General features: G+C 43.9%; 5 protein-coding genes across 8 annotated transcripts; 1 reads left to right on the top strand and 4 right to left on the bottom strand.

Annotated features, from left to right (window-relative positions):
* Positions 1–8,039: 8,039 nt before the first annotated feature.
* On the top strand, positions 8,040–8,951 carry LOC149367956 (uncharacterized). The gene is made up of 2 exons (XM_089568328.1): positions 8,040–8,152; positions 8,637–8,951. The coding sequence occupies exons 1-2, from the start codon at positions 8,095–8,097 to the stop codon at positions 8,861–8,863; spliced, it is 285 nt and encodes a 94-aa protein (XP_089424454.1). The 5' UTR covers positions 8,040–8,094; the 3' UTR covers positions 8,864–8,951.
* Positions 8,952–20,875: 11,924 nt separating this feature from the next.
* On the bottom strand, positions 20,876–22,743 carry LOC149367955 (uncharacterized). Of its 2 annotated transcripts, none has more exons than XM_089568309.1 (2): positions 22,689–22,743; positions 20,876–21,216 (listed from the first exon to the last, which is right to left on the bottom strand). In XM_089568309.1, exon 2 carries the CDS (start codon positions 21,203–21,205, stop codon positions 20,984–20,986), a length of 222 nt encoding a protein of 73 aa, XP_089424435.1. In that variant the 5' UTR covers positions 21,206–21,216; positions 22,689–22,743; the 3' UTR covers positions 20,876–20,983. The 2 variants fall into 2 exon arrangements, with proteins under 2 accessions (XP_089424435.1, XP_089424437.1); XM_089568311.1 differs by having other exon boundaries at positions 22,664–22,718.
* Positions 22,744–28,870: 6,127 nt separating this feature from the next.
* Positions 28,871–30,832, bottom strand: LOC149367954 (uncharacterized). 2 transcript variants are annotated; one of them, XM_089568292.1, is made up of 2 exons: positions 30,802–30,832; positions 28,871–29,495 (listed from the first exon to the last, which is right to left on the bottom strand). In XM_089568292.1, exon 2 carries the CDS (start codon positions 29,482–29,484, stop codon positions 29,263–29,265), a length of 222 nt encoding a protein of 73 aa, XP_089424418.1. In that variant the 5' UTR covers positions 29,485–29,495; positions 30,802–30,832; the 3' UTR covers positions 28,871–29,262. The 2 variants fall into 2 exon arrangements, with proteins under 2 accessions (XP_089424418.1, XP_089424424.1); XM_089568298.1 differs by having other exon boundaries at positions 30,777–30,826.
* A 14,080-nt stretch (positions 30,833–44,912) lies between these two features.
* On the bottom strand, positions 44,913–47,679 carry LOC149367953 (uncharacterized). Of its 2 annotated transcripts, none has more exons than XM_089568266.1 (2): positions 47,571–47,679; positions 44,913–45,257 (listed from the first exon to the last, which is right to left on the bottom strand). In XM_089568266.1, the coding sequence occupies exon 2, from the start codon at positions 45,244–45,246 to the stop codon at positions 45,025–45,027; it is 222 nt and encodes a 73-aa protein (XP_089424392.1). In that variant the 5' UTR covers positions 45,247–45,257; positions 47,571–47,679; the 3' UTR covers positions 44,913–45,024. The 2 variants fall into 2 exon arrangements, with proteins under 2 accessions (XP_089424392.1, XP_089424398.1); XM_089568272.1 differs by having other exon boundaries at positions 47,546–47,601.
* A 9,998-nt stretch (positions 47,680–57,677) lies between these two features.
* On the bottom strand, positions 57,678–59,798 carry LOC149367952 (uncharacterized). Its single transcript, XM_089568260.1, has 2 exons — positions 59,735–59,798; positions 57,678–58,022 (listed from the first exon to the last, which is right to left on the bottom strand). Exon 2 carries the CDS (start codon positions 58,009–58,011, stop codon positions 57,790–57,792), a length of 222 nt encoding a protein of 73 aa, XP_089424386.1. The 5' UTR covers positions 58,012–58,022; positions 59,735–59,798; the 3' UTR covers positions 57,678–57,789.
* Positions 59,799–71,205: the final 11,407 nt, after the last annotated feature.

Below are 71,205 nucleotides of genomic sequence, written 5' to 3'. Positions count from 1 at the left end.
AATAAACTAACAACATAACATGAGACGATGATGTTTTGTGGTTACGATAAAGGAAACCAGTTATTTGTTGCGATAAAGGATACACAATGCTCAGGGTTTTCCTAGTGAAACTTTTATAACAATTTTTCTTAATTAAAGTCAATAAATGTACACTTCCTCCAAGGGACTTTCTTGTTCATGGTTCTGAAAATAACTGCTTTTGTTTTAACTATATTTGCAAAGATTTTTGTGTTTTCAATCATCTAGTTGCAGCACGCAATTTGCTGTATCTAATAAATTATCGGCATTTTATTCAGCTAAGAAAATGCTCGCATCACTGTATAAGGTTCTAGCATTAAACGTTTCGAGGTTCAGTTTATAATGGCGGCCTATCCTGAGCCCCAGATTCTTATCACCCTCTGCTGCGTCACAGGTCTGACCGCCACCTTGGTCAGTTGCTCTGCGGCGGCTGGGTGAGGACCAATAGTTAATTGGCTTGTTCATAGTAGACTCTGGCCAAGTACTATACCAGGGTGGTCAAATTCTTCTCTGGTGAGGGAGTGCGTTCTCGCTTCTCGTCACAGAAATCAGGCCGCACCCCAGGCCTGGTTATGCAATTCTCGACACGAGTTTCTTTTTTTCAAACCTGGTGGAAAACTGCGTGGCACCGGGATTCAAACCCCGATCCTCCTGCACGCGAGGTGTATGCGCCACCTCTACGCCATCACTGCCCTCTCTCGCATCATGCCATATTTAGTGCAGTAACAGCAGATAACGCGTTAGACCAGCGCTCGAAGCTGAGCCCCGCCTGAAGTCCCCCGCGTGAAGGATTGGGTAATGCTTGTATTTAATTATAAACTAATTGCTTTAGATGTGTTCTTCGTTAATAGAACTGCGCAGTGCTATCTGAGATTGACATGGAAAATAAGTAAACTTTTTTTTTTTGCTTCCATGATATGGACATGTTCATTCTCACCCCTCGCACTTTTTTACCTTAGAATTTAGGCTGCAGCTCTTACAAGGCAACCGGCCGTATACGCTTTGTTTAACAGCACGGAGCGCGATGCTCTAGATGAAAGAAATGAAATTTGGTGACATCGCAGAAGCAGTACAGGTGTAAAATACGCATTTATTTACAGAACGTTAGGCGTCGACAAATTGCCAAGCCGTGCTCAAGACGCAGTGACGGTACATTGTTTATTAACGAGTGGGTGGACACACATTGTTTACACATTGGTTTTAATTATGAAATGCCCATTCCTTTTCTGGAAGACATCATTTTTAGGCATTCATGATATGGCAAAAATATGGTATGGAAAAAGCAAGAACATCATGTTTGTGAAAACAAAATGTGTGATTATATGAGCTGTTGGGTAATTTATCAGATGGTGACCGCGGTGTGCTCACAGGACCGTTATTGGAAAATTCTTTTGGGATTCTTATTCCATTTATTTGTGAGGATGATGTCAAACAGCGCCAGGTCTTAGGAAGTCACTGCCTAACTGCCGCTGGAGTGATCGTCACGCGAGCACTGAGCGCACTGGGGTTTTCCTGCGACTTCTTAGAAAACTTGTTACTGGGGCTGTAGGAAGAATGAAATGTAAATTGCACGGGCCTGCCCACTGGCTCGGGCTGACACACTCGCTGCCACACGCAGACAGAAGAGAGTTAAAAGACGATTGAAATAAAGGATGCGCGTCGCAACAAGTGCGTCCGCCGAAGCGGCGACGCCGGCTGCAAAAGATACCACGAGCTCCGCCGCCCCTTCTTCATAGAAAGCTGCGCGCAGGCACTGTCAACAGTCGGCACGGCTAGAATTTGGCACCTTAACGTGTAGCTTGTAAACAGGATGAACGTCGCCCGATGGTTTTAGCGACGAAATAGCAACGATGTGGAGCGCAGTGCGGCCGGCGATGCGAAATTCCACTCTCAACCTGGTAGCGAAATTGCAACGCTGCACCCATCGCATCGACACAGCTCAAAGCTTGGCGAAAAAATTTGCCGACGATTACGTCACTTCCTAACGCAAAATTTGAGCGCAACTCATCAGCTGTTTCTGCTTCTCGGTAGATTGAGGCAAAGAATTCTACCAAGACATGTATGTCGATTTACAGACTTGTTATTTTCCACACACATGCCTTCTTCAAGAAACACTCCACTAAGAGTTCTTGATTGTCATGAAGAAAGCCTTGGACAGAGAAATAGATGGATATATGCTCGGCTTGATGCACCAATCCCTGGTTCTCAAGGACGAGGTCTGCGCAAGTATTTCGCGAGGTTGTCACAGCTGTGGGAGCTGTTACGGGCGAGAGGAACGGGTTGTTCACCCGCATAAGTGGTAAGAAATTTCCGCTCGTCTTTATATCTACATTAAAGTCCCGACCCACCCTGCCAGGTGGCAGCGTTTCTGGCACAACGTTGTCAATGCCAAAGCATGCAGCGCACATCTGCCACTACCGCCACTTAACTTAAAGCACGATTGAGGTGTCCACTGTCCCAAGAGGGCAGTTATGCGCCTTCCTCTGGTTCAGGTGTCCAGCGAGATGTGTGAGAGAGATACTGCACATTTCTTTTCCTCAAAAAACAATTAACAAATTTTACCCTCTGCTTCCCAAGCCCCCGCTCTATGTATTGGTTTCGCAGCTGTGGGAGACAGATACTGCGCATTTCCTTTCCTCAAAAAAAAAAAAATACGGAAGACACTGGAAATTCTAAAGTGCGCTTGGCGAAAGCATTGTGGTTGACCCACTGCCGCTTCCCCGAACCGCTTGGCGCGGAATCACTGGGCCGCCGTGGAGCCATGCGTCTCACTCACTCGACTGCAACGAGACGTCTGGCGAAGGAGCGTCGGGACGCGCGCGCGCTCGTTCTCCCGCTACTGTGTGACGTCACGGTTGCTATGCACAGCTGCCCCCCCCCCCCCCTCTGGCGCGCCGGTTGCTAAGGAGAGGAGGAGGTTGCGCTTTTACTTTTTGTTTTCCAAGCTCCCGCTCCATTGCTTTTGCAGCTTAAAGGGTGTCCACTGTTGGTTACAACGGACAACGGCGACGGCGACGGTGACGTCGACGCCGCGAAACGCAGAAACAGGCGCCTAAGAGCTGCGCTCTAAAAAGCGAGCCTTAGAGCAGTGCCGTCACAAAGGTGATGCAAGGCAGGTAATGCACTGGGCAGCTCACCGTTAGTCCTCAGCGCAGTGTCAAGCGGTGGTGCACGTGCGAGGCAGCACGAAAGCCAGGTATCATAAATGTAGTACGAGTCGTCATTAGGGATCTGTGCGAGGTCAAAAAAAAATCACGCGAAACATCGTGAAGCGCCTATAATGAAAAAGTATTTCATTTAGTGAATGGCTTCGAATCTTTCTCGCCTTTCACAGTAGCGGTCGGAGAAGTTACTTTTAAGAGCCTTGACACGCTGTATACACAAATGTGTACATAGCGAGCTAGTGTTTTTCGTCAGAATGGGCTGCGCGTATCAGTGAATTTTTTATTTCAGGTGTATTTCTCATCTTTCATGTCGCGTATTAGGCAGTTTTGTATGTCTTACAGCGAACTCAGTAAACGACATTCCAGGAGACAGCGAAAGCAAATACGTCTGATTAAGATACTTTTCTCGAGTTCAATTTAAAGCACGGCGTTGATCGCATCGCTATGAGCGAGAAATGGTTGTTATCACATGATACCTGCTCCCTGGATATGAGTCTCTGTGTGCTTTTCGAAGGGGAAAAATTGGGTGGTGGTATTTTTATGTATGTACGCTTAGCTCACGTGTACGAGTATGCAACAATTCACAAATTAAGTGCTATGAGTGAAAACATTAAGTGTTTAACTTAGCACTCAGTGATATGAAACGTCGTTTACTGTTGCCTGTCTGACCTCTTCTGGATCGGTGCCCGAGTTTGGTCAGTTTATAGAACACCTCCTAGAGTTTAGTGCTTATGTTGAAAGGCAAGCTGTGCTGGTCAGATATTTCAGTGTCAGTGGTGGTGGTGGTAAAACTTTATTTCCCATAGTAGGGGTCCTGAAGGACACTCGGCTAGGCACCGGGTGTAGAGGGCAGCTCCCACGTAGGCACAGAGAGCCCGAAGCTCTCCGCCGCCGCGCGGGCCTCCTGGACAGCCCGAAGCTGGTCGTGAAGTGAAGCACTTTTTAGTACTTTGTCCCAATGTTCCTTGTTCTGGGCGTAGGCGTCACTTGATGCACAACCACACAACATATGGGTCAAGTCTACACGTTCACTGAACTGGTCACACACATGTTGTCCGTCGTAGTCTGGGTCGATGTGCTTCATGCGCCAGGGGTTGGGGTATGAGTTCGTTTGGAGCAAGCGTAATGTGACCGACTGGCTGCGGGTTAATTTTTTATCCGGGAGGGAAAACGCTCGTCTGCCTAGATAAAAGTGCTTAGTGAGCTCGTTGTAGGTGAATAATTGATCCCTGTACTCGATAGCGGGGGGAACCGGAAGGGCGCGGCCGATGAGCCCTCGCGCCGCCTCGTGTGCGAATGCCCCTCCAATAAACGCAGTTTGCTTGCAGCTTCAATCCTATGGATGCAGGCACGAACGCTGTACGTTCAACCACAAGCACTACAGCTTAAACCTACACAACGGTTGACCTCTACGTTACAAGTTGTCCTCCAGAAAAAATTCCGTCGGACACCATAATATCCGCTATAAGCAATCGCCTACAAATCACGCCACATGTTTATCACTGTTGTGCTCGACGAAATACCATTATGTTCATCTATAAGCCCTTTCATTGTGACTGAGAAAAAGTAACAAAGAACTATGCTCAAAACTAAGCATACAATACCTTATTTCTCATTGTATATCCCCGCATAGCGGGAGATCTTTACTAACGAACCCGAAACAAATAAAAAGTAAGAAACCCATTAATACGTTACGATGTGTCCGAAACAGTTAAAAAGGAAAACAATTTCTTTCCAGAATATTTAAGTACTAAGGAACAAAATTACCATAACACGTTTTAGAAAAGGCGAAAGAAAATAAATGTCGACATTAAGAAAGCTGAATACAGCTGTTTTGGAAATGAACTCTCGGGTATTGTTGGGGATACGCGTTTGATATTGGGAAAACTAAGGGTAATAACCTAGACAACGCAACTTGAAAACAATGTCTTATTCCCTACACTGTGATTTACTGGCAAAAGTGACGATAATCTATTCAGTGCGCAGTATGTAAACGTCGCAGCCTCAAATGTTTTTCCTCCAGAAACACTGTGAACGATATCCAATACGAAAATGCTCTCATATCATATTGTTAGCACCAGTGCGCCCAGAAAAAGTATTGGGCGTAGTCGTGTCATTGAAGAAGGATTACGCACCAGGCCCTAAGATGTTAAAGCTGCTCTTCTTATAGCTACTGCTGTTGATATAATTTCAGTTTTTACCTCTATATGCAACTGCATACTTAAAATAGGTATATTTCATAACAAATCACGGTCGCACGCTTTCAGCTTTTCATGAACAGGGCACTATTTAGGATTTAAACAACTATAGTAAAATTTCTGTTCTTTTCATGTTTTCGAATATCGCTGGGCACCTAATGAACAAAAGAATAACCACCTTTCTGCCTTTGTGCTAGTTACCGTGAAGGAGCAGTCCGATTTAATGAATACGGCATCGAAAACTCCATTACTTCACATCAAAGAAAAAGCTCTTGACATCGAGAAAGGAGAGCTTACATTGGACGCATTTCTTGACATTAGTCCTTGAATTTAGAGGTTTTTTTCAATAATTGTTTTACTTTATCGAAATAAAAATTCAGGGGGCACTTTGACTGTCTAAAGTGCGTAGAGGCGAAAGCGTTTTCAGCACCACTTTCGCTGCTTCTGTGGCACTGGTGGCGTCACATATAATCGAGTACTAATTACTAAGTGATGACAAATCACTAATTAATGCTTAATTACGAATTAATGCCTGAATACTAATTCACTGCTAATTAATGACGCTTATGTTTCGCCTTTACGAGTGGAACGCGACAGCGTGTTGTAGCGCTTCCAGGGAGTCCACAGAACGCCACCACCCGTTCGGCGCGATGCCTTGCCCTTTGAACGCAACGCTTTTTGAGGAAAGGAAATGGCGCAGTAATTCTCTGTCATCTCGGTGGACACCTGAATCGCACCGTAGAGAAAGGGAGGAAGTGGGAGTGAAAGAAGCCAAAGAGGGCCCGTAATGAAGAAAATGAAAATTGTATTTGAGGAAAGGAAATTACGCAGTAACTGTCTCGCATATCTCGATGGACAGCCGTCAAAATTCAGGGGGGCACTTTTTTTACCTAAAATGTGGTCACTGATGTGTGGTTAAGATGTTAAGCTTCGCCTCTAAGAGTGGAACGCGACAGCGTCTTGCAACGCTGCCAGGGAGTCCATAGAACGCCATTGCCAATTCGGTTCCACGCCTCGCTCGTCGGTAAATTGGTTTTTGAGGAAAGGAAATGTATCTGTCTCTCATACCTCGGTGGACACCTAAACCTAGCCAGGAGGAAAGGGAGGAGGATGGGAGTGAGCGAAGACACCGTATTCACTAGACGCGCCTTTGTTCATTCCAAACGATTGGGCTGGCATGGCGGAGTGGATAGCATGCTCGTCTTGCACGCCGAAGACCGGGGTTCGATTCCCGAGCTCGACCAATTTCCTACTCGGTTTTGTTTATTTATACGACCTGACTAGAAAAGTTAATTAGGCTAATTGGGTAATTAAGCAATTAACTAAGCTCAGTCCCACTTGCAGCATCACTTTACGATCCCTTCAATTGGTTGCATGGTCACTAGCCAAAGTACAATTGGCCCCGTTTTAGATTCGCGCACTATGACGTCACGACCGTTTCGACCAACTGCAAAGCGTGACATTTCTGTCGACAACTGCTGCTTACAACGATGAGACATTAAAGGCTTTCGCCTTAAAATTTTTTTTATAGTGCGCATAAGCATGCATAGAATAATGGTAATTTTAATCATTGTGTTTTTGATAGAGCTCTAACTGTACTTACTTTACACACGTTCAATAAGTATCGGCTCTGTATTTTTGATATCATGAAATTCTGTTCATTGTATTTCATTGCAAGTGTTCTCGATTGAATTTAGAGGCCGTTGCCATTTATGTCAAGAGCACGATGGCTCACCCGGACGGGAAACTACTTTTAGCTTTCTTAAAGAGGACAGAATTCGTACTTTCCTGAAAATAATGACCATTAATACTACTCAATTTACGGGAGATAATCAATAAATCCTCATATTCAGTAAGATTGGTTGAAGGTTTATTTCCGCAACTAGGTGTTGCGAGGACGAGCCTAAAGCAAGGAGAGCGTAAATCATGCCTGCCTGAATTTTAATGCTTTGTGCTATTTGCTATGTTGATTTCCGTATTAAAGTCTTCTGCAGGTGTTTCCTGAATTGCGTTCACATTTAAAACAGTATTTGTCACCGTATTCAGGATATAATATAAGTTTACTCGACGCAGTCTAAAGCCTCGCTATCATTTAAACCTTGTGGGCTCGTAGTACCTTTGGCGGGCGCAATTTTCCAGCCACGTATGCAATTCTTCCCACCGTACAAATGCGTGATAAGCACAGCAGTCCTACATGACTAATTACTATCGACGCTGCGTTTCAGGCTGCTGTGTCTTCCTTTTGCATAACATTGCCGAAATGACACTTTTCACCGACTCTAAACAGCAGTGATCCCAATCTTGTCATAGGCATCTGGGACAAAATGAACACTATATTGTCGACTTTGCAACTACCGTTTACGTTAATATGCACAGAAATGTTCGGGTTTTCTGAAAGCGGATATTCCCAAACATCTAAGGTAGGTTACGCGAAAAAATTGATGGCACACTGTCGGGCAGCGTTAACAAGGGAGGCCAGAATAGATGGACTCCGTGCGAGGTCAGCGAATGGCTATTATTTGGTAGAGCACTTCTAATGAGGGAACTCCCCTTCTGAGCCACTAAGACGGCAACCTCGTTTTGAACGATAGTTGTGCAAGCGGAGCTACACGGAAGGGGCTTTCCCGGAGCCTTGCCGTCGGCTGTCTAGTGCGGCAGCGGCGAAGGACGTTTCGGAACGTGAGCGCGCAGGCGCTCACGACATATAAGAGCGCATGCTCCGCACAGCAGAGCATACAGCTCCTTTGCCTCCTGCGCTTTACAGAGCCACAGGTGAGCACGAGGTGCTGAGATCGCCTTGGTATTCTTTCCCACCGCTGAAGCACTGCTCACACGGGGCTAGCGCTGCGCTCTCCTCACCTTCGTCGTATCGAAATATTCCCCTATTATGTGTCGTCAAATCAAGGACTGGGAAAGCGCTTCATACATCCGCGGATTCCACACAGACAATATGTTCCCTATCAATGGTCTTTGTATTTTTTCTGCAATGTTTGCTCTATTCGCGCACGCTGCGTTGCACAAAAAGAACAAGGACAATGATACGTACCGTAATGCTTAGCAAAAATTCGAAGCAATAAAACAACTCATCTTAGAGCTTCGCAGTATTGAACGACATTAATATTGAGCCCAAATTATTCAGCACATAATTAGGGCCGCACACGCCCTTCTAATATGAAGCCAGGATCCCGGCTTCAAATGAAATTATTAGAAGACTGTCGATGCTGTCCCCTCATTTTGCTTTCTCCTTTCGATCCAGTCCAAGCAGCCATGATGAGCAGCAAGTCCCTCCTGGTCGCCCTCGTGGTGCTGGCCACACTGTGCAGTCTGACTGCCGCCCAGTATGGCTACGGTGGATTTGGACGCGGCTTCGGTGGAGGCTTCGGTCGCGGATACGGAGGCTACGGCCGTGGGTACGGTGGCTACGGAGGCTTCGGGCGTGGCTACGGAGGCTACGGCGGATTCGGACGGGGCTTCTACGGCTGAGCCTGTGTCATGAATCGCATTATCTAAGGAATTTCATCGTGACATTCTTGTCAACTTTGAGTGAAATAAATTATATTATTTTCCAGTACACGAAGTTTTATTGTATTGATTAATCACAAGCACAGTGAGCCTTTTGCCTTCACTTAGGGTTCTGTTCTGCAAACTATGCTTGAATTGCTCTGAATTTCTTCGTAACTTTTGTCGGAGATCAGGTGGTCTTCAAGCCCCTTTTAGGTCAATATAAATGATTGAGATGTAAAGAAAAGGGCGCGAAGAACGACGACAAAAATAGAACGCACAGGGGTAAACCAGCGCCTGTCCTGTCCTGTCAGGCTCTGGTCCCCTCCTGTGCGTTCTATTTTTGTCTTCGTTTGTCGCGCTGTTTTCATTACATCTTCAATAGTGAAGTAACTAGGTCAAGGAAGAGTTTTACTGAATATAAATGCGTTAGGCTCTGAAGAGACAAACGGAAATATAAAATCGATCATATCTTGCGAGATTAAGCAAAGCATGGTAAGCATGCCATCCAAACTTTACGAATGTAGTGGTTACCAAATTCACTGCGCAAAAAATAAGACGGATGTTTGATCATCATTGCGACAAAAGAATTTGCCTTTCATTCAGATTTCAGAGGCCTCAAGGACTAGCCTCCAACAACTGCCATTATACCTGCACGCACGCTGCATTGCTTACATAAGGGTAAGTTTTAACTGCTTGAGACCTGAGTTAAAGACTAAGTTGAAAAATGGAAATGAAGAATGAAAAGTTTATTCGGCCATATTTCCAATATGCCCCCGCGGAGAGGTAAAAGGAGGCAGACAAAGCATGCCTCCTGACGATTCCTTCACCCCAGCTAACACATCAGGACACAGGTGACTAAACGACAAATCACATATGCAATAAACAAAAACACCTTACAAGAAAAGAACAGCCTACTTTAGGGTTGCCAGCCTAATCACAAAGACAAAATAAAAGGACATTCTTAAAATCTTAGCGAAAAACAGAAATATGACACCGTTACGCCCGATCTGTCTAACCAGAAAAATACAAACCTATACATGGAGCCCTATACATAAAAAACACTCTACATGGCGCCCTAAACTGAAAGCTAATAATCTTTGACGATAGGTTTGAAGGCCAGCTTATAAAGTCACCTAGAGTTCTACGCATCAAAGACTCCGCATGAGATGGTGAGGCTTAGAACTTACTGCCAAGAATGTTCTGACCTAAATTGCACGCTGTCAAGCACACGGACTCCTTCGATATCTTCAGAAGGTTACCAGTCCAAGGGTTTGCTCGCACTCAGTTCTCGGCAACGGTGATTTCCTTTCGTCTCTAGTTATAAATAGCCTGCTTCATGTGGATAATCGGATGTGAAGGAGAAATGGAAGGAATATTGTGATGAAAATAGCGGTAGTGCGTGGAAGCCTCATTTGGGAGGATGATTAGCGACAAGGCGCGCAATCGTTCATGATGCGCCTCAAGAATGATATACGCACCTCAGGTGCATGAGCCGAAACTGCTTGGGAGATACGTTCTTCAAACCTGCGGGCATAATAGCGAACTAGAACAGCTCCTTTGTGCGCTAGATTTAATTCATTTCACCTATCCTCACTCCTTCCAGTGAAAGGTAGATTGTAGATGGGAAGAAATCCCTATAATTCTGAACTTACTAGACCGTGCAGCATGCATAATTCCCTTACCCGCATTGAATAAACATCCGTTAGAAGTCAAGGTTTTGCACTAATCTCTTGTATTAAATCTGGTCACTTCTGTTCTATTCATGATATGAATAACCATCTCACATATCGACTCATGCAACACATGTAGTCGTTTGTGTTAGGCAGTGCATAATTGTGGACAGTTTGATGACTATTCTATTTGGCGGAGGTACATATTCATTTCCTGTTTTTATCGTTCTTTCTTTACGGGCGAGAAAAGGTAATTATGCTGCTCAAAAACTATTCGATCAGTAGCATATCATGTAGGTGTGCTATGATCTATAAACTACTAAAAACATCTAACTCTCAAATAATTTTTGATAATAAAATTTAGCGCTTGAAATTTGAATTTTTATTGTTTGGACCATCACGAAAATGACTTCTGCATTTTTGAGTCACGTGTCTTATATTTATCTCCCGCCCGGTCATGTGCTCGTTTGCTGCTCGCATTTCCGTAGATATGCTCGATCGTGCTTCTTTGCATGACTAGTTTTAAGTGGATTTCTTTTTCTTTTTTCGAATTAGTGCGTTAGCATTAAAAAGTTCCATGCAAGAAGAAGCCGCAAGCGCCGTGTGTCAGAAGCTTGTGGTAGGTGGCAAACTGCCCACCAGGCTACGACCGAACTTTGTATACTACTTGGTGTGTGCAAAGACTTCACAGTTGCATGGACCTGTAAGGGGATTGAATACCACCTGGTATTTGATAAAAATTTGGACAGAGAAGAACAAAGCATATTCCACGCAAAGCTTGCCGAACAGCACAAAGAGTGAGCGCTAATAACATCGTGCTTACGATTCATCAATGCAAGCAAACTCCGCTTGCTACACAATAGTAAGACTTTAATTCACTTGATGTTGAAAAAGATGTCACGACGAGGTTTCTTGGATAAAGTCCTTTATGTTAAGGGAGTAATTAGACATTGACATCCACCCGAGCGCAGCCATACGGCTACAAAGGAAAGTAATATAGCTTACTTAAATCTACTCCAGCTTGGGGGATTTCCCTAAAAACCTTTGGTTAATTTGCTTTATGCCCAATTCTCAGCCATAGAAGCCACGTCCGAATCCGCTGTAGCCTCCATAGCCACGCCTGAAGCTTCTGTAGGCGTCGTACCCATGGCCGTAGCCTTCGTATCAGCGACCGAAGCCTCCACCGAAGCCCCGTCCAAATCCACCGTAGCCGTACTGAGCAGCGGCTAGACTACACAGGGCAGCCAGGGCCGCGAAGTCGACCAGGAGGGACTTGCTGCTCATCATGGCTGATTGGATTGGTCCTGTAGATGGGAAGGAGAAAGGAAATTAAGGGATAGTATCGACAGGTCCGACGTTACTTTCCATTGCCGTACAAAAGAATGAGTTTCAGTTTCGATGGAAGCATATCTTTACATTAAAAGGGTTCGAGAGGCCCTAGTTGTCTGCCTAATTAGTTGGCTCAAATTTCGTGTCGTTCAATGCTCCAATGTTCTGTGATCAGTTAGTTTATCAATTCGAATTGTTGTCACGCAGTATTGCAGTGCAGCATACGCAGTTACAGCAAAAATTGCTGAAAAATGCAAACGACATTTCATTGGGGGGAAAGAAATTTCCCCACGTAGAAACTCGGTTATGTAAATTCTCTTTCCTAGTCATTGATTTGACGAAACATATCGCTGTAATATTTCGGCACGACGAACGTGAGGAGGACGCAGGGCCAGGCTGATGAGCGTAGTAGCTATGCGGAGCGAAGGACTACCAAGGCGCTGTTAACGGCTGGTGTTCACCTGCGCTCTGCAAAGCGCTGGAGACAAAGGAGCTCTGTGTTCGGTTGTACGGAGCAGGCGGTCTAATATAGCGGCCTCTACAGCACTGAACAGCGGACGGCAGTGCTCCGGGAAGGCCCCTTCCACGTAGTTCCTCGTCTCCACCTCGGTGACGCCGAAGGGGAGTTCCCATATTAGAAGTACTGTTGCAGGCAATGGCCGTTCGATGGCCTTAGATGCACTCTCCTTCCATTCGACTTCCTTTGTTACCGGCGCTCGACGGATACCACTTATTTCTCTACATCACCTATAGCTTGGCTGCCTCTGCATCTCGGCTTAGAAACCCAGATGATTTATTCGCGTATTGGCGTCACCGGAAGTTGAAATGATCATTTAATCGTTTGATCCTAAAGCCCTGCGACAAGCTTGGGATCACTGTTATTGAGAGTAAGTGAAAAGCGCCATTTCGGTTATGTTATGCAAATGGAGGAGACGACAGTCCGAAACAACACGTCGACTTTAATTCGACAAGTTGGACTGCTATGTTCATCATGTATTTGTTCTTTCAGAAGAATTGCTTCCGTGATTGGAAAGTTGCTCACGCCAAAGTCGTTAAGAGCACAAGGTGTTTAAGTAATAGTGATGTTTTCGATCATCTTGAGTAAAAATATCAGGTACTTTCGGCACAGTCACAACTTCTGTGTTAAAAATGTGAACCCACTTTTATGCAACACATGTAGAAAACTCCAATTCAGAAATGAAGGTTGCAAAACTCTCTACTCACTGAATTCAGACTAGCATTGACGTAGGCTGCGCTTGTGGAGTACTTTATTTTGCGATGTATTGGTTTTGTTGTATCATTTTAGTAGTAGTAGTAATAGTAGCCATTATTTCGGGAGGGAATTACATGGTCTGTTTTGGGTAAGAAGGCTAGAATTTGTTTCCCCTGCCTAGGCCATCCCACCGGGGACGTCATTGGCAACTATCTATAACATTCAGAAGAATAAGAGAAAATTTCATAACATGCAAATTGCAGATCTAATGCATACCAAACAAGTGTGTAAATTACAGCTACTACACTAAACAAAAACAATTATTGAAAATATCAATAGTATTCTATGCATCCTTACGCGCATTGTAAAGATAACATTAAGGCGATAAAGTAAAAACAATTATTGGAAACACTTCAAAATGCATTTTACTTATAAAGATTAATATTTTTTATATTCAGGAAGAGAAAGATGCACATGCCACAAGAAAAGTTTTGACCCTTTCTTCCATAAGGTAGTAATGTTCCGATATTGTTTTCTTCCTAAGTTGTGGCGGGTGGGCCGAGGTAGTAATTGAAAAATGACCGCATTTTGATAGAGTAGGTTTGGTATTTGCTGCCATAACCTCAAATCTGCATGTTTCGTGAGTAATTTAGGCTTTAGCATGGCATCTTGACGAAGTTTATCTGATTACGTTTTTTACGATATTCAACCTCAAATAGCGACCCATGTAGTTTATACTGACGAGTGGTTTTGGGTTATAACTCACATTTAAGTAGCTTTTTAATATCCAGTATGGCTTAAATCTTAAAATATGGCAAACAGTTTTCTGTAGTAGTTGGAGAAGAATGTATGCAACGTTTTTGGAGAGACTGACGATAATTTAAAGATGCGACGCTGTGTATTTTGCCATAAAAGGAAGCAGTGTGTTCACAGTGATTGGACAAGGCCTCAGTCTACTCATTGTTCTTTCGGTATTTGGATACTGGCATGTAGTACCTCCATTTATTTAATTGAAAACAAAGCGAAAAAGTAAAAAAAAACTTGCAATGGGTTTGTTAACAGTATTCAAAAATTCTGAACTGCAGACATTTTCTCTTTTGCTCCGTTTAGGCTTCAAAACCTAGTATTTGTGTCATTTATTTTTTGCCAAACATACAGTGAATTGTGACCAAGAACGGCTGCGCCATTAGAGAGTTTTAGTATTGCGGGCTTTGCGTAATTGCGTGCATAGCGGAATAGCGGGTCCAAAGTGCGCATGCGCAGAACGCTAACGGAGAAATAGCGTTAGCGTACGAACGCAATTTTCAGAAGTTAGCGGTGCGGCTTTTGCGTGTTTAGCGGGAAAACATGGCGGCGTCCTCCCAAGCGAGAGTCGCCCGCTTCAGCCGATTCAGCAGTCCTTGCGATTCCGGTCGGCACGTTTACCGGCAACTACTGGTGTAGTTGCTTTTCGCTATGACTTACCTTGCTTCGACGATAAAGTATCAGCTGCCATTCCGTCCAGTTTTTGAGCTACGCTCTCGATTCTGGAGCGCGCAAGCCTAATGGGACCTCCAGCTGCACTGCTACCGTCTGCAACTGCCCGAAAGGCAGCCGAAACCTAGCACGAACGTCCGGAACGAAACAAAAATTGATATGAAGCTTTTTCGCAGTGTTTTATGGACTTAAATGATGTAAAGCGAGTTTATATTAAATTTCAAATAGTTTTTTTTACATTACACGTTATGTGATGGCAAATATTCTTGCTCGAACGGCTTGTAGTTAACATTGCCAGACTAGATGGCGCCACTGCTTTACGTTTGTTTTTTCATTTTATTTAAATTTCGGGGTCATTTTGCAGACAAAAATAAGCACTACAGTCATAATTCGTTTAAAAAACTCGGAAATATTATATTTTGGCAAGGTAGCGGCAGTGTCGACCATTTTAGAAGGACCGTTCGCATCCATGTCAAGCAGGTGGCGTTTAACGTTTTCAGAACGCTATACTAAAACTGTCTGTGGGGATAAGTTGCTTGCGGCACGCTAACGTAATTTCCCTTAGGTCCGCTATCACGCTAACGCTATACTAATACTAAAACTCTCTATTGATTGCTTGCGTAAAAACGGAGCTTTTATCGTGACGCGAAAAATACGTTGGTCTCGTCCGGAACTTAATGTGATATCAGAGAGGCCTGGGATGCTTGCAATGTCATTTGCATGGTCTGTTCTGAAAGTAGTAGGACTGGTTTTTTCCTGGGTGAACGGGCTGACGAGAGCTGGTCTGCGCGTGCAGGATCGTTGAAGGGGGATATTGGGAATGCTGGGGAAAATCAGCAGTCGGCTCTCGGCCGTTAAAGAGAGGAGGTCGCTTGTACTGTGAACCCCTGTCGAAACGTCTCGTCACGCAGAATCGTCGAACGTTTACTGGATCAGCGATACGCGATCAAATTTTGAGTAAATCTTGGTAAGACGGGCAAAGAGACTCACAACATGATTAAGGAGGCCTACGGTGACGCTTCCATGGGTAGATCAGGTGTTTTTGATAGGCACAAGCTTTTCCTAGAAGGTAAGGAAAGAGTGGAGGAAGACGACCGCTTCAGACGCCCTTCGACCAGCAAGACCAACGAAAATGTGTAGCGAGGGAAACATTTACTTAACATTGATCGTAGAATGAGTATCAGAATGATTGCTGATGACTTGAGCATTCCTCAAACCCAAGTTTTTGGGATCGTGACAAAAAACTTATTCATGAGGAAAGCGTGCGCGAAGTTTGTGCCGGGAGTGTTGTCCGAGGAGGAAAAGGCCAACCGGTAGAATCTTCTTCGTCATCTGAATGAGGACCCCGATTTTTTGTCCAGCACAAGGCGGCAACGCTGTCTCAGCCCCCCTACAGCCTCGACTTGGCCCTGCCAGACTTTTTTCTATTCCCGAGAATAAAATCGACGCTCGAGGGGATAACATCACGGATCGGTAGAGGTGGTTCAACAGGCCGTGACGAGGGAGCTAAACAGCATTCCGGTCAAGGCGTTCCTGGAGGCGTACGAAAACTGTAAAACTCATTAGCAGCAGCGTGTAGGTGCGGAAGGGTGCTACCTTGAAAAATTGTAATCGTTTGTACTATTCTCTTCAATAAATTTTGTTTAAAAAAATGAGTCCTACTACTTTCAGAACAGACCATGTATATATCGCATAAAGAACAATTAGCCTAGGATGGATTCCAATGGAATTCTGTAGTAAATAGTAGGGATAAATTTGGTACCATTTATTAGTCTAATCTTCCCTACAGGTTGAAAACCCTCCCATAGGCGTATGCGCTATGTCTGATTTTATAAATTCTCAGCGTTCTTAATAAGAATTTATGCTTGCCAGAATAGAAGGCTTGCCTTGACACATGTAATACGCACAGCGTAAACGTTCGTTTCTCGATGTCTTATTCTTGCTTAATCCGAACCGCTCCTTTACATTAACTTGCGTAAAGCCAGGAAAGCCGCTTTTTATTACGCGCTTAGTGCTATTAGAAAAAAAAAACGGAAAAGCTAAAATTGTCCAGTACTTATTGAAGTCCTAAATACAGCCACGTTTCTGAATAGCTTAACGCGTGCGAGTATCATTTTTTATGAAAATATACCCCTCTTAATACTGCAGTTGCATTTAAGCGTAAAAACCGGAGTTATCTCAGTATCAGTGGCTTTAAGAAGAGCGGCTTTAACAACCTCGTAATCTTTATTCATTGACACGATTAGGCCCAATGCTCCTTCTGGACGCATCGGTGTCAGGAATGTGGTTTCAGAGAATTTTACGATCATGAATCGCTTACAGTTCTGTAGCATGAATAATATTTGAAACTGCAGCGATTAGGAACTGCGCAATGAAAAAATTTGCGTCGTTTTCGTCAGTAAATCTCTGTGTTTCGAACAACACATTGTTTTCCGGTTGTGCTGCGTAGATCAATACCTTTGGTGTTCATTTTATAAAACGCGAACTTTCTGCAATACATGAGAATATGCTTGCATAATACTATCGTTTAGCTTCCTTAATATTAGAATTTAATTTTTGCCTAAGGTAATGATCATCCTTCGTACTTGAAAATGCTTGAAAGCATTTGTTTGCTTTTTCAGTTGTTTCACATGGATAGGAAGTTATTCATGACATTCATATTGTTTTATTTTGGCTTCGGAACGTTACTAAAAACTGCTTCTTTACGCGGTTATAAAACGAAAAATAACGATACTGTATGCTATTTTTTAAGAATAGTCGTTGTCACATTCCCGCGTATGTAACCAGACAGCTCATCGATGAAGAGAGTGGTATTTTTTGTAGCATCACCGTGTTAAACAAACCTGAGGTGTGGTATGTGGCACTTTTTATGGGGGCACGCAAAATATTGGCACAAGATACCTTAGAGGAAATATTATGGTACCGGCCGGAAATTCTTGTAAAGCATTTCTTGCAGCATAACGCTCCGTGTAGTTAAGCGAAGCTTACACTACATGTGAATGACATAATTTCCCAATACATGTTGTTGGTGTAGTTCGTTTGATTCCATGCCTGCAGGACTCAGCGCAAAAAAACGAAGCACAAGAAGAACAAAGACAACAGGACGGAGCGCTCAACTAGCAACTTTTGTTTTCTAAACGAGGCAGTCCAGTATTTAAGAGGCGCCCTATCAGGCCACGTGACAACAAAAAACATAAACTGGAATCATCAAGAAACAAACAAAATCTTACAAAAATACTCAGATACGTTGAAGCGAGGGCAAGAACTTGGATGTCCAAAGAAAGGAAACACAGCTTCTGAACAAAGCAAAAAAAATGATATCTTCATACGGCCGAAACCAACTCGGGTAATTTTTTTTTGCAATACCTAAACGTGTACAGCAAGATCACCCGAAACACAGAAAACGAACCTAAAACCACTAGCAATTAAGAAAAAATGGCTAAAAAAACCTGATAGCAAACATGGTGAAAAAAATTGATGGACAATGGAAAGCCAGCCACTAACCCCGCAAAGCATGAAAAGCGTGGAAGATGAAGTAACATCGCTAAAAACAATGAAAAAGCCAACAACTAGCACAGTACAAATACATGAAAGTGACCTTGATGGAAAACGGAATGAACAATGGAGAAGCCGAGAATTAACACGGGAAAAAAATTAAAAACATTCTTGTGAAAAAATAACAAGCAACTTGAACACTTCTGTTAAAATCTAAATTTTCCCATTAAGCACCCTAACTTTTTTTTTCAAAAAAATTGAAGGCTGGCTGACACATTGATCATTCGAACCGAGAATGTTGGCAGCTTCTATTATTGCGCGTGTCAGCTTAATGCCGTGTTTCAGTAAAACTGTGCTTCTTTCCAGGTCTTGCAAGCAACCTGATTCCAAAATTTTACAGCCGCGACAGTGAATGTGAAGATGGCGGTTCTTTTGCTTCAGATTGTTATTGTGCTCTTTCAGCCTCACATTCAAGCACCGATCCACATGTCCAACGTACTTTCTCAGGCGAATCTTAAGAGGCGCCACGTCGTACGCGGCGGTGCAGCAGACGCTCCATATATGGAAACCGGATACGCCAAACTCTTGTTTATGTAACACAATTAGGACTTCCCTCTTGCAAAACGTACGGCGCAGTTGTTTGCGATTATCCAAATCGCGTGTAGTGGAGAGAGAGAGAGAGAAAAGGACGGAAAGGCAGAGAGGTTAACCAGGCGATGCCCAGTTGGCTACCCTACACTTGGGGAGGGGAACAAAGGGGAAAAAAGGAAAAAGAGCGGCAAAGAAATGAGTCTGTCAAGTGTCCATCGACCACTATGTCACAGGGACAGAGGGCGCGCACAGAAAGCTTAGATTATAGGCGGGAATGCAACCCCGAGTCCTTTAGGAAATTCAGGAGCGCTTTCTCCGCTTTCCGTTGTCTGGAAGGTTGCGTCCAAGGCCCCAGAACGTTAGACTCTGTTAAAGGACGCGAGTCCAAGCGGAGCAGAGAAGCAACTAGGCAACCGCGCTCTCGCTCAAAACGAGGGCAGTCACAGAGGAGGTGGCTGATCGTCTCGTCACAACCACACTGGCCACACGCAGGAGAGTCAGCCATTGAGATGAGATGGGAATAGGCGTTTGTGAACGCCACTCTCAGCCACAGGCGGCACAACAGCGTAGTATCACTGCGGGGGAGGCCGAATGGTATATGATGTTGGAGCAAGAGGTTGAAGTGATGCGAGCGGGGTGTCCAACCTCCAGGGGCAGACCACGATGTTACAGTCAGGTTTTGGGCGAGCAGTTGAAGGTGCCTTGCTGCGTCAGCTCTTGTCAGTGGTATGCGGACAGTGTTGGTTGTCTCGTGAGCCGATCGAGCAGCATCGTCAGCTAAGGCGTTACCAACAATGCCGCTATGGCCTGGTACCCACTGGAAGATGATTTCATGGTCTTGTTCGATTGCCTGGTGATGCAGATATCGTATCTCAGCTATAAGTTGCTCATGGTCGCTATGTCTCAAGGCAGATTGAAGACATTGTAGGGCAGCTTTTGAATCACAGAAAACAGCCCATTTTTGAGGTGATTGTTGTGAGATATACTGTACCGCCGCAAGAAGTGCGGCCAACTCTGCTCCAGTAGAGGTAGTCCGATGCGAAATTTGTTGGTGAATTTGAGTCTGTCGCGCAGGAACGACCACAGCGCAAGCAGAACTAGTAGAGGTTACTGATCCATCCGTATAGACGTGAGTACGGTCCCAGTATTCGAAGTGGAGCATGGACAGTGTCAGTTGCTTAATGGCTGGCGTCGATAAATTTGACTTCTTCGCTATCCCCGGAATAGCAAGGCGCACACATGGGAGCCGCGTACACCACAGAGGAGAGGGAGGTAGTGCTGCCGGGGTAAACTGTTGTGGGATCGACGACTGTTGCGTCGTTATCACCTTCGCAAATGCAGAATGTGGTCTCTGGAGTGGCAAGGGCGCAAGGTGATGCTGTGTAATCCTTGAGATATGACGTATGTGCGTTCGCAAGCAGTCTAGGACAATATAAGTAGAGATCGGGTGGTCTTTGGCGAGTGCAATGCTGCCCAGTGTTACATTCGCCATATCGAAGGAGATGATGCCGTGCTCCTGCAAGTGACCCTAGAGGCGCTATTCACTCACTTCGATCGCCGGAGATGGGTCAGCTGTAAAACAGCTTCACAAGGTTAACGTCGGCTGTGCCTGAGGGTGCTCTTTGGCCCCTTGTTCTCCTTTGCAGCCACCTCGCTGTCTTGTGCTGAAGCCAACCAAGCTAATGCCTAGCGCTGGGCCTCGGCTGGTGTGCAACGTTTGCTCCTCTGCCGAAGACGTTGCGAAAGCGAGCTGAACCTTCACTTCAATCAATTGATGGCCTACTGGTAACAAGATTAAGCATTTTAATCCAGTGGCAAGCTCCAAAGTCCAATAAGGCTACGATGCAAACCACTTTACGCCTAAGAACGCATAGCAACCGATGCGCTGCCAGGACGCTTTTGGGCGACTGGCCACTGCAAAAAGCGCGACACTGTCGTGGGTGCAATAATTTACTGCTTCTACGTCACAGACAACTCTACTTATGATCTTCTTATAGATCGAAGGATCGATATGTTCCATTATTTCACGGTCCCCCTCGAATTTGATATATCCGGTTCGTGTGTGTATTTCTCCCACCGTAAGCTTGAACTAAGATGTGTAAAATCATTTCGACAAGCGGAGTGCTTATGCCTCGTTTCATTTTCCAACGACAGAGTACTGCGAATTTATTAACGTAAAACACATTCCAGGGAACCTGAAGCACAAGACAAGTTCAGTAAGCGAGAATAAATATTTATTTTCAAGAATCACAAGATGAATGATGTCGCATTAAAAGATTAGTCGGGGCAATATCAGGCTTTGAGTGATGTTCCAAAAGCTCAAGTTCAACCGTAGAATCCTCGGCCGTATCCACCGTAGCCTCCGAATCCACGCCCGTAACCACCGAAGCCACGTCCGTAGCCTCCGAATCCGCGGCCGTATCCACCGAAACCGCGACCGTAGCCTCCGAATCCGCGGCCGAAGCCATACTGGGCGGTTGCCAGGCTGCACAGGGCAGCCAGCACCAAGAGGGCGACCAGGAAGGACTTGCTGCTGATGGCAATCATGGCTGGATTTCCTGGGCAAAGAAGAACAAGCATGTTGTACATCAGCTGAGAGTCTCAATGAGTCGAAAAATCGCGTGAACTGAAAGGCAGGAGAGTGCCACTATAAAGCCTATATCTTCACGAAAGCGGCCAATTTTTTCGCTGCTGCAGCCATGTGTTGCATGGCGCTGAACATCAAAAATAATGGCCCCGGCTGTCGAACTTCTGTTGAGGCGAAATTCTAGAGGCCCATGTACTGTGCGATAACACTGCACGTTAAAGAACCCCAGGTGTTCGAAATTTCATGAACCCTTTACTACGACGTCCCTCACACGCTTAGTCGGTTAGGGACGTTAAACCTTCGTAAAAAAATTTACCTAGGAAATTTTGAACTCTTGGTACAGACATTGTTTTCTGAGGCGGTCAAAAGAAGCTGCTCTGAGCGCAAGGTGCATTTTACAAGCAAGATTTTGCAGAGCCTACGCAAGGAATAAGACACCAGTTTCAACACCTACAGGCATCTTTTCGCCACATCCCTTTAGTTTACCCTTCATGACAAGAGCAGATATTCTATATGACCTTCATGGTGTTCGCTGCAGGGGCTGACAGAAGCCACTAAGTGGGGATCGCAAGGGCAGTTGGGCATGGGTTGTCTTTCGCAAGTCGTGAAAATGTCTTGTCCTTCAAGAGCTATAAATTTCATGAGCCATGCTTTATCGGGCTAACGAAGCGATAACGCAGACTCCCGCCCGTAGTTCCTCACTTTAAGCCTCCTTCAAGAAACCCTAAAACGATTTTGAGAGAAATTTAAAAAGAAACTCTGTCATAAAATAGAGTGATATGATGAATGCCGTAATTAGAAATTGGCGGAAGTTATGAAGCCAGTGATAATTAGGTTGCATTGTCTCTAGCACAGCACTGTAGTATGGAAACCGGCGCTACTACAACACGTTCATGTTTTTCCGATTTCAGCTCCAGCCTGCGTGAGATATTTGCCTTAGCCTTATATAGAGCCATCTGCACGTTGGTTTGTCATGTCTATGCAGTATTTCGGGGCAGGTATTCCATTCTACCAAATGAAATCAAAAGCAAAAGCCTCCAGGATCACGGTCTGATGAAGGCGACCGCACTTCGATGAGGCAATGATCTCCACCCTTACTTGTGTTTGTCAAAGTTGAAGTAACGCAGTGTCACTTGTAGTAGCCAAATTAGGAGATCATACTCGCTGAAATCGCTTTGAATGCTTACGGGAGATTTTGTCTACAGAAGCACGTTAGTTTTGCAGCCCCTTCTTCTGTGAATAAATACGGATCAAGAACTATCAAAGGATTGTTTCTAGTACTGCTTGGTAAATTCTTTAACACAGACGACCATTGTCTACCTGATGCAGCGCAAGCAAAAGCAAGAACTATTTTCACAAACTGAACTCGCCAGCGCAGAAACCAGCGTTATGCAAAGCAGCAACACAATAATGCTTACAGGGTCTACAAGACCGCGTGCTCACCGGTTAGTGCTGGAAGTACGCTGGATGCACACAGAGGCTTGTGTTCTCTGGAGACACGCGGTTCTGTTTATATGGCGCCTATCCGCACACGTGCCGGTGCGTCCTTCTCCTTCATTCTTCGAGTGGAGAGAGTGAGGCAATTTACTGGGAAAGCCCCTTTCGCTTGACGCATCAAGCCTGGCGAGGGGCTTTTCGGAATCGTATTCAAGACTGTGTAAGCGTGGACGGAGAGAATACACCCCCAGTTTTCCGATTAGCTACAGATAACACCCGCCCAGTGACCTTGAAAGCAAGTATTGCTACTTCGGCTTCCTGCATAACCTTCCTGCTGTGCGTACAGCTATGTTGAAAGAGTGCGAAGGGACGGGTGAGGGCACAGGGACGTTTCTTACGTATCTTTCTAGGCGTTGGTAGCAGCCGTTTTACTATGCTCTGGCAATCCTCCTAATGAGAAGCGTCTGGGAAGCGTTCATTGTTTTCGCATTCTCATGCAGATAGAGGACCCATATGATTCCTGCAGCTTCGAAGCGGTCGGCAAGCTTTCAAAGAGGTGCAAATAAACGTTAAGCGCACAAATTTAAATACTGACACTTTTTCTTACCTTGCAAAAAACGTCACAGGCGATTCGGAAGTAAGATGGCAGCCCTGCTTTTACTTACCTGGTTAAAAGGGCTGTGAATATTTCATTATGATTCTTTGTCAATAAATCTCTTCATTATTATAATAATAATGGTATTATTATATGGTCATTATCATTAATATACGGAGCCGCCACGGTGGCTCAGTGGTTATGGTGCTCAGCTGCTGACCCGAAAGACGCGGGCTCGATCCCTGCAGCGGCGGTCGAATTTCGATGGAGGCAAAATTATATAGGCCCGTGTACTGTGCGATGTCAGTGCACGTTAAAGCACCCCAGGTGGTCGAAATTTCCGTAGCCTTTCACTACGGCGTCTCTCATAGCCTGAGTTGCTTTGGGACGTTAAACCCCCCAAAACAAACAAACATTATTTTACCTTTATAATAACAATAATAAATCAATGGTTACTTTGTGGCGATCAGTAGAAACCATAATATCTTGGTGCCCGGTAAACCTTACGCACCACAAAAAATCTAATATCTTTTTCACACAGAGAACAGTAATTAGAAGTAATGCAGCAGTGAAGGCGATAGCAAAGAAAACCTGTTATCAAATCTTCTGCTTCAGGCAAAGACGTGGCAGCAAATCGAATGGTAACGATAAAGTGAAAACATGAAAACGGTGAAAACAGCACAATATGAAAATACCTAAAACACACAGACGTACACTTAAGCAGCGCAAAGAAACGAAAAGAAACAAAAAAGGAAAGAGAAAAACAAGGACAGACAGGAAAGTGAGAAAGAAAGTGAGAAAGTAAGAACTAAATAAAGACAGAAAGAAGCATGCCCAATATTCTGGGCCAAAAATTTTGAAAATCCAAAATTGTCCTGTTATGGAATTTTTCGAGCTAATGGTCCATTCTACTTATACGTAGTAAAATCATTGGTTTGAATTGTTTTGCATCGATCGCATCGAATCTTTAAGAATGTCATAGAAAACCAATTGTGCGCTTTTGACGATATTAAAACTTTAATAGAAAAAGTTCAGAGCAGCCAATGGTTGGCATGCGGATATATTGTTTGTTACAGTGAAATGTTACATTGCATGAATAAATTGCGGGGATCCACGGTTTCCCGCTTAAAAAGGCTTTTTTCCAGAATTGGCAGACACGAGCGCTGACAGAGATGTCAGCGCTCATGTCTTTCTTTAGATAAGAGAAACTGCGCAAAAAAACTAAGACACAGAACGAGAAGGCACGACACGGGCGCAGACTATCAACTGAATTTTTATTCACATGAAGAGGCCTATATATAAGTATCTTCTGCCCATAGTGCAGTATGCAGGGATATGGTGGAGGCTTACCTAATCAAGAAAGACTCAGATTCCTGTGTGGCATCACCATCTGTGGCCTTGCTTGATAGGGAGATAACCTTTTTGGCCAGTTTTCTTAAGGCGAGCAGGCGATATGGGTGTTTGGCGTGATATTAGCGTGACCGTTAACCCTTTGTTGCATGCGGAATAATTGCGTGCGCGAACTGTGATTTTTTTCTTGTTTCGTGTCTTTCTGCATCAAGAAAAAGCGGGAAAATTTTTTTTATCTCTTTCAAATGTTTATTTTGGAAGATACAGAATGTCCACTACAGTGGACAACATGAATACCAGCTCCGGTAGGGGAAAGTAAAAATGCTCATGTTTGCTTTTTCTACCAGGCAAAGTTCTTCCAATAACAGAAGGGCACTGTACTCTTCATTATGAAATAAAAAAAAACAGTCACTTTTGCCGTCAATGCACAAGAACACTTTGCACTTCCCGCATAGGTATGTTGTCTTCCGCTTGCAGCCATTCATTTTGCACCTTTGTGCTGCACAAGTTTGCTGTCGGGGGAAGTGGCTTACGCTGTCGTACCGCACGTCTGCGGACACCGAGCTTGCTTTCACAGGCGGCCTTCGTTTCGCTGCGGCTGAGCATGCTAGTGCATTAGAAAAATCAGTTTCATCAACCGTGGTCCTTGATCCTGCCTTGATCAGCGCTATCGCCACCGATAACTTGAAGTGGCTTAGCTGCATCTTGCACTCTGCTGCAACACAGTGGTATAGCAGCCATGCGTTTACGACAGCCAAATCGGTCAGGTGAAAAATTACTCTTTTGTACCATTTTTTTGTCTTGAGGTGGGTCCGGTACATAGAAAGCAGCATGTCGCACTTGTCGACGCCGCCCATATTTTCATTGTACCTTGCGATTAGTGCAGGGCTTTCGACCTCAACGTGTTTTTTTTTTTTGTTTTCGGTCAAACCGCCTCACTTTTACAAGAGGGTTGACACCATGCACATTTGAGGCCACCATTACAAGCCTGTTATCGTACCACTCACAAACGATGATGCCATGCTCTCTAGCGACTTTGTAGTCGAACGAGCCCCTGCCTTCTTTTCTCAGCTCTTTTCAGGCAACGGGCATTTAGCTGTCCTGTTTCAGCGCAGGGTGCATGTCGCATGCAGTCCCTTTTCCTTTAGGTGGGCCAGGAGCTCTGTAGCTTCGTAGCTCTGTAGCTCTGTAGCTCTGTAGCTGTAGCTCTAGAGCTTCGTAGCTGTCGGGTTGATGCCGTGTTGATGGGGGGCGAGGACATTGTTAGGGAAACCTTAGCTATATGTTTTTTTAGGCGAACAAAGGAGATAGATTTGCTTGTAGTTACCAGAGTCAGCCTTTGCGCCTCCCTTGAATACAGCAAAAACAAGAGAGGCACGTGCTTAACGAAACGTACACGAACGCAGACAGTTATTCAGGCGAAAGCCTTTAATGCCTCATACTGTCGTGACCAAGGAATGTTAGCAAATGTGTCTGCGGTTTGACGTCACTACTTTGAAGAAACTGCGTCGAGGCTGGGAATCGAAGCAGGGATTTTGGCATTTGAAGCGAAGACGCTACCACTCCTCCACGAATGTTCAAGATTTGAGAATGAATAAAGGCGCATCTAGTGAATGCACGGGTTTCATAAATAAAATAATAGAAATAGAAAAAATAGAAATAAAAAGGAAAAACGAAAAGAAAGAAAAGAAACATAAAATAAAACATTAAATAAAACACTGAAATATGAAAAAAATAATAATGAAACAGTGCGCCAGGAAAAGCTTTCGCCTTGCGGCACTTTAGAGATCCAAAGTGCTCCCTGAATTTTTAAATATGGACGTAAGAGCAGGAGTGAACGTATTATATCATAAATGTTTTGTATTCTATATAACATACTGCGCCGCCGGGACGCGTGCGTGGGTGCATGTGTGTGTCTGTGGGAGTGTGTGGCGTGCGTGTGTGTGTTTGTGTGTGTGCGCGCGCTCGCGCTCGCGCGTGTGTCTATGTGTGTGTGTTCGCGTGCACGTGTGTGTCTGTGTGTATGTATGTGTGTGCGTGCATCTGTGTATGTTGTGTGTGTATGTGTGTCTCTCTGTATGTGTGTGTGCGTGCGTGCGTGCGCGTGTGTTTGTGCGTGTGCGTGCGTGTGCGTACGTGTGCGTGCGTGTGCGTGCGTGTGCGCGCGTGTGTTTGCATGTGTGGACGTGTGTGTTTGATTGTTGGAGACTGTTACCGTCACTAGACTACAGTTTTTGTATAACAGCAATAGTCTCAGGTCGTATAGGGAAGGTAGTTGCCACAAGACCTCATGAAAAGGAGGGTAGAACTAGTTCTCTAAAAATTATTGAAAGTCATCCTTATGGCTCTTTTGTGCAAAATATATATTTCGTTTTGTTTATTCGCCTTGTTCTACCTCAGATTATTACGCCGTAATGAAGTTGTGCTGTGGTTAATGAGTTATGAACTAACAATTTCAGAAGGAGGGGTGCTACAGCTTTAGCTTGGATAATGCGCTAAAAGAGAGGCAATATTTGTTGCGATGTGATTAACGTGGTCATTATTGGAGAATATGCTTGTATTAATACGCCCAACGATTTAAACCAGTTTACTACCTCTATCGAGGTCATACTGTACATGAGGGATGTGAGTGAATTGACAAGGTGTATTTTTCGCAAATAACAACAACAACTGAGGCGTGGTATGTGGCGCTTTTCATAGGAGCACAGAAAATATAGATAGATGATTGCTTATAGGTCATAGTACGGTGCAGACGGATTTCCTTGTAAAGCAGCGGTCAGTCATGGTTCAGTTTCAGCCGGAATGCTTTTGATTGAATGCGAGCCGTTTGTGCCCACTTTCATAGGATTCAAACATTTTTTGGAAGTGCAAGGAAGCTGAGTTTTTAGGAGAGGAATTTGTATCCATATCTGCCATAAGCACGATTTGCAATCTGCATGAACGCTAAATTCTATTTAGTGTTCTGCAAACTGAAAAAAACACGAGTACCGATCAAAATAGGGTTCCGATGTACACGTACGTCATAATACTGCTAAGAGAAATGCTAAATGTACTCATTATCTACAGATTATTCAGGTAATATTTTATACATATTAGTGGACGTACATGCGTAAGAATGCAACCACCCTCTTTGTTTCTCTAGAAATGTAGACTGAGACTCAAATGCAGGAAGCAATGATGAGATTAAAAGCATGTCTCGCTAGTAGCGATCACATCAAAGCCATGCTCTAAAGCCAACAGAAACAAGGGTATTTCATGAATATTATTTCTTCTCGCAATCTTGTGTAATGGTATAGACTGCGTTCGCTATATGACAAAAACAAATGCATTTTATTAGAAAACAAACATATGAAATTCCCTCGCGAAAAAAAGAAGCAAACAGATCACTGCAACTTGAGGTCATCTATGCCAAAATGCTGCCAGTTCACTACATCTACAAGTTTTGTTTTGCGCAAAAGTAATTTCCCTCTAATAAAAGCAGCACTGTGCAGACATGGTACGTTCACATACTCGTTTGTTGTATTCATGTACGCTCACTGCGGTTTTGGCATGGTTTCTCTATTTCTCGAAGCGTAACATTCTCAAAACAAATCATTTTTTTCAGGAACTCAGGAAATGTCATGCTTTGATACTACGCGTGAGTTGGCATCATTTCTCAGGCGAATCTTAGAAATTCACGTCGTAGGCGCCGGAGCAGTAGGCAGTCGATGTATGGAAACTGGAAACATCAAATTCTTGTTTATATCGAACAGTTAGGACATCCGTTAGCGAAATGGATGGCGCAATATTTTGCGATTATAGAAGTTTCGTTCAGCGGCGCTGTTCGCTCGCTTCGATCGCGAAGATGCGTCAGCCTACAAGAAGTGCTATACCTGTGAAAGACCTTCACAAGGCGAACGTCGGGTGGGCTTGAGGTTGCCCTTCGGTCCCTTGTTCTCCTTTGCAGCCACATCACTGTCTCGTGTCGAAGCCAACCTAGCTAACGCCGACGGTGGGCCTCGGCTGGCATGCAACGATCGCTTCATTGCCGAAGGCATTGGGACAGTGAACTGACCCTTCATTTAGACGAGAACATCTAATTGATGACTTACTGGTAACAAGACTGAGCATTTTAAAACAGTGGTCAGCACCAAAGTCCAATAAGGCTTCGATGGCAACCAGTTTACGTCTAGGAATGTCCAGTAAGCGTGCGCTGCCAGGAAGCGTCTGGGCGACAGTCCACTGCAAAAAGCACGGCACTGGGTTGGATGAAATCATTTAATGTTCCTACGTCACAGAAAACTCTGCCTATGATCGTTTTATCGATCGAAAGATCGATATATTTTACTATTGCACGATCGCAGTAAAATTTGATATATCCGTTTTGAAGTGTATATTTCTCCCTTCGTAAGCTTGCAGTAAGAAGTGCGAAATCATTTCGGGAAGATAGCACTGATGTCTCCTTTCATTTTGCAACGACAGAGCACTGCCAATTTACAAGCGTAAAGCACATTGCAGGGACACTGGAGCACAAGACAAGTTTAGTAAGCGAGAATAAATATTTATTTTGAAGAATCACGTGATGAAAGATGTCGCCGCAGTAGAAGATTCGCCAGGGTAGTGGCAGGCTTTGAGGGATGTTCCAAAAGCTCAAGTTCAACCGTAGAATCCTCGGCCATATCCGCCGTAGCCTCCGAATCCCCGTCCGTATCCACCGAAGCCACGGCCGTAGCCTCCGAATCCGCGGCCGTATCCACCGAAACCGCGACCGTAGCCTCCGAATCCGCGGCCGAAGCCATACTGGGCGGTTGCCAGGCTGCACAGGGCGGCCAGCACCAAGAGGGCGACCAGGAAGGACTTGCTGCTGACGGCAATCATGATTGGATTTCCTGGGCAAAGAGGAACACGCATGTTGTACATCAGCTGACAGTCTCAATGAGTGGAAAATTCGCATGAACTGAAAAGCAGGAGAGAGCCCCTATAAACCCATATCGTTACGAAAACGCTCCTAGTCTGCGCGGTTGCCGCCCTGTGTTCCAAGGCGCTTAGTATAAAAAATTACAGCAGGAACTTCTAACTCTTGTTGTAGACTAAATTTTTGCTTGTGGAGATCAAAACTAGTTGAAGTGAGCGCAGGGCACAATTTGCAAGTGAGATTTTCCAGCGCCTGCACTAGCAGTAGGCATAACAGTATGAACATCTTCACCCGCTATCTCATCGCATCCTTTTAGTTTACCTTTCATGACATATGAAAATATTTTTTATGAGTTCCTTAATTTTCGCTACTGGGGGCACACATAAGCCACTAAGTGGGTTGTCCAGGGTAGTTGGGCATGCGGTGCGTCTGATAACTCATGCAAGATCTACATTCTTGTCAATGACCCCTTTGACGTTTGGCCGCAAAAATCACTCCTGCAGGCTAATTCACACTCTAATTATTCGGTTGAGTGTACGGTCTTGCATATAGAGCTATAATGTTTTCGTTGCAGTTTCGAATGAAACTCTTTTATAATATAGAGTGATATGATGAAAGCCGCAACTAGGAATTTGCGGTTGTCAAGCCGGCGATCATTAGGTTGCATTGTATCTAGTATGGTACTGTCGTATGACGAAACGCGCTACTACAACACGTTCATGTTTTTCCCATTTCAGCTCCAGCCGACGTAAAATATTTTGCTTAGCCTTGTACAGAGTCATCTGCACATTGGATTGTCATGTCTATGCAGCCTTTCGGAACATTTCACTCCACCAGATACAATCGGGAGCATAATCCTCCAGGATTCGTTTGCTATCAAGACGACAGAAATTCGATCAGGCAGTGATCTCTCCCCCCCCCCCCCCCCCCACAACCCCTTACTTGTGGATGTCAAAGTTGAAGTAGCGTGCTGCCACTTGTAGTAGCCAAATTAGGAGATCATACTCGATCGCTTTGAATGCGTTCTGAAGATTTTGTCTCCAGAAGTACGTTAGAGTTACAGCCCCTCACTCTATGAATAAATCCGTGTCACGAACCTTCAAAGGATAGTTTCTCGTACTGCTTGATATATTCTTTAACACAAACCATTGCCTACCTGATGCAGAGCAAGCAAGAGACAACACTATTTTAACACACTATGCTCGCCAGCGCAAAAACCAGAGTCATGCAAAGCAGCCTACACAGTAATGCTTACAGGGTCTACAAGACCGCGTGCTCACCGGTTACTGCTGGACGGACGCTGGATGCACACAGAGGCTTGTGTTCTGTGGAGACACGCGGTTCTGTTTATATAGCGCCTGTCCGCACACGTGCCGACGCGTCCTCCGCCTCCATCCTTGGAGTGGAGAGAGTGGGACGATTTACTGGGAAAGCCCATTTCACTTGACGCATCAACCCTAGCGAGGGACTCTTCGGAAGCGTGTTTAACACTGTGTAAGCCTGGGCAGAGCGAATACACTCCCACTTTTCCGATGAGCTATAGATAACGCACGCCTAGTGCCCTTGAAAGCAGGTATTGCGACCTCGGCTTCCTGCATAACCTTCCTGCTGTGCGTACAGCTATGATGAAAGAGTGCGAATGGACAGGCTAGGGCACACTGACGTTTCTTACGGAGTCGAGTAGGTGTTGGTAGCACCCGTATTACTATAATCTGCCGATCCTCCTAATGAGAAGCGTCTGGGAAGCGTGCACTGATTTCGCATTCTCACGCAGATAGAGGACCTTCCTTATTCCTACACCTTCTAAGCAGTCGGCAAGCTTTAAAAGAGGTGCAGATAAATTTTAAGCGCACAAATTTAAACACTGACACTTTTTCTTACCTGGCAAAAAACGCCACAGGCGGTTGGAACCTACATAACAGCCTAGCCTTTACTTGCCTTGTTAAAAACGCTGGGATTACTTCATTATGATCCTTTGCCAATGCAGCTCTGTATTGTTATATTATTAATTGTATTATTATATTGCCATTATCATTGCCATTATCATTGTTATATCATTGCCATTATCATTATCATTCTGCTCTAATAATAATAATAATGCATCCATTTTTTATTTACAGTGCCAAAAAGGCCCCTTAAGTTCTTGGTGCTGGCGGATTACGGCGCACTGCGGGGCAGCTCGTCACGACCAACCCAGCCTGACCAACAATCATCCCCATATCTGGAAACCCGATTGCCTCACCGTTATCGATCGACAAGCATCACAGCCGATCAGGATATAAAGCCAGTTCACCCGGAAGCGCCTTTCAGTGGGCTCGGCGTCACAGTGATGGCTCCAGCTTACCGACATTTCGTCCTCATGTTGCAGGTAACCAACCGGCATTGCCTTTTTGCTACGAAATCTAGCTGTAGGGGTATTGTTGTGTTGCCAAGCCCACGCTGTTGGCGCAAAATTGCATATGACTGTAGACGGATGTTGCTGAACTTGTTGTTGTTAGCAAGAGATATAGAGACGAACCCCGGGCCTCTTGATAGTGTTGACGCTATCTCATCTCCTGAACTGGTCAAGATGTTACAGGATCTACAATGCGGGCAGTCAACCATACTCGGCGAGCTTAAATCAATTAACGAAAAGCTATCTGACCACGACAAAACGTTCGAGGACCTGAGTAACAGGCTAGGAAAAATTGAGTCCGAGTTTATGTCACTTACAGCCTTGCAGTCCAACCTGAGCGAAGTTCAATCGGCAACAAATCAGTGCTTGGCTCAGGTATCTGCTCTGACTGCCCGCGTTGTGGATGCTGAAAATAGGTCTCGTCGCGACAACTTCGTGTTTTTTGGTTTGACGGACGGCCCAACCGAATCCTGGTCTGAATCCGAAAAGTTGATCATTGGCCACTGTCATCAGTTTCTTGATGTCAACATTCAGCCACGAGATATTGCACGTGCCCATAGACTGGGTACTTACACACAAGGAAAAATGCGGCCGATCATCGTTAAGTTTGAGCACTACAAAGACAAAGACCTTGTGCTTTTTTTGTGCAAAATTTTTAAGGGAACAGATTATAGCGTCAGTGAAGACTTCTCGCCTGAAGCTCGTCTTGCGCGGAAAAAGCTTTTTCAGTTTGCGAAGGAACGTAACCTTAAAATCAAATTAAGAAATGACAAGCTTATCGCAAACAACAAAACATACATTTATGATCACGCCGCACAAAACTTTGTCGAAAAATTCTAGCGTGAAGTGCAAATTCGACGTGAAATCACCAAAGTCAATTATTCCCCGGTGAAATTCTTGTACACTAATATCCGCAGTGTTATACCGAAACGTGATGAAATTTGCAGCCTCATTTCTTCTTCTTCGAGTGACTTAGTACTACTTACAGAAACTTGGCTAAATCCATCAATAACTGATCTCGAAATATTGCCTTCACTCCCTCACTTTGATATCTTTCGCGAAGATAGACCCGGCAATGCGCGCGGTGGCGGTGTTCTAATCGCCGCTAACCGATCGCTGCGCTGCACGCTCGTTAATATCTCGACCCCTTTAAAAATAATCTGGATATTTTGCAATGCTACCTTTCCGCGCTTCCTAATTGGTGTTTGCTATTGACCCCCAACTAACGACGACTCTTTCTAACCTTCATTTTACGAATCATTGCAAGCTATAACAACCATGTATCATAACACCCCCGTCGTTCTTTTTGGTGACTTCAATTATCCCTCGATAAACTGGACTAACCCGCTTCCACCTTGTCAAAGTGCAACAACGAATGTGAATTCATGAACACGTGCCTGACTTTCGGTCTATCACAGCTGGTCACAAAACCTACACGCATTACAGACCACTCCTCTAATATCCTGGACCTCATTTTAACAACACACGCCGATATTTTTTCTTCGCTTTTCTTTCTCCCGTCCCCGAGCGATCACGCTGTAATCTGTGGCTCTTTCCAGTGCAGTTCACTCAGAAGCAAAAAAAGAAACAAGAAAAAACTGACTCTTTATGGTAAAGGTGATTATACAGATATAAATACAGAGTTGGCATCTTTTTGTGACACCTTCGCGGCCAGTTATCAAGAGCGTCCTGTTGATACTAACTGGCAACTTTTTAAAACCGAAATGCTCCGTCTAATCGCAAAGTACATCCCCACTATCACAATAACAGAGCGTGCGCAGTTGTCATGGTTCAATTCTGTACTAAACCGGTTGAATAACAAGAAAAAAAGGCTCTTTCGCATTGCAAAGCATTCTAACAACGACGCTACATGGGATAAGTATTTTCGGGCCGCCAGCGAGTACAAGAAATCTTTATATACCGCCAAACACAACTTTTTCAACAACATTCTGCCCTCTATGCTGCGTAACGACCCAAAACAGTTCTGGAAAACAATCAATCCTTCAGTTTCAACCAGTATTTCTTTGTTCCATAACGGCGACTGCAATGTTCCTGAACACGAAGTTGCTGGTGTACTAAACGATGCATTTTGCGCTGTCTTCACCAATGAGACACTTGTGCACCTCCCTTCACCCCCGAATTATGCTCATCCTCAAATGTATCCCATAACCTTCGACCCGTTCGGTATCTCTAATGTAATTGACAAACTAAAAAATTCATCCGCCGTGGGAACAGATGGCATTAATGCCAAAGTGCTTAAAAATACTAAACAAGTCAGTAGTTTTGTTTTCACTCATATTTCAGCAATCGCTAACTAGTGGTACCATTCCTGCTGACTGGAGGATTGGGAAGGTCGTTCCTGTCTTTAAAAAAGGTAACCGTTCATGCCCCACCAACTACAGACCAATATCTATCACAAGTGTTTGTTCAAAAATCATGGAGCATATTATTTATTCCCAGGTTGCATCTTTCCTTTCATCGGTCAACTTTTTCCACCCCAATCAGCATGGCTTCCGTCAAGGTCACTCTTGTGAATCACAGCTTGCTCTTTTCCTTCATGATATTCACACCATCCTTGACCTTAATACACCCACTGACGCATTTTTCTTTAGATTTCGAGAAAGCTTTCGGCAAAGTATCGCATCGTCACCTGCTACTCAAACTGTAGTGCCTTAATTTAGACCCTTCTGTGCTCACCTGGATCAGCAGTTTTCTAACCAATCGTCTCCAGTTTGTTGTCGCCAATTCCCATTCATCTGCTCTCTCCCATGTCCGGTCGGGTGTTCCCCAAGGTACTGTTTTAGGCCCCCTTCTTTTCCTAATTTATATTAATGACCTGCCAAATAACATGCCATCTAACATACGCCTGTTTGCCTACGATTGTGTGATTTACCGCTCCATAAATAACCAATCAGATGTTGCCGACCTACAGAACGACCTCCTTAAAGTGCAAGAGTGGTGCGATACCTGGCTCATGAAACTAAATGTCAATAAAACCTTTTTAGTCTCTTTTCACCGCCGACGTAACTACTCACCTCCCAACTACCTCCTTTACGGTTGGCCCATAATTCAAACCGACAATATTAAGTACCTAAGTGTCCATATCTCCAGTGACCTATCCTGGCACAGTTATGTTACTAATATAGCGAACTCAGCCAATCGCGTCATTGGCTACTTACGGCGTAACTTTTCCTTAGCACCCTCTTCCGTCAAACTAATTGCCTATATATCACTTGTCCGACCTAAACTAGAGTACGCTAGTTCTATATTCGATCCTCACCAAACCAACCTGTCGAATTTACTGGAATCTATTCAAAATCGCGCTTCGCGATTCATTCTTTCAGAGTACTCATATCGCGCTAGTGTAACTGGACTAAAATCTCGACTTGAACTTCGTACCCTAGCATCCCGTCGTGAACTAGCTCGCCTTTCTCTTTATCATACATTTTTTTACAGCTTGCCACCGAACAATGCACTCATCCGCCCAGCCCATCCTTTATCCCGTCACAGCCATCCCAAAGCAGTCTACCCCCAGCGCGCCCATACCACAACGTTCCAAAACTCATTTTTCCTCCGTACTGCCCTGGACTGGAACGACCTTCCCGGCCATATCGCTTCCCTTGAAGATCATCAACAATTCAAGACTGCCATCGAAAATCATTTTTTTTTGTCATAACTGCCGTACTCCCCGCCCACCCCTCATGTAATACCCCTTAAATGGGGCCTTTGAGGACTTAATGAATGAATGAATGAATGAATGAATGAATGAATGAATGAATGAATGAATGAATGAATGAATGAATGAATGAATGAATGAATGAATGAATGAATGAATGAACGAACCTTACGCAACACAAAAAATCTACAATCGATTTCACCATGAGAACAATAATCGGGACATGTAGCGCAACAGTCAAGGTTATAGAAAACGAATACCTGTCATCATGGCCTCCGCTTCAGACAAAGGCATCAATCAATCTATCAATCAATCAATTTTATTTCCTTAATAAGCCCCTTCCAGGGGCATTACATAAGGGGTGGGTACAACGTTCGGTGAGACAGAAAGTAATCATGCGTTGTGATGATGACAAATAGCTGTATGCTGTACGCGCGAAGTTTGCGGGACAGGTTATTGTTGCAATGTCAGCGGGAAGGCCATTCCAGTCCGCGGCGGTGCGTGAAAAAAATGAAGCTGCGAAGGTGACTGTGCGTGCACGTGGACGGCTGATCTGGAGTTGATGGAGAGTGCGGTGAGATATGCGTGCCGGAGGGACCATGTAGGGTGCAGGTCGTAGATTCGTGTAAAATAACTTGTGAAATAATAAAAGACTGCCTGTGCGGATGCGCAGCTCGAGTGGCTGCATGCCTGAAAGCGATTTCAGATACGTAACACTGGTACTGTAATGGTATGAAGAATGAATAAATCTAACGGCGTGGTTTTGCAGAACATCTAATGCGTTGGTCAGATGAGCTTGGTGTGGGTGCCAAATAGGTGATGCGTATTTTAATTTCGATTTCACAAGTGCTTCGTAAGCTAATAACTTAACATGCATGGGTGCATCGCGAAGATGACGTTTTCGAAAACCAGGGGATTTGTTAGCTGAAGAAATGATGTTAGTTATATGCGTTTTCCAGGAGAGGTCAGCGCAAAAGGTTACGCCTAATTATTTTCATGATTGTACTGGCAGCACGGGAACGGTGTCGATATGATAGAAGGGCTCGAGCGGGTTACGGCGGCGTTGAAAAGAGAGTACGTTGCATTTGTGACGGTTCAGCTCCATTAGCCAAATTTTACACCAACCTTGAATCTTGTTAAGGTTGTTTAGGAAAGATAATTGATCAAAAGTGTGATTAACTGTTCCATAAAGAACACAGTTGTCAGCAAATATGCGAATTTTGCAGGACACATGCGAGGGCAAATCTTTTATGTATATTAAAAACAAAAGGGGACCTAGCACGGAACCTTGAGGGACGCCAGATGTTACAGGAAGGAAGCTGGAAGTGTGTTCATTTACAAAGACGGACTGAGTGTAGTTAGATGGAATTTTTTAATGCATGCAATAACATTAGGATTGATATTAAGGATTAAGGAGAGATAACTTTTTACTTCTACGGTTTGCTGCTGCATGGTAGCAAACCGAAAGTTAACGAAAAAGCGAAAACATGAAAACGGCGAAAGCAGCGCGATATGAAAAGACCTAACACATAAAAATATAGAAATAAACGGAGGACACAAGAAACGAAAAGAAAGAAAGGAGGAAGGCAGGAAGGAAGGAAGGAAGGAAGGAAGGAAGGAAAGAAGCAAGAAAGACAGAAAGAAGGAAAGAAAGGAAGACAGAAAGAACGAAAGAAAGGTGGGAAGAAAAAAGGAACAAGGAAGGAAGAAAGAGAGAAAGGAAGAAGGAAGGAAGAAAGAAAATGAAAGGAAGAAGGAAAGAAAGAGAGGGAGAGAGAAAGAAGGAACGAAGGAGATAACTAAAGAAAGAATGATAGAAAGAAAGAATCAAAGAAATGAGGAAAGAAAGAAGAAGAGAAAGAAAGGAAAAAAGAAAGATAGAAAGAAGGCAAGAAAGATACGAAGAAAGAAAGAAGGAAGGAATGAAGGAAAAAAGAAGAGTAGAGAAAAAAGAAAGAGCGGATAAAAGAAGAAAGAAAAAGAAAGAAAGAAGGAAAGAAAGAAAGGAATAAAGAAAGAAAGAAGGAAAGAAGGAAAGAAAGGAACGAAGAAAGGAAGAATGAAAGAAAGGAAGAAATAAAGGAAGAAGGAAAGAAAGAAAGAAAGGAAGGAAGGAAGGAAGGAAGGCAGGAAGGAAGGAAGGAAGGAAGAAAGAAAGGAAGAAAGAAAGACAGAAAAAAAGAAAGGAAGAAAGAAGGAAAGAATGAAAGAAAGAAGGAAAGAAAGGAAGAAAGAAAGGAAGAAAAGAAGAAGGAAAGAAAGGAAGAAGGAAAGAAAAAGAAAGAAGTACAGAAAGAAAGAGAACAAAGAAAGTAAAAAAGAAGAAAGGAAGACTGAAAGAAAGAAAGCAAGAAGGAAAGAAAGACGGAAAGAAAGGAATAAGGAAAGAAAGAAAGAAGGAAGGAAAGAAGGAAATGAAGAGAGAAGGAAAGAAAGAGAGAAAGAAAAAAGGAAGGAAAAGGGAAAGAGGGAACCAAAAGAAGGAAGAAAGGAAGAAAGCAGGAAAGAATGAAATAAAGAAAGAAGGAGTCCAGCGATTTCTTCCGGTTCGCGGATATCACCTTTTGCAAGTTTGAAAAAGATCAGCCAGCAAACACCGACACCACTGAGTGAGAAGACTTGCCAGGAAAGACGTGTCAGCACTCGTGTCGGCCTTCATTTTGAGGAAACGCTGCTTGCAGAGCAACAAGATATTATTTTGAGCCCTTTCAGTCCGCTCATTCTTAGAGTTGCACATTCTGTGGCAAACAGTTGGACCGTATTCGTGGCGAGGTCGGCAGGGAGATTTATACCGCTTTAGGAACGAAACGAACGCCGGAATTCTGTGGAAAAGCGGCAAAGTGCACCTAGGTGCCGAAGTGCACGCCGAGTAAATGCGAGAAAGGGGAAGAAAACATCAGGGAAGAATAAAAAGGGCAGCAAAATCACGCGTTCCAGCAACCGTCGGCAGAGTTGCGGTTCCGATCTGATGCAAGAGTTGCTTAGTTTTGCGCCTGTAGGAGACCACTCCGTTAACTCCGGTTTGAAAATCCGATCGTTATTGAGGTACCACCAATGGGATAATGAAATATCTGCCCGGTGAGCGATGCAGTCCTCAATTGTGGGCACCTCCTTTTATGTCTTAGGCATACTGCAAGGGCCATGAATTCTGTGCCATAGTAGCAACAATGCTTACAAAAAAGAAAGGGCCCAATACAGAACCCGGAGGCACACCGCTGGCTGTTTTGTACCTGAAAGATGTCTCAGCTTTAAAGCTTACATTGCAGTATCAGTTTTGGACGTAGCTACGTATGTTCGCCACAGCCGAAGCGATTGATGTCAGAGAGAAGTTTCGAAATCAACAACAGTTTGTGCACTACATCAAAAGCGTTACTCATACAGCATCAGCCTGGCTCCTACTCAGGACGGCAAGGGCAGCTTGCGTCATAGAACATGAGAGGTTTTATTAGTCGAGTGGGCAAGAATAAAGCCGTGTTGACAAGGAATGAGGACAATCGAACCTAAGACAGACGCAGCCTTAAGCGGTGTTTTTTGGATAGATTTTTGAGGCGATCAAAGGAGAGAGACTGGCTTGCAGTTGCCAACGTCAGCCTTTGCGCCGGCATTGAATACTGCAAAAACACGTGTGAAACACGTTCTTGGCGGAACGTGCACGACCACAGACTGTTAATAAATGTAACAGGAGTGTATATATTATACAATAAATGTTATGTAATACATATATTGCAAGGATAAAGAAGAAGATGCTGTCCAAGTACATCGCTTCTGACCGCACGAATTGGGATCCCGTCCTTCCGTACGTCACTTATGCGTACAATACCGCTACGCAGTTCACTACCGCCTTCTCTCCTTTCGTCCTACTTTACGGCCGCCAACCCGCTGCTACTATAGACACAATTGCCCCTTACTACCCTGATGAATCCGAATATCGGCCGGTTTCCGAAGCCCCGCAACACGCCGAAACCTGCCGCCAAATCGCCCGCTCACTCACGACCGACACCCAGTATCACCAGCGCTCCCGTCTCGACCAAGACCAAACCTCACCGAACTACTCTCCTGGCGCACTTGTGTGGCCCTGGATCCCTTCAGGAACTCCCGGTCTCTCCTCAAAATTTCTAGCCAAGTACCATGGTCTATACCATGTACTGGAGTGCACATCTCCGGTTAATCATGTGGTGGAACCCTTCCCGCCGTCTCCTGATCTCCGCCGGCACGGACGGGATACCGTTCATGTCCAGCTCCTCAAGCCATACTACGACCCTGCCGTTTTGCCATCACCCTAAGTCGCCAGGATGGCTCGTCTTCTCCCTAGAGCGATTGTAAGGATAACGAAGAAGATTCATCCGATGATCTGAAAAGAAGAAAACTAGGTGGCAGTGTTCTCGCGAGTTTTGCCAGCGCTACGCTTGTGTGTGCTTCGCCGACCTGATACCAGACTGTTGCTGACGCCGTTCCCGTTGCCCCAGTACATCGTAACAGACACCACGTTACAATATATATATCCGCGTTGGCGCAGTGGTTATGGCGCTCGGATGCGGACCCAATAGGATGCGGCCGCGGCGTTCCAATTTTCATGGATGCGATATTCTGATAAGTGATTGTTTAGCAGACGAGGAGGAGTGCACACAGGATTCACAATTTCGTAATTCACAATTTCGCTCAAGTTCTGGACAATTCCGGCCAAATATATGTCATATTTATAGATTTTAAGAAAGCTTTTGATTTAGTTCCGCACAATAAACTTATCCATAAACTTCAAACTATAGGTCTTCCTTCTTTTATTGTTAATTGGGTTGCGCCTTATTTATCTAACCAATTTCAATATGCTAGTATCGATGGTCATTGTTCTAACAAACTTCCAGTCACTTCTGGTGTCCCGCAAGGCGGTGTCCTCGGGCCATTACTGTTTCTTATCTATATTAATGACATTACCGACATCATCTCTCATCCTGTTCTTAGGTTGTTTGCTTGCGATTGTGTTTTGTTTAATGAAGTTAAAGTTCAAGGCGACCAGATTTTACTTAATCATAACCTACAGATGGTGCGTTAAATGGGGGATGGAACTAAACGCTGACAAGACAGTATTTATGCGGATCACTAATAAAAGAAACAGTCATTCCTTTTCATATAATCTTCCCACTCGGCACCTTTCAGAAGTCAAAGAATACAAGTACCTAGGAGTAACACTAACGAATAATCTTAGTTGGAATAAACATATTGAAACCGTATGCTCTTCTTCGTTTCGCAATCTATGTTTTCTTAGGCACAAGTTAAAAAAGCTCCCCCTAACGTTAAGCAATTGGCATATTACACCATGATTAGACCAAAACTTGAGTATGCATGCACTGTTTGGGATCCTCACACAAAGACTAACATTAATGATTTTGAAAGAATTCAGCGCAAAGCAGTTCGGTTTATATATTCTAAATATCGCACCACTGACTCACCATCTGCTCTGTTGCTTCAACATAATATACAGTCCCTTGAAACTCGGCGTAGAATACTACGTTTAAGATTTCTCTTTCTACTGGAAAATAACAAACTGTCAATGGCTCCCGATTTGTATCTCCAACGGATAACGTCCAGGTCAACCAGAAACAGGCACACTGAATCGTTAAAACCTTACTTTGCCAGAACTAACATATTCAAATATTCTTTTTTCCCCGCACCATTACCGAGTGGAATCAGTTACCACTATAATCAACAGTTGACATTGATGCCATTGAACAGGCCATTTATTGATTTTTTTACTTGCCTTGTACTTTTGTTTTGTGTTTTTGTATTGTGTTTATTGTGTCCCTCCTGCCAGGGCCCTTCACTGGGCCTGCAGTATGCCCTAAATAAATAAATAAATAAATAAATAAAATAAAGATCGCACTTGGTAATTTGTTGATCAACGTTTCCATTGTATGAACAAATTGTTGCTTACAATGATTAAACCTTGGTCTCAAATCAACCCTTCTTCATTGTCGATGTGTTGAATGTATGGAATTTGTATGGAATATGTGTGTGTGTTGGAGACTTTTACCTTCACTACACTACAGTTATTGTATAAGAGGAATAGTCAGAGGTCGTAAAGCTAAGGTAGTTCAAACAATTCCAAGTGAAAAAGAGGGTAAAAGAACTTCCCTAACAAATTATTGAATGTCATCCTCATAGCCCTTTTTTAAAACGTATATATTTGCACTTTGTTTATTCGCCTTGTCGTACCACATATGATTTCGCCTCAGCAAAGTTGTGCAGTGATTAATGAGTTACAAATTAACATTTTCAGAAGAACGGATACTATAGCTTTAGGTGGGATAATGTGCCAGTATACGAGGCAAAATTTGATGCGATGTGATTAACGCAGTCATTTTAGGATTATGAGCTTCTAAACAATACGCCCAAAGTTTTAATCCAGTTCACTACCTCTATCGAGGTCATACTGTACATGAGCGATGGGAGTGAACTGACAAGGTGTATTTTTTTGCAAATAACAACAGTAACAACTGAGACGTGGTTTGTGGCAGCTTTCATGCGAGCACTGAAAATATTGGGAGACGATGCTCATACCTTATAGTACGGGGCCGGACGGAGTTTCTTGTAACACAGAGGCCATTAGTGGTTTCAGTTTCAGCCCTGAATGCTTTTGATTGCATGCGAGCCGTTTTTACCCACATGCATAGGATTCAAACAATTTTGGAAGCGCAAGGAAGCTGAGTTTCTAGGAGAGACATTTATATCAATATCTCCCATAAGCATGATTAGTAATCCTCATGAATGCTAAATTTTGTCAGGTGTTCTGTAAACTGAAAAAACACGAGAACCGATCCAGAAGGGTTCCGATGTACAAGTACGTCATAATACTGCTAAATGTACTCATTAACTACAGGTTATTCAAGTATTGTTTTATACAGATTAGCGGACCAACATGCGTAAGAATGCAACCACCCTCTTTGTTTTTCTCGAAAAGTAGACTGAGACTCAAATCGCGGAAGCAATGATGAGATTAAAACCATGTCTCGCTAGTAGCGATCTCATCAAAGCCATGCTTTAAAATCAATATAAACAAGGGTATTTCATGAAACATTTGTCGTGATGACATGAAACGTGATGAAACGTGATGTCGTGATGTCATGAAACGTGATGTCGTACCCACTCCTATCTTAGTCCAGCAGGGCTGATAGTATGTACAAATAAATAAACAAATAAATAAATTTCTTCCCGCAATCTTGTTAAATGTTATTTACTCCATTCGCTATATGACAAAAAATGCGTTTGATGGGACAGGATGCATATTAAATTCATCTGATAAAAAAAAAAAACAGGTTACTGCAACGTGCAGTCATCTCTGCGAAAACTCTGTCAGTTCGTACACAACTGCGCACATAGCGTGTCAAAGGTTTTAAACAGAACTGCTCCGGCCGTTACCGTTAAAGCCACGTGGAGGCCGGCCCGTTCAGTCGGTCTACGATTTTTTCATCAAATGTGCTTCGGGACGATTCGCGACGTCTTTTTTTCTTTTCCTAATGACGACTCATACCACTATCATGATTCGTGGCTTTGGTGTTGCGTCGCTCGTGCAGCCCCATTAAAGACTGTGCTGAAGAATCTCGGCAGGCTACTCGAAGATCTACCTTGTTTGCATCACCTCTGTGGCTGACTGCTAAAAGGCTTCCTTGCCTCGCTACGCTTTGCGCTGAGACGCGCATAGCGTTCAGCTTTCCGTACCGTGTTTACATCAGCAATGTGCGTCGCCATCGGCAGTTTCGGTACGCTCCATACCATTGCCATTTCGTCGCTAAGACTCTCGCCAAACGTTCATCCCGTTTGCAAGCTGCAAGTTACGGCGCCAAATTCTTGGAATATCCACTGCTGACGGAGCTCACGGGAACATTTCAAAGAGGTCGCCGCTAAGTCCCAGTGCGATCAGTGATCGATTGAAGATCATTCCAAAGGCGGTTGGGCGGCGGCTGCCTGAGATCTGACGTTCTTCGGTTGCATCTTCGCAAATAAACGAAAGAACAATCCCGAAAGTAATTTGTATTAAATCAGCCGTTCGCCCACCGCCGACAGACGCCATTGAGTTTTGCCAACCCTGATGTTCTTGTCATAAAATTACTTTTTCATACCATGCAAATCTACAAATGTTTTTTTGCGGAGAAGGAATTTCCCGCTATTAAAAGCAGCACTTTGCAAACATGGTACGGTCTCACACTCGTTTGTTGTATTCATGTACGCTCACTGCGGTTTGGGCATGGTTTCGCATTTTCTCGAAGCTTAGCATTCTGAAAAAAAATACATATTTCCAGGCAAACAGGAAATATCATGTTTTGATACTACGCGTGAGTTGGCATCATTTCTCCGGCGAATCTTAGGAATTTTCTCAGGACGAACTGGCGGGCTAGTTGGTTACACATCTCAAAAATTTTTGAGAATCTTAGGAAATCACGTCGTAGGTATCGGAGCAGTAGGCACTCGATAAATGGAATCCCGACACATCTAATTCTTGTTTATATCGAACAGCCAGGACATCCCTTTGCGAAACGGATGGCGCTATTGTTCGCGAATAAAGAAGTCCCATTTAGCAGAGCGTTAGATATAAAGATAACCAGCTGCGTACCCCTGCAAGTCGCCCTTGGCCTAGCGGCCCTGTCCGCTCACTTCGATCGCGGAGATGGCTTACCTGCGCGGCCATGGGGACCCACTAGATGTGCTCCACCTGTAAAACAGCTTTAAAAGGTGAACGTCGGGTGTGCTTGAGGGTGTTTTCGTTCCCTTGTATTCCTTTGCATCCACATCACTGTCTTGTGCCTGGCCTGCAATGGTCGCTCCATTGCCGGAGACATTGCGAAAGTGAAGTGAACCTTCACTTAAATAAGAACAATTAACTGATGGATTACTGGTAACAAGATTAAGAGTTTTAATAGAGTGGTCAGCTCCAAAGTCCAATAAAGCTGCGATGCCAACCAGTTTACGCCTAGGAACGCCCAATAACCGATGCGCTGCTAGGACGCCTCTGGGCGACAGGCCACCGCAATAAGCACGACACTGGATTGGATGAAATCATTTACTGCTCTTACGTCACAGATAGCTCTGCCTATGATCGTTTTTTATCGATCGAGACATCGATATATCCGACTATTTTACGATCCCCATAGAACTCGATATATACGTGTTCAAGTATATATTTCTCCCTCCTAAGCTTGAGGTAAGATGGGTGAAATCCTTTCGCCAAGCGGAGTGCTTATGCCCTGTTTCGTTTTGCAACTAAAGAGCACTGAAAATTTACAAGCGTGAAACATATTCCAGGAAACCTGAACCACAAGACAAACAGATTCAGCGATAATAAATATTTATTTTGAAAAATCACAAAATGAGAGATGTCGCCGCGTTAGAAGATTCGTCGGGGTAGTGACAGGCTTTGAGTGACGTTCCAAAAGCTCAAGTTCAACCGTAGAATCCTCGGCCATATCCACCATAGCCCCCGAATCCACGTCCGTATCCGCCGAATCCACGGCCGTAGCCTCCGAATCCGCGGCCGTATCCACCGAATCCGCGACCGTAGCCTCCGAATCCGCGGCCGAAGCCATACTGGGCGGTTGCCAGGCTGCACACGGCGGCCAACAACACGAGGGCGACCAGGAAGGACTTGCTGCTGACGGCAATCATGACTGGATTTCCTGGGCAGATAAGAACACGTGCGTTGCACATGAAGTGAGAGTCCCAATGAGTCGAAAATTCGCATGAACTGAGAAGCAGGAGAGTGCCCCTACAAAGCCCATATCTTCACGAAAGCGCTCCATGATTTCGCGGCTGGGGCCATGTGTTGCATTGCGCTTAATGACAAAAATTAAAGCAGGGGTTTCTAACTTTTAGTATAAACGAAATTTTTTCTTGTTGCGGTCAAAACTAGTTGGTGTAAGCGCAGGGCATGACTTACAAGTGAGATTTTCTAGCGCCTGCACTAGGAGTGGGCACAACAGTATGGACATCTTCACCCGCTATCTCCTCGCATCCCTTTAGTTTACCCTTGATGACATATGAAAATATCCGATATGTGCACCGTGGTGTTCGCTACTGGGGCGCACATAAGCCGCTATGTGGGGATGTACAGGGCAGTTGGGCATGGGGTGCATTTAATAACTCACACAACATCGATATTCGTACAAATGACCCCTTTTGACGTTTGGTCGTGAAAATCACTCCTGCAGGCTATTTTCGGTTATTTCGGTTATTTTCGGTTCAGTGTAAGGCCTTGTATATAGAGCTCTAATTTTTATGAGCCATTATTATCGGCTAACGAAGCTATTCCACAGACTCCCGTACATAATTCCTCTCTTTAAGCCTACTTCAAGAAACCTTAGAATGTTTTTCGGAGAAATTTATAACGAAACGCATTCATAAAATAGAGACCTATGAGGATCTTTTTTTTTATTCAAGGTACCTACAGCGCCTTGAGAGGCATTATTGTAGGGGGGGGGGGGGGGGGGGGGGTAAGTACTTTAACAGTAAAATTCAATGCAGAACAAGAGAACAAAACAGAAAGAAAAGTTACAAAAAAATGTTAAGAACTTCCGAAAAGATAAAAGCATTCTGATTGCACCCGAGGTGCCCAACCAACACTGATAACAGCATAATCAGATTATTGCATGGTCAACTGCGGCCTGGAAATTCTCGCTCTCAAACACTTCTTTAGGCAGCAGGTTTCAGTCACTTATTCTGTTGGGAAAAAATGTATATTTGAATGTATTAATCCGGCAGTTATACCCTCTAATTTTCATGGTATGGTCCCTTCTACTCGAAACGTAGTGAGGTTGCCTTAAATAGAGGCATTTATTAATTCCTGTTTTATTATTGTAAATGTCGTACAAAAACTTTATTCTAAAAACTTTTCTTTGGTGGGATAATAGCTTCCAACCAAGAACTTCCCGAAGTTCTACGCTTCTAACCTTAAAATTATAATTCCCAGTTACGAACTTTGCTGGCTCTTCTGAACTCGTTCTAGCTTGTCTTTTAAAATATTTGTGAACGGGTCCCAACATACGCATCCATATTCGAGAATTGCCCTGACATTCGTAACGTACAATGTTTCTTTTAGGCGTGGAGTTGTATGTTTAAAGTTTCTTTTAAAAAGGTTGAGAACGTGGGAAGCTCTGGCAGTTATCGCGTCGACTTGTGCGGTCTAATCCAACTTCGCTGTAAATGTGATACCGAGATACTTTACTCTGTCCTTTGTCTGTACAACAGATTGATTTAGATTATAGTTGCCCCATATCTTCTTTTTTTTGTTTGTGAACTGCATGAGGTAACATTTACTGGTGTTGAGAGTCATTTTCCGTAATTAGAAATTGGCGGAAGTTATGGAGCCAGGGATCATTATTTTGCATCGTCTCTAGAATGGCACTTTAGTACGGAAACAGGCGCCACTACAACACGTTCATATTTTTCCCATTTTCGAGCCCCATCCGACGTCAAATATTTGGCTTCGCCTTAAAAAGAGTGATCTGCACAACGGTTTGTCATGTCTATGAAGCCTTTCTGGACAGGTATTCGATTCTAGCAAATGAAATCAAAGGCAAAAGCCTCCAGGATCACGGCCCGATCAAGGCGATAGCGCTTCAATTAGGGAATGATCTCCATCCTTACTTGTGTTTGTCAAAGTTGGAGTAACGTAGTGTCACTTGTAGCCGCCAAATTAGGAGATCATACTCGCTCTGATCGCTTTTTATGCGTACGGGAGATTTCGTCTCCAGAAGCACGTTAGTGTTACAGACCCTCTCTGTGAATAAATACGGATCAAGAACTATCAAAGGATTGTTTCTAGTACTGCTTGGTAAATTCTTTAACACAGACGACCATTGCCTACCTGATGCCGCGCAAGCGGAAGAAAAAACTATTTTCACACACACTGAACTCCCCTGCGCGAGAAGACAGCGACATGCAAAGCAGCCTACACAATAAAGCTTACAGGGTCTACAAGACCGCGTGCTCACCGGTTGCGGCTGGACGCACGCTGGATGCACACAGAGGCTTGTGTTCTGTGGAGACACGCGGTTCTGTTTATATAGCGCCTGTCCGCGCACGTGCCGGCGCGTCCTTCGCTTCCATTCGTCGAGTGGAGAGAGTGAGGCGATTTACTGGGAAAGCCCCTTTCGCTTGACGCATCCATCCTGGCGAGGGGCTTTTCGGAATCGTATTTAAGACTGTGTAAGCGTGGACGGAGAGAATACACTCCCAGTTTTCCGATGAGCTACAGATAACGTCCTCCCAGTGACCTTCAAAGCAAGCATTGCGACCTCGGCTTCCTGCATAACGCGCAACTACGATGAAAGAGTGCGAAGGGACGGGCGAGGGCACACGGACGTTTATTACGGAGCCGAGTAGACTTTGGCAGCACCCGTTTTGTTATTATTTGGCAGTCCTCCTAATTACAAACGTCTAGGAGGCGTGCATTGTTTTCGCATTCTCACGCAGAAAGAGGACCTTTCTGATTCCTACACCTTCTAAGCAGTCGGCAAGCTTAAAACAAGGTGCAAATAAAAGTTAAACGCAAAAATTTATATACTGACACTTTTTCTTACACGGCAAAAGGCGCTCCAGGCGACTGGTGGCAACATAACAGCTTAGCTTTTACTTCTCTGGTTAAAAACGCTGTGATTACTTCATCATGATGCTTTGTAAACATATTCCTGTATTATTATATTAATAATGGTATTATTATATTGCCATTAACATTATTATACCTGAATATTAACAATAACAAATTAATCTTTATTTCTCGATAACCAGAAAGAACCCCAAAATTCTTGCTGGCAAACCTTACGCAACACAAAAAATCTACCATCTTTTTCATACAGAGAACAATAATCAGGACATGTAATGCTACAGTCTAGGCGACAGAAAAAAAACCTGTCAAGAAATCCTCTGCTTCAGGAAAAGGCGTGGCCGCAAACCGAAAGATAACGAAAAAGCGAAAACATTAATATGGCGAAGACAGCGCAATATGAAAATACCTTAAATATACAAACATACAAGTGAACAGAGCAAAAAATAAACTAAAACAAAGAAAGAAAGAACGAACGAAACAAAGAAAGAAAGTGGGAAGGAAGGAGTAAAAAAAGAAAGAAGTGAAGAGACAAAGAAGCAAAAGAAAGAACGAACGAACGAACGGGGCTTATTCTCTGATTTTCACGACTGGTCTGCTTGCTGTTTTTCCCTTTTATACTCCTAAGAAGGCACTCTGCTACACTTGTCAGGACTGACTGAGCTAAGCCGGCATTTTGAAGCCTCACTATCTGTAGCTGGAAATTCGTTTTCATGCAAAGGCTACAGGACTTCGCATTAAGCCCAGCAGTTGTACCCTACTCGCACCGGGTAGCCCATAACTTGAAGAAGGTAGCATCAAAGTACAAGGTTCCTGTAGTTTTTTCGGCTCCCTGTAAACTGTCCACTTTGAGTCCTGGTATTAATACGCCGAGAACGGGTGAAACTTGTGGGACTAAACATGCCTGTAGGTATGTAGGTTGCTTAAGGGGTGTAGTTTATCAGATACCCCTCACATGTGGTAAGGTCTACATTGGTCAGACGGGGCGCCGTTTAAATGAAATGTTAAGAAAGCATGAACGGTCGATGGGGACCGGAACAGGTTCTAATTTGCCGCTTCATTGTAAGGGCTGCGGTAATTGTTCGTGCAGACCCATCCTTGAGGAAACAGTGGTTGTAGGTAGAGGGCGCGAACGTGTTGCTCTCGAACTGAAGGAAGCTTTTTTGATTAAGAAAAGAGGCCTGCATTGTGTCAGTGATGCGTCGATCGTTCTGTACAAGGCTGAAGAAGAGTTTTTAGAAAGATTTGCATGAGTAAGCAATGATTGTACGGGTATGGCTTTCTTCTGCAGTGGTCGCTGGTATTAAATTTCAATTTCAATTCAATTTCAATTTATTTCCCAGAAGGTTCTGGTCGGCTGACTGGGCTAAAAGCTGTGCATGAACAGCTTGACGAGGGCCCAGCCAGCCGTTACAAGGCATAACAGCACACATTAAAAGAATATTTATATACATCGAGAAGCAAATAGTTGATACAACAATGAAACAAAAGAGTATCATGGATTCAAGTAAATGCAGTGAACATATAGTTATATTAAGAGGACACCAAAAATATTAATTCGGCAAGTAACACTAACTGCAAGGAAATATGCATACAATCAACTCAATAAATGACAGTAAATCTTATTTTATTAACGCTTTAAACGAGAAATTTGTTAAACAAACTGAGGAAAATTGGAGAGAAATTTTCAGCTAAGAGAAAGAACATCAGGTTACATCATTACAAAATAATTACGTAGTGTAGCTTTGGTAGATTTATTCGTGTCTTTGTATTTGTTGAGAATTGTGGGAAGATTGTATTCTAGTGTCTGCAGCCTGTAGTCTGTTCGAAAAAAGGGTACTAGCCATTTGTCTGTGTTGCGTGTGTTTACTGGATGGCTATTTTCTTTTAGCAGTGTGGTACCTTCTACCATTGATCTGAAGCTGGAAGGGAAATAGTATGACAACAGAATTCGCAATTCGTACATATTTTGAATCCTTACAACATTATGCGCCTGGAGAGCTTGTCGAGTATGACCTAAGTAATCAAGATTCGCAATCTGACGAATGGCTTTCTTTTGGAGCAGTGAAATTTTCTCTATGTTTGTTCTAGTAGTTGTGAGCCATACTAAGGAACAGCAATTGATGCGTGAGGCAAATAGCGCATTATATATCTGAAGTTTTATTTTACAAGGAAGAAAAGTGCGGCAGCGGCAGATTGCGCCTGTCACTGACGAGAGAAGTTAACTTTTGAACGTGTGAATCCAAAGTAAGTTTAGAAGAAAATGTTACCTCAAGTATGGTGTGTTCATGAACGATTTCAATTTTCTCACCAGCTCAGGTAATAACACCTTCAAACCTGATAGCCTTATTTTTTGGTCGAAATACGATCACTTTTGATTTTGTAGAATTGATTTTGAGTATATTAGCACCACACCACTTCTGAAGGGTATCAAGCAATCGGTTACATTTGATCATTATTTTAGTTACATCTACACCAGAGAATAGTACTGTGCAATCATCAGCATATATAATGAATTTTAAGGTCTTATCAATGTTTACAATACTGTTGATATACACATTGAATAATAAAGGGCCCAGCACACTACCCTGCGGTACACCTCTGATGACTGGTAAAAAGGACGATTGATGGTTGGCAAGATATACGCATTGCTGCCTGTTTGCTAAGTAGGACTGTAATAAGGATAGAGGCTTACCCCTGATACCTTAAGCTGAAAGCTTACGAGTTAGAATATCATGGTCCAGAGAATCGAAAACTTTACTGAAGTCGATGAAAAGGCTGACAGTTATTTGTTTCTTTTCAAAATATTTCACTATGTATTCCTTAAGTTTTAATAATGCTAATTCAGTAGAGCGTCCTTTTCTGAAGCCAAACTGTGCATTAGAAATTAGGTGGAACTTTTCAAAGAATTTGTAAAGCGGTCATATAATATCTTTTCAAATCCTTTTCCAAATGTAGGTATTATAAATATTGGGCGGTAGTTTTTTGGCACGTTTTTATCCCCTCCTTTGTATACAACAGACACCCGGGACTTTTTCATCGCATTTGGAAATTCCCCAGATTCAAGAGAAAGATTGAATATATACGTTAGTACTGGTGTTAGGTATTCTATAACATACTTGATAGGCTTAATTTGGAAGTTATCAATATCAAGGGCTTTGCTGTTTTTTAGTGACATAAATGTTCTATAAATTCTTCTACAAATAAATAAATGTTCTGTAATGTTCTATAAATGTTCTATAAATAAATGCTTGAATTCAGTTTTAATATGATAAAAGGTAAAAGGTGTGTTTTGTTTTTTGGCTTTTTTATATCACTTTCGTCTTTTCAGATTCCATTCAAACATGTTATTTTGGCCTTATACACCGCGTCACATCTTTCGTTGCTTTCCTTTTTGCTTTTAAAGAATCACCAACTCTCTAAACGCTTTTAACTCACCTCGTGTCAAAGGGTTTCTCTTATCGTTTTATCATCTTTTACCGACTTCTGACGTTTACAGCAGCTGATAAGGGGCGTGATGATTATCGTATATATTCTGTTTGTATTTCAATAAAAAATTCAGGTGTCAGTAGCGCGTCGTCCTGTCTTCTTTCTTGTGTTTGTTTTTTTGTGTTGCGCTAACTTTTTTCAGAAGCTATGCACCAACTCGCCCAGCAACAAGTTTTACTTGAGTACGCCGGAAATCTCTGGAAAAGCAGCAAACTGGACCGAGGTACCGAAGAGCACGCCGAGTAATCTGCGAGATACGGGGCGAAAACATCAGAGAAGAATAAAAAGGGCTTAAAAATCACGCATTTCTGCAACCGTGGGCAGAGTTGCGCTTGCAGACTCAAAGCGATACAAGAGTTGCTGAGATTTGCCGCTATAGGAGACCACTTCCGGTAACTCCGGTTTGAAAATTTTATTGCTATAGAGGTGTCATCGATGGGATAATGAAATTACTGCCTGGTGAGCGTTGCAGTCCTCCATTGTGGGCACCTGCTTAAATATTGTATCTCTTCAACATACTGCAAGAACCAAGAATTCTGTATCCTAGTAGCAACACCATTTATAAAAAAGAAAGGGCCCAAAACAGAACCCTGAGGCACACCGCTGGCTTTTTGGACATGAAAGATGCCTTACCTTTAATGCTCGCATTGCAGTACCTGTTTTGGATGTAGCTATGTATAAGCGCCTCGGCCGAAGCGATGGGATTAGAGAGAAGGAGTTTCACAGTCAAGAACGGTTGGTTCACTGCATCCGAGGCGTTACTGATGTCACAGCAAACAGCATCAAGCTGGCTCCTACTCAGGGCGGCAGGCGAAGCTTGCGTCATGCAACACAAGAGGTTGTTTGTAGTCGAGTGGCCAAGAATAACGCCGCGTTAATGGGGAATGAGGATATTCGAACCTAAGACTGACACAGCCTTAAGTGGCCTTAGTTCAAAGATACCTGAGGCTATAAATTGAGAAACTGCCTTGTAGTTACCAACGTCAGTCGTTGCGCCTGCCTTAAATACAGCAAAAACACGTTTAAAACACGTGTTTGACGGAACATGCATGACCACAGACAGTTTTTAATTATTAACGTAAGGAGAGAAGTGAATATAGTATATAATAAATATTATGTAATGTATATAGCATATTGAGCCGCCGCGATAGCTTGGTTATGGCGCTTGGCTGCGGACCCGAAAGACGCAGGTTTGATCCCGGCCGCGGCGGTCCAGTTTTCAGGGATGCGATATTTTCATAAGTGGTTGATTAGCAGACGAGGAGTGCATACAGGATTAATGTTCACGGTTTGTAATTTGTTTAGCAACGTTTCGATTGTCTATATAAATTGTTGCCTAACACGATTAGATCTGGGTCTCAAAACAACCCTTCTTTCTTGTCGATGTGGTGAATGTATGAAATATGCGTGCGTGTGTTGGAGACTTTTACCGTCACCACGATACAGTTATTGTGTTATTGTATAATAGAAATAGTCTAAGCTCGTGAAGGTAAGGCAGTTCCCTCAATTCCACGTGAAAAAGAGGGTAAAAGAACTTCCCTAACAAATTATTGAAAGTCAACCTCATAGCTCTTTTGTGAAACGTATACATTTTCGTTTTGTTTATTCGCCTTGTCGTACCTCAGATGATTTCGTCACACCAAAGTTGTGCTGTGATTAATAAGTTATAAATTACCATTTCAAAGGGAGGGGCACTAACCTTTAGTTGCGATAATGCACCAGTAAGGGAGGCAATATTTGCTTCGATGTGATTAACGTAGTCCGTTTAGGATTATGAGCTTGTAAACAGTACGCCCAACGATTTAATCTAGTTTACTGCCTCTATCGAGGTCATACTGTACAGTCTTTGTCAAAAGTAACCAGGCTGCATGGTTTGCTTCTAGCTCGTACAGTGGAGCCCTTACAGCTTCCCTGAAGCTGAAATGGTCGTTAAAGGTAAGGAGTGGGGATCTTCTTACCTTCCAACACCTTTCGAGCTTTAGGAAAGCCACAAGGGCTCCACTATACAAGCTAGAAGCAAACCATGCAGCCTAGTTACTTTTAACAAAGACTGTACATGACTGATGGGAGTGAATTGACAAGGTGTATTTTTCGCAATTAACAACAGTAACAACTAAGGCGTGGTTTGTGGCAGCTTTCATGCGAGCACTGAAAATATTGGTAGATGATGCTTATAGCTAACAGTATGGACAACGCAGCGAGCTATGGAAAGAAAAATGATAGGTGTAACGTTAAGAGATCGGAAGCGGGCAGAGGGGAGAGAACAAACGCGGGTTAACGACATCCTAGTTGAAATCAAGAGGAAGAAGTGGGCTTGGGCAGGGCATGTAATGCGAAAGGAAGATAACCGCTGGTCCTTAAGGGTAACGGAGTGGATTCGAAGAGAAGGCAAACGTAGCAGGGGACGGCAGAAAGTTAGGTGGGCGGATAAGGTTAAGAAATTTGCAGGAATGCGGTGGCCGCAACTGGCGAAGGACAGGGTTAATTGGAGAGACATGGGAGAGGCCTTTGCCTTCAGTGGGCGTAGTCAGGCTGATGATGATGATGATCATGACGGACGGAATTCTCTGTAACGCAGAGGTCAATCGTGATGTCAGTTTCAGCCGGAATGCTTTTGGTTGAATGTGAAGCGTTTGTACTCACATGTATAGCATTCAAACACTGCTGGGAAGTGCAAGAAAGCTGAGTTTTTTGGAAAGGCATTTGTATAAAAATCTCCCATAGGCACGATTTCCATTCTGCATGAACGCTTAATTCTATCAGGCGTTCTGTAAACTGAAAAAAACACGTTCAGCGATCCCAAAGGGTTCCGATGTACACGTACGCCATAATACTGCTAAGCTAAATAGTAAATGTGCTCATTTAAAACGTGTTATTCAGGTAGTGTTCTATACAGATTAGTGGACGCGCAGGCTTAAGAATGCTAACACCCCATTTCTTTATCTCGAAAAGTAGACTGAGGCTCCAATCTAGGAAGCAGTGATCTGACGAAAACCATGTCTCCCTAATAGCGGTACATCAAAGCCATGCTTTAAAACCAAAAGCAACAAGGTTATCTCATGAATCTTATTTCTTCTCGCTGTGTTGTTAAATTTTATTTACTCCGTTCGCTATATTACAAAAAAAAATGCATTTGATGCGTCAAGAACATATGAAATTCACCTGAAAAAAAAAAAACAGATTATTGCAACGTGCAGCGATCTCTGCGAAAATGCTGCCATTTCGCTTTGTATACAACTGCGCACATAGTGTGCCAAAAGTTTTAAGCAGAACTGTTCCGGCCGTTACCGTTAAAGCCGCGTAGGAGGCCGCGCCGTTACGTCGGTTCAGGATTTTTTTCATGAAAGGCGCTTCAGGACGATTCGCGGAGTCATTTCTTTCTTTTCCTAATGACGACTCGTAGCACTTGCACTATTAGTGGCTTTCGTGTTGCGTCGCTCGTGCAACCCCATTAAAGACAGCGCGGAAGAATCTCGGCAGGCTAATCGAAGCTTTACCTTGTTTGCATCACCTCTGTGGCTGCACTACAAAATAGCTTCCTTTTTTCGTGACGCTTTGCGCTGCGACGCGCATAGCGTTACACTTTCCTTACCGTGTTTGCGTCAGCAATATGCATCGCCATCCGCAGCTTCGGTACGCTCGATACCGTTGCGATTTTATCGCTAAAACTTTCGCGAAACGTTCATCCCGTTTGCAAGCTGCATGTTACGGCGTCAAATTCTTGCAATGCCGACTGCTGACAGAGCTTACCCACACATTTCTAAGAATTCGCAGTCAAGCCCCAATGGGCTCAGTGGTCGAGTGACGATCACTCCAAGGGCGGTTAGGCGGCGGCTGCCTGACATCTGGCGCTCTTCGATTTCATCGTCGCAAATAAACAAAACAACGATACCGAAAGTAATTTCTTTTAAATTAGCCCTGAGCCCATTGCCGTCGCAGGCAATTTAGTTTTGCCAACCCTCATGTTCTTATGACTAAATTCTTTTTCCTTCCCATAGACGTCTACAAATATTGTTTTGCGCAAAAGGAATTTCCCTCTAATAAAACTGCACTGTGCAAACATGGTAAGTTCGCACACTCGTTTGTTGTATTCATGCACGTTCACTGCGGTTTGAGCAAGGTTTCGCATTTTCTCGAAGCGTAACATTCTGAAAACAAATCTTTACCTAGTAAGCAGAACAATAGGGAACCAGAGAGGACAAAATAAAATTAAGAAGAAGACATGCCATCCTTCGGGATTCATCCCGTGCAAAACGGGTGTGGTATATGAACTCCCTGTTTCCTGTGGCAAGACCTACATAGGTCAGACAGGGCGTTGTGTAAACGTGCGGCTAAAAGAACACGAGAAATCGCTCTCTGGGTCGAAGTCCTCGCATTTGGTTGACCATTGCCAAGAATGTAAGGAGTGCAAGCCGGATTGTGTGCCGGAATGTGGCCCAGTGTGCAAGAAAAAATGCAATCCACTTTATGCGCAGGCTGAAATTCTGTCACATCATAAAGAACGCCTCCAGCGCGAAATTACCGAGGCTTTTTACATTTCGCGACAGGGAAATTCATGCATAAGCGCACCGTCCATTTCTTTAACAGAAAAAGAGCTGGCATACCTGGATCACACGTGGAATTAATATCTTTTCCTTTCCCCCCCCCCTTTTTTTTTTTTGGTATTTTTTTTGGTATTTTGTTTTTTTTTTTTTGGTATTTTGGTTTCGCCTTCGTGATTGTGATCGTGACCATGAAGTTTCCTGTTTTTGCACCCTTTATGTACCTTTTGCACCCTCAGCACTCTTCAGATGTATCGCCCTCTAAGGTTTATCTTGACCATATCATGTTTGTTTCTTCTTTTTGATTTACTTCACGAGATGGGTATATATGTTATGTGTTCTTCCATTAAAGTTTTAGTTGCGAAAAAAGCGCTCGTGTTGTGTCTTCACTCCTTCTTTGTCCTCGTTTTTGGCGCTAAACTTCATCATGGACAAATCCTTGTTTTGCACCTCACTCCATCTGCAATATCAGGAAGTATCATGCCTTGATACTACGCGTGAGTTGGCATCATTTTTCAGGCAAATCTTGGGTAATCATGTCGTAGGCGCCGGGGCAGTAGGCAATGTATATATGGGACCCGGATACATCAAACTGCTGTTTATATGGAACTGTCAGGACATCCCTTGGCGAAACGAATGGCGCTATTCTTCGCGATTATAGAAGTCCCGTTTAGCGGAGCATTCGATATACCGCAGACCGGCTGCATGCCCCTGCAAGTAAGTTCTCGTAGCAGCGCTCTTCGGACACTTCGTTCGCCGAAGATCTGTCCGCTGCGCAGCCATGGGCACCTGCTAGAAGTCCTAGACCTCTGAAACAGCTTCATACGGTGAACATGGGGGGTGCTCGAGGGAGCTTTTCGGTCTCTTGTTCTTACTTTGCACCCACAACGCTCTCTCGTGGTGAAGCCAACCTAGCTAAAGTCAAGTGGAGGGCCGCGCATCGAGTGCCACGGTTGCTTTTCTGCCCAAGATGTTGCAAAAGCCAACTGAACCTTAATTTTATAAAGAATATTTAATTGGTGGTTTACTGGTAACATGATTCGGGATCTTATTAGAGTGGCCGGCTCCAAAGCACCGTCCTATGCGGCTTCGACGCCAAGCAAGTTAAGCCTGGGAGCGGCCAGGGACCATTGTGTGGAAAGCTAGACTCAGGGCAACATGTCACTTCAAAAAGCAAAAGAAAAGCGTGGGTGCAATGCATTATTCATTATACGTTATGGGTAAGCCTATCTATTATAATTTTTATTTGTAGAGTAATAGAGATGTCGAGCGATTTGGCAGTCCCCGTAAAATTCGATATATCCGGTTCGTGGGTATATTTCTCTCTTCGTGAGTTTGTAGTAAAATGTGTGAAATCATTTGGCCAGGCGGAGTCTTTATGCCTCTTTTCGTTTTGCAGCGACAAATCACTGCCAATTTACGTAGGAAAACAAATTCTGAGGACCCTGGAGACCAAGACTAGTTGGTTAAGCGGAAATAAATATTTATTTTGAAGAATCATAAAATCAAAGATGTTGCCGCATTCGAAGATTAGTCGTAGTTGTGACAGGCTTTGAGCGATGGTCTAAAAGCTCAACTTCAACCATAGAATCCTCGGCCGAATCCACCATAGCCGCCGAATCCACGTCCGTATCCGCCGAAGCCACGGCCGTAACCTCCGAATCCGCGGCCGTATCCTCCGAAACCGCGACCGTAGCCTCCGAATCCGCGGCCGAAGCCATACTGGGCGGTTGCCAGGCTGCACAGGGCGGCCAGCACCAAGAGGGCGACCAGGAAGGACTTGCTGCTGACGGCAATCATGGCTGGATTTCCTGGGCAAAGAAAAACATGCTCTGTTAGCAACGAATCTAACGCGATCAAGAAAATCGAGCTGGCAACACAAGAACAGCAACGTATTAGCTCCTGGAGAGCAAATACAAGCAAGTTTAACACTTCAGAAGACGAGACTTCTCGCCTTCGAAGTTAAAATAACATCCGCTACTGTTGAGCTTCCCCTAGCTCAGAGCTTCTTATTTTTCTGTCTGTGGCTCAGTTGTCTTGTCAGTGCTTAATTTCTTGCTGACGGCACGTTGCACATCAGTTGAGAGTCCCAATGAGTCACGAATTCATGTGAACCGAAAACTACGAGTGTGTCATATCAAGCTCACATATTCTGGACAAATGCTTTTTGTTTCCGTGGCTGCCACCACGTGTTTCACAGCGCTGAATATTAAACACTACCATGGAACTGAAAACTTTGATGCGCACATTTTTTTTTCCTGAGGCGTTCAAAACTAGCTGGTGTGAGAGCAGGATGTATAGCGCAAGTGAGGTTTTCCAACGCTCGCACAAGGAGAAGCCTTTAGATTATGAACGTCTTCACCCGCTATCTCAACGCATCCCTTTATTTTGCCCTTCATCACAAATGAATAGATTCCATATGAGCTTCGTGGTGTTCATTGCAAGGGGCACACATAAGCCACTAAGTTGGAATGTCCAAGGCAGTCAGGCATGCGGAAGCTTAAAAACCCATGCAACACAGATAGTCGTGTCAATGACCCCTGTGTCGTTTGCTCGTGACTTCTGCTGGCGGTTGCTTCACTCTCCAATTGTTTTATTTTTAGTGCAAGCTCTTGTGTTCAAAGAGGTATTATTTTCATGGGCAATTTTTTTAGCGGGCTACCGAAGCGTTGTCATAGACTCCTGAATACACTTAGTTCCTCATTTAAAGCGTGCTTATGAAATCACAGAATTTTTTAAAGCGAAATTTTAAAAAGAAACGCTGCCATACGATATAGGGATATGATGATTGCAGTAAATGGAAATTTATAGATGATACGAACCCAGCCAAAATTATTTCGCATTGTCTTTAGCATGACACTGTAGTATATAGGTATCGTGTATAAAAACACGCTACTGGAACACGTACTTTTTTTATGACTTCAGCTCCAGCCAACATGACATATTTGGCTTAGCTTTAAACGAAGTCATCTGCAAATTCTTATGTCATGTCTCAGGCCAATGCAGCGTTTTTGATCTATTTTGTCCTGTGCTACATACAGTGGGAAGCGAAAGCCTCCAAGATTTTTGAAAAAAGCGCAAAAAAGACACGGACGACAGAGATGTAGAGGGTATTAGCGCGCAATTAGTGCACGATAAAGGCGATAGGATCTCAATTAGGCGGTAGCCCCCAGCCATAGTTGTTGAGCAAAAAGTTAGACTAATGTAGTTTCGATTGTAGTAAGAAATTAGGCCATAATGCTCGCCTAGATCGCTTCTTATGCGTCCTCGAGAATTTGGTTCCTAGTATAACGTTGGTATTTTATCCGACTCTCTGTGGCGAAACCGCGGCACGAACTCTCAAGGTACGGTTTCTCGTACTGCTTGCTAAATTCGTGAACACAGACAACCATTGCCTACCTGATGCAGCGCCAGCATAAGACATAACTATTTTCATAGATGAATCTCCTCCGCGCAAAAAACCAGCGACATATAAAAGGGCTTATAGAAATAACTTTCCAGGGGTTACAAGACCCGTGCTTACCGGTTGCTGCTGAACGCACTGGATGCACAGAGAGGTCTGTGTTCACTGGAGGTCCGCTGTTCCGTTTATATAGCGCCTATCCGCTCAAGTGCCGACGCGTCCTTCGTCTCCATTCTGTGAGCGGAGAGAGTGGGACGATTTACTGGGAAAGCCTATTTCACTTGACGCATGCGTCCTGGCGAGGGACTTTTCGGAAGCGTATTTAAGACTGCGTAAGCGTGGACGGTGAGAATACATTCTCAGTTTTCCGATCAGCGACAGATAACACCCGCCCAGTGACCTTGAAAGCAAGTATTGCGGCCTCGGCTTCCTGCATAACCTTCCTGTTGTACGCACAGCTATGATGAAAGAGTGCGAAGGGACGGGCGAGGGCAGACGGACGTTTCTTGCGGAGCCGAGTAGGCGTTGGTAGCAGCCGTTTTACTATGCTCTGGCAATCCTCCTAATGAGAAGCGTCTGGGAAGCGCGCATTGTTTTCGCATTCTCACGCAAATAGAGGAGTTTTCTGATTCCTACACCCTCTAAGCAGTCGGCAAGGTTAAAACAGGTTTGGGTGGGTTTATGGGGTTTAACGTCCCAAAGCGACTAAGCCTATGAGAGACGCCGTAGTGGAGGGCTTCGGAAATTTCGACCACCTGGGGTTCAGGTTGCAAATGAAAGTTGTGAGCACATATTCAAAAACTCATGCTTTTTCTCGCCAGCAAAAAACACCACTAGCGATTGGCAGCGATAAGGCAGCCAATATTTTACTCACCCTGTATAAACGCTGCAATTATTTCACTGCCATCATTTGCCAATAACCCTGTCATAATATGACAATAATGGTAATGATATATTACTATTATTATCATTATGATACCATAATTGTAATAATCAATCAATCAATCAATATTTTCCGTGCAAAGGAACAGCCCTACGTTCTTCGTGTTGGTACACTTTTTGCACACACAAAAAATGAAGAATCATTTTCACACATAAAACAATAATCAGGACCAATAATCCAAGAGTCAAGGCGATACAAAAAATGCAGCGGTTCGACTCAGACAAGCCGAGTTTCACCCAGCGAAAGCTACATAAGCATGACTAAACATGGTCTATCTTATTTTACATCTTTTATTGTTTCTTAATTCCCCCCCCCCCCATCTTCACAGCCGCTTATGCTTCTTCATTCATTGGCTTGACCGAGACAAAGACTGATCGATGGTCAGGCCCACGCCAAATACTAAGATCTTGACGCCGTTGCCACTGCCTGACCAACGGAACGTGGATGGTTGCACATGTAGAAGGATTCTTAAGCGCTCTCTCCTTCCTGCATAGAGGCTATAAGTCAAGCACACAGCTGTGGTTATATATACCTCCTACCTGACGTCACAACTGTGATTGAATCACCGGACGCAGCCTGATTACCACGTAGTTTTCTTACTGCCTCTGCACAAAACTTGTAAGGTCAAAACTGAATGTCAAAGTTCAAGATCAGTTTGAAGTCAAATTTCGAATGTCAAGATCAAGCTATAAGGTGAGTTTGAAGGCGTTACTGGAAGGCGTTACTGATGTCACTATAAGCAGTATCAAAGTGTCTCCTACTCAGGATGGCAGGGGAAGCATGCGTCATGAAGCATAGGAGCATGTTTGCAGTCGAGCGGAAACGAATAAAGCGTTCTTGATTTGGAGTGAGGACATTTATTTATTTATTTATTTACAATACTGCCAGTCCCAGCAGGGACCATAGCAGGTGGGCGAACAAAAATGACAAACATGATAAAATTTGAGCAGTGCACTCTGGAATTTAAAAAAAAGTGAATACAAATCAAACACAGGTGAACAGAAAGGAACAAGCAAAATAAAAGAAAAGGTAAACATTAGCAAGGAAAAAGAAAAATACAAGTCTAGGAGTCGGATGGAGCATTGCCATAAGGAATTCAATTAGAGCACATGGGAACACAGCAGCGGAAAAAATAAGAGACTTTCTTCACGATTAATTAACAATCTAATGAAGTGATGAAAGACGGTTGAGTATGTCAGTGAAACTGCTTTATTCGTTAATTGATAAGGATTCTATCCGTGACGTGAACTGAGATAATGTGGTTGCAGTTATGATTGAGGGATCAAGGCGATTCCATTCTCTGATCACGAGGGGAAAGTACGAATACATGAACGTGTCGTTATGGCATGAGTATTCTGTTATCGCGCGTGCGTGTTTATGCCTCGACGGGCGTGATTGCTAGAAAGATATGTATTTTGATACGTCTATCTTGTAGTAGTTGTGCATCAGGTGAAATAAAAATTTTAGTCGTGCTTGTTGCGCTCTTGATGATAGCGTCGCTAAACCCGAAATAGCCGCGAGGTTAGTTGGTGAATCTGTGCGCTTATATTTGTTGTGTATAAACCGCAATGCTTTACGCTGTACTTTTTCTAGTTTTGTTACATTAGTCACTGAATGGGGGAACCAAACTGTGTTAGCGTATTCTAAAACTGGTCGAACGAAAGTAGTATATGCGAGAAGCTTTGTCGATGTGGGTGCAAGGCGCAGACATCTTCGAAGAAAAAATAGTTTGCGTAATGCTTTCGAGGTTATGCTAGCAATGTGCGCGTCCCATCTGAGGTCAGAAGTTAGTGTGATACCTAAGTACTTATGCTGGTGAACTTTCGTCAGTATTCTGCCATTAACAAAGTACGGAAAATCATAAGGCTGCCTTTTTCTTGTTACCGTCATGCAAACAGATTTAGTCGTGTTTACCGTCATTTGCCATGTTTTGCACCATTCGGTTATTTTGTTCAATGAATCGCTGAGTGAAATGTGGTCTTCGTAGCTGTTAATTGTTTTATAGATAATGCAGTCATCGGCGAAGAGTTTGATGTTAGAATCGATATTGTTGGTTATGTCGTTGATGAAAATTAAAAATAACAGTGGCCCCAACACGGATCCTTGAGGTACACCTGATATGACGGGTACTGTCGCAGATTCCATGTTCTGAAACAGTACGAATTGTGTCCGGTTTGATAAGTAATCTGAAATCCAATCTAAAATTTCCCCATCCCCGATGGCACCCCGTAACTTTGCTATTAATTTGTTATGACAGACGCGATCGAATGCTTAAGAGAGCCGCCGCGGTGGCTCAGTGGCTATGGTGCTCGGCTGCTGACCCGAAAGACGCGGGTTCGATCCCGGCCGCGGCGGCTGGAATTTCTTTGGAGGAGAAATTCTAGAGGCCCGTGTACTGTGCGATGTCAGTGCACGTTAAAGAACCCCAGGTGGTCGAAATTTCCGGAGCCCTTCACTACGGCGTCTCTCATAGCCTCAGTCGCTTTGGGACGTTAAACCCCATAAACCAAATAAACCAAACCGAATGCTTTAGAAAAGTCCAATAATATAATGTCAGTCTGGCTACAGTTATTGATGGCGAATGCAAGGTCATGTACAACCTCTGTAAGCTGTGTGACGGTTGATAACCCATGCCGGAATCCATGTTGGTTTGATGATAACAGATTGTGAGTATCAAGGAAGTTTGTTAGGTGTTTAAGGATGACATGCTCAAGCAACTTGCAAGCCGTGCTGGTGAGAGATATTGGTCTATATTTCGAAGGTAATGTGGTGTCTCCTGTTTTGTGTATTGGTATAATCTTTGCCTTCTTCCAGTCGTCGGGTAGAGTTGATGACGAGAGAGATTTACGAAATATCAGACCCAAGTATCTGCTGCACCATTCTGCGTATCGTTTCAAGAAATCGTTTGGGATATTGTCTGGTCCGGGTGATTTTTTAGGGTCAAGCGTGAGTAATAGATTAAAAATGCCCGCATCTGATATTATTAAAGGGTCAATGCGCGATGTCTGATTGCCGTAAAAGTCCGGGAGATTACCGTCAGCTTTTGTGAAACTTGAGTGAAAAAACGTGTTGGACGCATTAGCATTGTTAGCTCTATCCTCAGGAGACAAGTCGGATAACGGGTTTTTAGTTGGGCGGAAATGGTTCCAAAATCTATGCGGGTTGTTTGTCAGAAAGTTAGGCAGTGTTACATTAAAATAGTGTTTCTTGGCCTGTTTGCCTATCTCTCTGAACTTTGTGATTGCGCACGCTAGTTTTGTAGTTTTAGAAGGACATGAACCATGATTTTTGATAGAAATACGCAACCTTTTCACATGACGTTTGGCGTGGAAGACATCCCTTGTTACCCATGGACTGTTTCTTTGTGGACGCTTGGTTTTTAGTGGAACATGATTAGTTATGCAGTGTGAAACCATAGTCTTAAAATGAAGCCAAACCCTGTTAATATTGATTGAGGGGTCGGGCAAGAGGGGTCGGGCAAGAGGGGTCGGGCAAGAGGGGTCGGGCATTGTAAGTTGGCCAAGACACATCCTTATGAAGCCTTTCCTATATGATTTCGAGGCGGAAAAATGGATAGAGATTGGCTTGTGGCTAAAAATGTCAGTCTTTGCGCCTGTCTTGAATGCAGGAACACGAGAAAGACACGTGCATGAGTGCAGACAGTTATAAATTGTGGCGGTAAGAGCAGAAGTGAATGTACTGCGCGGGACCAGACAGACTCAGTTTGCTGAAACTATACATGACTTCTAAAAACCATTAATTGAAGGAAAGGAGACAGACGCAATTTTCTTAAAACTTTCGAATGCTTTCGATAAAGATTCACACTATAAGCTACTTCACAGATTATGATATATAATATATAATACTTAACTATTGGCTTGGACCTGTAGTTTCTTAAAAACCGACGTCAATTCGTTTCACTAAATAACACATCTTTTGGTTCCGGTGTTCCCCAGGGGTCCATACTGGACCCTCTACTATTCTTGCTCTTCCTAAACGAGGTTGTTGATAATATTCCTGCTTATGTTAAATTGTATGCAGATGACTCTGTGATCCACAACACTATTAACAGTGCTGAGGACCAACATATATTAAATAAGGAGTTTTCAATGTAATGGCATGGTGTGAAAATAATGCAAACAGCTTCAAGAGCTATTTCCTTTAAGTACTCTTAGTTAGCGCGAACTAAAGTTGACTGGGATAACCTCACTAACGACGCAGACACGCATTAAGATCACGTGAAGAGCACCTAAATAATTTATTGATGTTGTTTTGCTTTTAGGTATGTGCATTATTGTATATGTACCCAACCTGCTAAGGACTTGAACAGAGACCGCACTATGTATAAATAAATAATAAATAAATAAATATTTTCATACGCTTCCAGTGCGACAGTAGGAATTCCTTCAGGTCCAAGGGAAAGCGAGGGCTCCAGCCGCTTACTGTTGGCCTCAACGATGCCCACGTTCAGTAGCATCGAGCTGGAGTTCATACGCCCAGAGGAACTTTGCACTCATCGCTTAGCCCACACTGAAATTTATATTTAAACACTCATTTTTTTTTTTCAAATCAATTGCAGAGTGGAATGAATTGCCGAAGTGTGTAGTGAACAGCCCAAATGTAGAAACGTTTGTTGATAATTTGAGAGCCTTTTCTACGTGAAACCTTGTCTTTTTGGTTTCATTTTTCGCATCATCGTTTGCCTCTTGTATGAAGTTCGTGCATATATTGTTTTTTTTTTCATTTGTATCTGTGCTCATGCCCGTGCTCATGCCTGCTTGGAGTCGAGCGACTCTGCAGTATTAAATAAATAATTAAATAAAAATAAATAAAAATATCTCGTTTTCTCCAACATCAAGTTCATTCATTTATTTATTTATTTATTTATTTATTTACAAAATACTGCAGGCCGAACGCCAAGCAGAGTTCACAGATGAAAACTAGCGAGAGAAGCAGTCAGCCACCTCGGAAACCCCGGATGGAACAGCCGGATGGACTCTGGCAGTGTTTGTTCGGGAATAGACGTATTTCCAGAAGACCCGAGGTTGATGAGTGATCTTCAACTCAGCTGAAGCTAGATAATGATCGTGGTCTCGTCTATATGCTACCTTCCATAGTGAACGGAGATACTTGAATTTCACCGCAAATTGGTTCACACTAGATCGCTTTATGATTTTCGGAGTTTTCTCTTTGAGTTTCAAAGCATGTCGGAAGAAACGAAGAAGGATATTTGGAATGTTTAGGCTTATGTTGTGGACTGCATTTCTGCATACCTGTCATGGTAATTTCAGTAAAGAGGTTAACTTATTCGCTAACGTCGTCGAGGTCAACGACAGATGTCTAAAGAGCAGCAGAGAAGTATCAATAAGCCAAACGCAGTCTCCTCGAGCGAAGGCGTAATGAGGTTGCGAACTGCTTGAAGCTGAGTTAAAGCGGAACTGGGTTGGCACGAAACAGGAAACAGTAAGGGGAGGGCGAAATTTTTCAGTACGCACAATTCAAATATCAGAGTGTAACACTCTGGCGGTGTTAAAATTCGAGAACAGAGGTCTGGAACGTTCGCATAGCAGTTTTCTGCAACACTGACTTATCCCATAGATGTGAGAGATGCAAAGCCAAGTAACATATTAGCTTTCCGTGCGATGTAGTGGTTATAGTGATAACACGTTTGCACATTATACTGAATACCACGAACGTTAAAGTCACAAAGGAGGACACCTTATTGTCGCAGTTTTAACTGAGCACCTGTTAAATGCAGGACAGGGCCTGATTAAATGCTAAAGGGGCTGCTTCGGGTGGAACTTAGAAGACACCCACTAGAAGTTTTTCAAGTTGAGACAGAGTTCGAGCCACACAGAATTCATCTTCGGTTTGAAGGTCACATCGTTGCGTGCCAATCGGTACCCCACCTCCTTTTTGTTTTTTGCTTCTTATGTCCTGGTAGCGTGAACTTGAAAAATCGAAGGAAAGTAATAATAGGACAGAATTTCAGCATTCAGCAGGGTTTCGTTGATGGCGATTACGGGGAAAAAGGGGGCTACAAAATTACCGAAAAACGCAGTCACCTTTGTGCGGAGACCATGAACATTTTGAAACAATACTTGCAAATTATTCATTCTTACTGTCGTCAGTTGCCACCTCAGAGCTTGGCAGCATGCCATCGATAAGATAGCCTTGAAATGCTTTCGATAACCAACACTACTCCGAACAGCTACGGAGAGCTCACCATGTTTTGGCAGCTAGGACACCTTAAATACCCGCTTCCTCACAAGACACTGACAAGACATCAGGCAACTACATGGAGACGGATACAAACAAACTCATACCCAAGTCGCTACATATACAGTAACATTTGGCCTACGCAATACACTCCTGAATGCGTGTGCTGCGGAAAGATAGCCACCCTCCACAACTCCACATGGGGCTGTCGGGCGAGCCCGATAGAGCCCAAAATTGCAAACCCTTCAGTCGAGCAGTGGGAGGAGCAGCTCCGACTCGCAAGATCAGCTTGCGCTGCTTGAGCGGGCCGAGGAGGCAGCAAGAACCAATGGGATCCTGTTCCTAGGAACACCACCTGCTGCTAAAGACCCCAACCCCTAAACCGCGTCCCATTTTGCGGAATAAAGTTTTATACTACTACTACTTTCGATCACTACTCGATCAGACTCAAGGATCAGTTATATGATTGAAGACTCTCCACTTACGGACACATTGAATGACGCATGCGAGTCAATTTTTTTCTTCAGGCGAGGACAGCACAAGGGTTGACACCAGCGGTCGACATATGATCACTGAGATGACAAGAAGTGGTACTGAGACACAGATTTTAAACGAAGATGGTTCTGTGACGCTTTGGCTGGTGGACGACCAATCCAGAAGAATACGACGCACCAAGACAGGCCTGACTTTCGCTCTTCTTTTTATCCATAAAGAGAGGCAGTCCCTCAGAAGTGTCAGCACGCTTGTCAACAGATTTGGCAACTCCAATGGGCAAAGTGGATGGAGCAGCACAGAAGTGCGGGTCTTCATTTCATTCAATTTGCCCCTCAGAGCTAAAGACGTAAGAGAGGGGGATGTGTAAATAAACCATATACATATCAGTAACAGAAAACTAAATGCACTGTACAAAATATAAACCGTCAGAAAGAATCTTAATCAGCGTTGGTATAAAGCACAGCAGGAAAGTTGGTTATCATTGATATTCACAAGTTCTGCGGAATTGTGGTTCTATTCCGGTCTGGTGTGGAGCGCGAACGACTGAGTAAAAACATCTTGATTCAATCCCGCCTTTATGAGAATGCTCAATGCGGTTTGATAAGCAATAAGGAAAACGCATGAGATTATGGTGCGGTGTAGGGTTATAACATCTGTTAAAAAAGTGACAGTAAAATTTTTCGACAAAGTAATGGATGCAATATAGAGTGAGCGGCCGTGCTCACTGCCGAGCTCAGTGGTAAAGGCTTTTGGCTACTGACCCGAAAGACGCCGGGTCAATCCCGGCCGCAGCGGTCGAATTTCAATGCAGGCGAAATTCTAGAGGCCTGTGTACTGTGCGATATCAGTGCACGTTAAAAACCCTGGGTGGTCGAAATTTCCGGAGCCCTTCACTACGACGTCCCTCATAGCCTGAGTCGCTTTGGGACGTTCATCATCATCATCAACCTGACTACGCCAACTGCAGGGTCAAGGCCTCTCCGAAGTCTCTCCAATTAACCCTGTCCTTTGCCAGTCCTACTCCTGTTTGCGGTGACTTCAAAAAAGTTGGGAGCTGGGATGGTTAACCCGATTTAAGTTAAGGCAATCGGCCGCACAGCACAACAATTCTAAGTTTCTAAAAATTCTCGGAACATGTAGATTGAGTTCCCGCGGTAGAAAGGGGAGTTCAGGTTCCTCTTTAGTGCACCTTTAAGCGTCCTCCTAAACTTTAGCTACTTTTCTTCTTGGACGGCTGGTTAACTGCATATTGAGGTGAAAATGGAGCGTAAGAGTTTTAATGTTTTTCAAAGGGAGAGAGAAAGGAAGCCTTACGTGCTGCGTTTCAATAAATGCTTTATTCTAAATGCCTGAGCATACAGGCCGATCAATGCATATGCCATGGGCACACTTTGTGCTTGTCAGAAAAGCTAATGCTCCTCGCGACAAGCAAATGGAGCGAGTCCTCATACAACTGAATCCAAGATTGCTATTGTCGAAGCGAAAATAAGCCTGGTTAGGTACTTTCCGCGCGCCCAGTTGACAAAGCAAAGCTCAAATGCTTTTCACGCTTAAGCATGACTTGACCTGGCGTAACATTTAGGCAGCGACAACAACAAAGCTGACAGTTTGGACACTCCGATGCTGAATAAGATTTATTAATAAGGGGTAATTACCCAATGGCATCCACTCAAGCGCAGCCTTACGGCTACGAAGGAAAGCTCTACAAAAGAAAGGAAAGCGGTGGTCCCGGGTTCGATCCCTGGACCAGGATGAATTGTTCTTTAACTGCGAAGATTTTGAGAAATCTGTACAGCTTTCCACTGCAGCCCTTTGGCCGCACTTGGGTGGATGCAATTCAGTAATTATTCCCTTAATACAAATCTACTCCGCATTGGTGGATTCCCCTAAACATTTGACCAATAAGATTTATCCTGTGTCACAAATTCCGTGTTCCCTGCGTCGTCAAAGAAGGCTACACCAAACTGCTACCCATTTTCAACTATGCCCTTCCACGAAAACCATTTAATACTCACTCGCAAAGTGAACAATGCAGGGGATAGCCTCAGGGTGTTTGCCAGCGTTTCAACAAGAGGAGCTGTCTTCGTCTGCGGAAAGCGTTCATCACTGGCGGGGTTTACATCTGCACACAGTCCGTCAACCTTATTGAAAAGCCTCACAGCAAATCTCACAAGCCCACTGCACACCTGGCGTCTCCAAATACTCCGAACTAGACCTATAACCGGAGCGGGTGACAGGCAGACTTGCCGCCTTGACGTCCATTAGTGATTGGCGGCTGTTGTTAGCATGTTACCTCACACATGGTCCTTTCAGAGCCGATAAAATACGCCTGCACAAGGAAAGAAATAAGGAAGAACTGAGCACTTATTTGCAACTAATCTGGGTGTTACTGAACATCGAATATTTAGCACTGAAAACAGAAATGCAAACAAAAACGTATAACACAAAAAATAACGTAAAAAGCATATAAAAACACAGCTGGCCGCGCTGCCGTCGATTTGCTTGGCATCTGCTTCTTGGTACACCAAGTTGGGCTGGCTCACGCATGTTGCTCTTTTGTTTTTGTTTTTGACATGAACCTGTAATTATTTCGCGCCTCCTTCTACATCTAGCTGATGCATAACCGTTTTCCGAAATAACAGATCGCTTTCGTAAAGAGTGCAATCTGCGTCAGGTAGCAGTGACACACCCCAAGAAAAAAGTGGCCTCTCTGTGCTTGGTGCTCATTTATTCCAACTCTCCAACTCCATTTATTCCAACTCAGCTAGCAATCGGGCCCTTCTGCAATGCTACTTCGCAATCACGATTCCTTCTATTTTGTCAAAGAAGGTCATGGTAAAACTTTCACGCATCATGTCACTCTTTTCCAGAAGGTAATTTGTAGTACTTATATCATGCTCTAATTTAAAGTATATTAAAAGTATATTAAAGTAAAAAAGTATATTAGTAGTATATCAAAATATTTAAAGTATATTTAAAGTGAAGAGGCCAGAAAAACTGCTTCCCATTCAAATATTTAAGCGCTATGCATTCTTCCTGCAGGGAGTAAATGGCAGTACCGACTACCTGTCGCCCGTTAGAGCGGTTTCAATCTATCCGCTGCCGGCACTTCACCGTCGTGTGCCTTCGTCATTCATGCTTTCTAGCACACAGAGAACTTGCAGTTGGAAAGAGGCAGCTTCCGACTCCTCGAAGAATACAACAACTTTCTTCCTTCCTTGGCGGCATCAAATAAGAAACAAAGTATAGCGAAGTAACTTTTGCATGCACTGCTGCCTGATCAGAAAAAGAAATTGCGTCGCAACGCTGCGTCGTCTCTACCAAGCTGCACATCAGCCATCTTGCTTCCTCGATGTTAACGATCAATACCTTTCACTCGCCTAAAATTTTAAACCGGCACGCGGTAGCTCCGAATAACGACGAGTGATTTCACTGCCACAACAAAACTGTTTTGCATGGTGCGGGCTGTGTTAGAGGGCATCTGATTAATGTCGTCCCCTTGGCGTTCATCTCCGTTCACAAAATTAAACTGTCCGAAGTGTTTGCATTTCGCTCCAATAGCCGCCGCGGCCGCCATCATACCCACGAAGTGCGGTTCAGCATCCAAACGCCTTGACCGCCCAGACACAGCTGTATGAGGCTGCAAATATAAGCAGCGCCCTGTAACGCCCCTTATACGTTCCTTGAATGCGCTGTCTCTTAAATGGACAAGCATCATTGCCTGACATTCCCTGGAAGGCAATCGGTGACCCGTATTTCTCATTTACTGTCGCAAGAATCGCACTCATCAGAATCATGGCGTAAAATGGAAGAATGCCGTGTGACCGCTAGCGCAATCATCAGCAACATCGGGTCACCGGCGTTGGGGATGCCGCCCTTAAGCCTGACGCCGTCTGCTTCGACGAGTGGCACACGCGTGTCCCGCCAGGTGATG

Source organism: Amblyomma mixtum, chromosome 1 (assembly GCF_055824585.1).
Source record: "Amblyomma mixtum isolate Tamu chromosome 1, ASM5582458v1, whole genome shotgun sequence".
Taxonomy (NCBI): domain Eukaryota; kingdom Metazoa; phylum Arthropoda; class Arachnida; order Ixodida; family Ixodidae; genus Amblyomma; species Amblyomma mixtum.
This window is presented reverse-complemented; position numbering and strand designations above follow the sequence as displayed.

Excerpts from the sequence above, each read along its gene's own strand:
- LOC149367956 (XM_089568328.1), top strand. The coding sequence starts at position 8,095 with ATGCTCCGCACAGCAGAGCATACAGCTCCTTTGCCTCCTGCGCTTTAC. Across the intron at positions 8,153-8,636 it reads TGCGCTTTACAGAGCCACAG|TCCAAGCAGCCATGATGAGC; the intron begins GTGAGCACGAGG and ends CTTTCGATCCAG.
- LOC149367955 (XM_089568309.1), bottom strand. The coding sequence starts at position 21,205 with ATGATTGCCATCAGCAGCAAGTCCTTCCTGGTCGCCCTCTTGGTGCTG.
- LOC149367954 (XM_089568292.1), bottom strand. The coding sequence starts at position 29,484 with ATGATTGCCGTCAGCAGCAAGTCCTTCCTGGTCGCCCTCTTGGTGCTG.
- LOC149367953 (XM_089568266.1), bottom strand. The coding sequence starts at position 45,246 with ATGATTGCCGTCAGCAGCAAGTCCTTCCTGGTCGCCCTCGTGTTGTTG.
- LOC149367952 (XM_089568260.1), bottom strand. The coding sequence starts at position 58,011 with ATGATTGCCGTCAGCAGCAAGTCCTTCCTGGTCGCCCTCTTGGTGCTG.